Source organism: Homarus americanus, unplaced genomic scaffold (genome assembly GCF_018991925.1).
Source record: "Homarus americanus isolate GMGI-L3 unplaced genomic scaffold, GMGI_Hamer_2.0 scaffold51859, whole genome shotgun sequence".
In the NCBI taxonomy this organism is placed as follows: Eukaryota; Metazoa; Arthropoda; class Malacostraca; order Decapoda; family Nephropidae; genus Homarus; species Homarus americanus.
In genome coordinates, this window is record NW_024711292.1 from 17,040,161 (window position 1) to 17,100,216 (window position 60,056).

Below are 60,056 nucleotides of genomic sequence, written 5' to 3' on the forward strand. Positions count from 1 at the left end.
AAATTAAGAACCAAGCGGACTGTGAAGAGCTGCAGAAGGACCTCTGTGGGCTCCAGGAATGGTCGAAGGAATGGCTGCTGAGATTCAATGTCACGAAGTGTAAGAGGATGCACCTGGGGCGTACCAACGGTAAGGAGGCGTACCATATGTCCCAACGGGATGAAGAAAATGTACTAGTTGAGACTGTGTGTGAGAAGGACCTAGGTGTGTATGTTGACAATGAGCTGAAGTTCTCGGGCCATTGTGAGAAGAAGGTAAATCAGGCAAATAAATTATTGGGTCTTATAAGAAGGTCGTTCAGATATCTAGACGGTCCGTCCCTCGTGACGATCTTCAGGAGTGAAGTGCTTCCCCATCTGGAGTACTGTCACCCCATCTGGTCCCCGAGATATGCTAGGGACTGTCAGTTGGTTGAAAATGTTCAAAGGAGGGCCACCAAACTGGTGCCTGCACTTCGGCATCTCAGCTACCCTGAGAGATTGGAGCGCCTGAACTTGCCTAGCTTATACTACAGACGGGCAAGGGGGGACCTAGTTGAGGTTTATAAGCATCTCAGGGGGCACTACTCAGTTGAGTGTCCTTACTTGGAGCTGGCGGACGCTCGCCCCACAAGGGGTCACAGCTCAAGATTGAAGAAGCCGCAAGTCCGGAAAACCGTGAGGGCAAACTTTTTCGGAGTGAGGGTTGTAAACTCTTGGAACAATCTACCAGAGAGTGTTGTGACGGCACAGAGTGTGAGCTCTTTCAAGAGAAGACTTGACCAACACTGGAGCGGGTTCAGGTACATTCAGGAGCTGGTGCATGCCCAGTATTTGCCAACAGTGCGTGACAGAGACGTGACCGATCGCCCGGGCGGCTAGCGAGCCGACCTTTTGGTGAAGAATATAAAGGAAAAGAGTCGTGACCGATCGCCCAAGCGGCTAACAAGCCGATCAGTGGTGAAGAGGATAAAAGTAAAAGTAAAAGTAATATATATTACAGTGGGGTATGCTATAACGAACGGATCCTACTACGAATATTCCTATAACGAACGGTTTTACCTATAAAATTGAGAATGCTATAACGAACGAAACTCCTACAACGAACATTATTTAAAATTTTTATTTATTTTTTAATAATTTATTGTTTTTTATTACAAGTATTAATGATATTCTTTATTTCAGGGGTTTAGATGCATATTTATGCACTTTTTTACAATTTTTACAATTTTATTATATTTTTCAGTGTTAAGTGGTTGTATTTGGGGGCCTGGAACGGATTAATCCTATAACGAACAAGGTTCTAGAACCAATTAGATTCGTTATAGCATACCCCACTGTGTATATATATATATATATATATATATATATATATATATATATATATATATATATATATATATATATATATATATATATATATATATATATATATATATATATATATATATATATATATATATATATATATATATATGTAATATTCAGAAATTTCAAATGCCCGCCATTAGCGATACTGAGCGTTCAAGGTCGTCTGAGGGAAGAGAGCGCTCCCCGCACATAGTGGGAGGTTGTGGAACTAGGCCTATATGATATTAAATGTAATTTGCCGAATTAATAATGATGCGATTCATGAAGTTAAGGGACTATTATTGAATTTGAAATTATTATAGATCGTTTATCAGTCTGAATAATGTTACGGGTGTCCCAAGGAGTTATTAGTTAGGCGGAAAATATGTCACGTAGGCCTAAGCTAGCGCCTTGGAGAGACGCGACACTGGCTCTCTCTCAGTCACGGGGAAGCATTCAGACAAACAAGACTCCCTGCGCGTCCGTCACAGAAATAGTCACGTGGCCTAGTCACCTGTGTTGCACTATTGCAGTATAACAAGTAAGTCTCATTCGATCTCAGACAGGGTTAGATAGGGCAGTGGTAAAGTTAACAAGAGCTAACAGTGAGTTCATTTCAGGGTTTCCGTCAGAACCCACTTGACCGGAGTTTGACTGCGAGAGATTGACTGCCGTTTGAGACTGCCGTTGATGATTGAGGGTGGCGATTGTCGCCATTGGACCGATCAGTGTAGGCCTGTCACTGTTTAGCGGGGTATCAAAGGATCTCTTGAGGGAATCTAGGCGTCTGGGTGCCCAGCTGACGACGGGACGACCGTTGGGGTCATCAGCTCTCCTCTACCTCGGCTCACAACCCCACATGTCTTGAGCAGCTTAGTGAAATCCTCTTGCTAACGGGAAGCTAAAGCTTCTCTCAACTGTACAAGGTCTAATTGGCTTACTCCCTTCCGCTTTATGGATGTACTGGGGGTAAAGTGAGGCCAGCTGAGTGATACAGGGTCACACACTGAGACCATGTGTCTAGGGCAGGGGTTGTCAACCAGGGGGGAATTCCCCCCAGGGGGGGAATTCAGGTTTTCAGGGGGGGGAAAACTGATTCGGGAGCAAGAGATATGTTTGATGAGAAATCAATCACAGAATTTTGGCCCTTGATGTGCGATTCCTACCCAAAAGTGGCAGAAAGAGCTATCCGTGCATTGCTTCCGTTTGTGTCGACATATCTTTGTGAGTCAGGCTTTTCAACTCTGTTGCAAATTAAAACGAAGCAACGTAGTAGATTAGAGGTAGAAAATGACCTGCGTTGTGCCCTTTCAAGCACTCCTCCGCGTATCCCAGAATTGGCGAAGAAAAAACAATCACAGGTTTCTCATTGACTGTAATCTTCATCCGAATAAAATTAATTACAAATTTACAATATCCTGGTATTCTATTGAACTTTTTGTTTATTGCATTATGCTTCAGTTTGGTCTGTTAAGTAATTCATTATAAATAAAAAAAAAACTATTTTACTTTTATTCAAGTTTTATAAATCCATCAACATTTTCAAGTGGCATTTAATTTGCAAAACTCCACTATAAAAATAATCCATATAAAATTGTAAATGTATATGTACTAATATGGAATAAAGGATTTTCAGTATTATATGCATATTATTTGGAATGCACTTTTTGAGGCAGACAATCTTGGAAAGGAGGGGGGAATGACATTCTGACATATGGTGAAAGGGGTGCATGGGGCAAACAAGGTTGAGAACCACTGGTCTAGGGGATACCTAGAGGAACATTTTATCTCCCTTATTACGGGTGTATGTTGAGTTGGGTGGAGCATGGTTCACGGGTATTGGTGGACCCAGTAACAAACCAATAATAGTGACAATATATTTGGGTGTAGTTGATACCATTTCTCAGTTACTGATATTATCTTGACGTGTGTAGTTTAATATTTCTTAAACAATTTTGATAGTATTGTTTTTTGAATGTTTGTGTCACTAAGTGGAACCAGAGTGATACTGTGATTTGATTCTTTTAATGCATCTAATTTTTCTTCATAATTCTGATCTCAGGTACAACCTTTGTTCCCCAGAGTAGTGGTTAAGTTAGGTTAGGAAGTGTGCATCTGTTGGGGAGATATAATTTTGTTGAGTGCCCTTAAGTCCTATTCATTGTAAGTATTCAATTTCTTATTTTTTATTACCATTTCCTCAGTGACTGATATTATTTTGTTGAAAGCCCTTAAGGCCTATTCATTGTAGAGTATTTAATTTCTTATTTTTTAATACCATTTCCTAAGTGACTGATATTATTTTGTTGAAAGCCCTTAAGGCCTATTCATTGTAGAGTATTTAATTTCTTATTTTTTGATACCATTTCCTCAGTGACTGATATTATTTTGTTGAAACCCTTAAGGCCTGCATCTGTTGGTGTAACATAATTATATTGAGTGCCCTTTAGGCCTATTCATGGTGGAATTAATAATTTCTTATTTTTATACCACTTCCGCAGTGGTGGATATTATTCTGTGAAAGCCCTTAAGGCCTGTTTCATGTGTGCAAGCAACATTTCTTAATACTTCAAATTTATTGTTGCCTGAGTTTCTAATAATTTCTATATCATGTATAACTTTTATTCCCCAGAGTAGTGTTTTAAGTTCAAGTTAAGAGGTGCGCATATTGGTGTACCATTATTTGATTGTGTTTGTAGTGATGGAGGGAATATAAGTGTCTAAATTTTACAGTGTGTCTCATTCATCCCAGTCACAGACGCTATCCTTCCATGGGTCACGGACAATTCATTTTGTTTAGTAGATTTGAGTGTTCTTGTGCTGGTTTGGGATTTTTCTCAAAGGGGCGCTTCCACTGCCATTACCATCTATTAATTTTTAATAAACCCCAAGTCAAGTGAGAAAATAAAGTCCAGTAAATTCTGACCGGTTACATATATATATATACAGTGTTAAGTGAACAACAGAACATATGGGATTAATTCCAGTAGAGACTGGCCCGACCCCCAAACTCCACTTTTTGACGACACACAACTATGTTGTAGTAAAAATTTTATCTTAACTTTATGATGGTATGCACACACAATTAATAATTAAGAGAAATATCAATAATATTAGGTTTTTTAACACTTACATTAGTAGAAAAGATGGCTGGGCACACAGGGATGGGGGGTTGGTTCCGAGGCAGAGGGCAGATTATTGGCCCTCACCTGTATCAATTGTATCACTATCCACTACAGAGGCTTGCAGGGCCTCTTTGTCAAACCCCTCAAAGTCCATATAAGTCCATATCCTCACTATAATTATCATTATCACTGACTTGGGCCGGCTGTGGTGGGTGGCGGGTGAAGAGCTCGGTAATGTTTTGATGACTGGGCGACCTTGTGTGCATCGTGCCCGCGCCGCTTCCCGCGTATATGAGTAGATGAACCGCGTTAAGTGAAAGTTCGGTTCTGGCGAGGCACTGTGTATATGAGAAATCGCGTTAAGTGAAACCGCGTTAAGCGGGGTAATACTGTATATATATATATATATATATATATATATATATATATATATATATATATATATATATATATATATATATATATATATATATATATATATATATATATATATACAGTATATATATATATACTGATAACCACAAGGAAAGAAGAAAACACGAAGTTCCCAAGCGCTTTCGTGTAATTCACATCTTCAGGGGTGAGTACAGACTAGAGAGAGAAATACAAACCAAGGTGTATATATACAGAGGAGGGTGAGACCAGGTCCACAATGGTCAGGTATTAGGTAATGACCCTACTAATCTTTAAATAGCACACAACGGTTGGTGGTCAGGTGAGAGGGTAAGGTGACCCGGCCTTCTCACTTGGTTACAAATCTTCTTAATTACTTAATATTTTTTTTTTTTTATTAACTGAAGATATTTGTTTTAGCTCATAAAATTCATACAAATTACCCGGTCAGAATATAATTTACATTGCTGGAATTCTTATAATTTGATGATCATTTTGAATATAAACATCATATATTTTGCATTAGACATAAAATTTTTAGATAAAATGTTTAATCTGAGTAGCCTAAGAATGTTATCTTTTGTGCAAAATATATGACGTTTATATTCAAAATATTCCTGGTCTTACAAGGAATCCAGCAATGTCAATTATATTATCCTAACTTTAATCTGAGGTATTATTTAATACAAAATGTTAAAATCTAAATTTTTCACCCACTCTTCTCTTGAAGGGATGATTGGTGGGGGGTGGGGGGGAGGGTTGGGACTGACCGCGCGGTTGGAAGAGGGGGGAAGGCAAGGTGGGGTACTTTGATTGACAGATAGTGTCCTGAAGATTTTTTTTTTTTTTATTAACTGAAGATATTTGTTTTAGCACATAAAATTCATACAAATTACCCGGCCAGAATATAATTTACATTGCTGGAATTCTTATAATTTGGTGATCATTTTGAATATAAACATCATATATTTTGCATTAGACATACAAATTTTAGATAAAAAATTTTTCCTGTAACTATGTTATCTTTTGTGCAAAATATATGACATTTATATTCAAAATATTCCTGGTCTTACAAGGAATCCAGCAATGTCAATTGTATTATCCTAACTTTAGTTTGAGGTATTATTTATTAAAATTTAGTGGTTTTCCCCCAAAAATTTCTCAGAGAGGGAAGAGCCGGCAGTGCAGTGTGAGAGGGTGAGGGAGTCGAGTCCATTATTTGAATGGACATTAACTTGGCGACTGTATTTCTCTATTTCTCTTAAGTATTAATTGTGTGCATGTACCATCATAAAATTAAGATGTTATTTTTACTACAACATAGTTATGTGTCTTCAAAAAGTGGAGTTTGGGGGTCGGGCCGGTTTCTATTGGAATTAATCCCATATGTTCTGTTGTTCACTCAAAACGGATTTCACTTAACACGGGACCCTCTGGGTTCTATTGACCGCGTTAAGTGGGGTACAACTGTGTGTATATATATATATATATATATATATATATATATATATATATATATATATATATATATATATATATATATATATATATATATATATATATATATATATATATATATATATATATATACATACACCTAAACCCCGACTTACGACGGGGTTAGGGACCCAAATCCAGGTCGTAAGTCCGATATGGTCGTAAGTCCGATATAGATAAAAATAAAAAAAATAAAAAAATAAAAAATTTTCAAAAAAAAAAAAATTCAAAATTTTTTTTCAATTTTTTTTTAAAAATCTACAATGAAATACAGTACACTAAACGTAAAAAATAATGAGGAATGGATACAGTACAGTAAAAGTAATAAATAATGAGGAATGGATACAGTGTGACTGAGCACTTACCTTAAATGTAGTCAGCTGAATGCACACGGGGCCCCCATAATTTTCTATTTACAGGATACATGGAGACTATATTAATTGGATGAAGCAGAGGAGGAGACAGGGCTGGGTGGGTCATCAATGTCGCTTCCTTCAGACAGGTTTATGTACTGTGGTAACTTGCTGGTTGAAGGTATTGGATCATCTTGAGGGAGTGAAGAGGCAGCACTGGTGGGGCGTGAGGAGCCAGTACTGGGGGACTTCTTGAAATAGGTGTCCAATTTAGACTGCACAGTTTGCTTTTTCTTTTCATTATAAATTTCTCTGTAGCAAGCAAGTGAATCTTGGATCATTCTGTCAACTTTGGCATAACTGTGTAGACTGTAGCGTTTAAATCTATCAAACCACCCTTGACTTCCTGTAAAGGTTTGATCACATTCATCTCCTGCCTGCTCCTTCAGGCTTTGGAACAGGCTTTGCTTTTTAGCCTGTATGGTTAGAACAAGTGGTACACGCTTCTGCATCTGGTCTTCTATCCATATCACCAATAATTTTCATATCGGGATAGGACTTTGTCTTTTTTGTTATTATAGTTCCCTTTATAGGTGGTTCTTTCACTACTTCACTGAATACGCTCTTTGTCCTTCAGAATCGTGGATATAGTCGGTGTGAGAAACCTAGTCGAGTGGAGAGATGCGTTACTGTTTTTCCATTCTCATACTGTGTTATTATCTTCAGTCATTCAAAAGTAATTGCCTGTCTCTTTCCTTGAGTACCACCAGCACTCTCACTTTTACGCTTTCCAGTCATTATAAAGTCAATTAAATACAATAATAACGAAAGTTCACAGCGATCAGTATAGGATACGATAGCCAAACACAAACAAAGCGCCCACTGAGTGTACCCACGAGGCGGCCCAAGACACCCCTCCCTCTCGCCCGGGACGGAAACGTTTCCGTATAGAAAATGCGCGCGTCATTTGAAAAAAATTTTGGTCACGGCGGTCGCAGTCGTATGTCCCGTATGGACGTACGGTCAAAGCAGGTCGTAAGTACCAATGGACGTAAGTCCGTATAGTCGTAAGTCGGGGTTTAGGTATATATATATATATATATATATATATATATATACTACATCCTTGACCACCGAAGGGTCGAGACGTGCCTGGCGCTCCTCTTGGAGCAGCCAGGTCAACTGTTGTGTTGGCCTATACCAGCCCCCTCCCCTGAACCCTCCTCCCCACCGGAATATCAACATGTTCTCGCCAGAAGTTGCTGTTTCATTTAGGAAAGGAATGGAACCAGTGTTAAACAGAGGTGAACAGTGGTGAACGGTGCTTAAGTCAGTGAGAACAACTCAACAATAACAGTCGTACCCGGGTTGACCTTCACACAGTGAGGTCCCAGGTACCCAGTGATAGCGGCCCGTGAGACCCAACAACCAGCGATGTGTTAATCCGTCTACGATAGGAAGGCCTGGGACCACACCTCACTCATATAACACCATCTGTGAGGGAAATACTACACCACGTCAGGCCCCTCATAACACTATATGTGAAGGAGTTACTACACCACGTGAGGCCCCTCATAACACCATCTGTGAGGGAATTACTACACCACGTGAGGCCCCTCATAACACCATCTGTGAGAGATTTACTACACCACGTGAGGTCCCTCCTAACACCATCTGGGAGGGAACTACTACACCACGTGAGGTCCCTCCTAACACCATCTGGGAGGGAACTACTACACCACGTGAGGCCCCTCATAACATCATCTGTGAGGGAATTACTACACCACGTCAGGTCCCTCATAACACCATCTGTGAGGGAACTACTACACCACGTGAGGTCCCTCCTAACACCATCTGGGAGGGAGTTACTACACTACATTTTTGCTGTTCAACACCTACATTAATCTGTATGTTCACTGTATGTTCCTTTACCTTTCTGTAATGAAGGCTTTTGTTAAACCACCAATGTATGTAATAAGTCATTTATGTCCAATGTATATTTTCAGCCTTCGGGCTGCAGAACTTTTTCAATAAACCGTCAATTATTATTATATATATATATATATATATATATATATATATATATATATATATATATATATATATATATATATATATATATATATATATATATATATATACAGTGGGGTATGCTATAACGAACGTAATTGGTTCCAGAACCTCGTTCGTTATAGCATTCGTTCGTTATAGGATTAATCCGTTCCAGGCCCCCAAATACAACCGCTTAACACTGAAAAAATTATGTGGAAAATGTAAAAAATACGGTACTTTATCTTACCTTAGTGTTATTCAGCATGCAGGTACCCCTAAACACTGGCACATCACTATCACTTCCACTGGGAGTCTTGGCTTTAAGGTCCTCAAACAATTGTTTAGCCTTCTCACAAATTATAGCTTCACTAATGTTACCACCTGCCATTTCTTTCTCCTTTATCCACACTAAGAGTAAATTTTCCATCTCTTCAATCACATTACACTTTGCTTTGCTAAGTCTAAAGATTCCCTTAGCCACTTGCACAGTTTTTAACTCCTCTTTATTCTTCAAAATCGTACATATAGTCGATTTAGCCATCCCATATTCATCACTAAGTTTCGCAATGCTTCTTCCATTCTCACGTTTCTTTCCAATTTCTTTCTTAGTTTCAAGGGTTATTAGCTTTCTCACTCGCTTTGGACGACTCATTGTTACAATTGTATACTTGTATAACAAAATAGTTATACAAATAATGCGAATTTCCACATCAAAAGACGAAATTTCAACAATAACAGTGGTGCACTGGCTACACAATGAGACAAAGATGGCGCTGACGCTCTTGTTGTGGGTCGCGGTACAACAATATTCATGCGCCAGGCGAAATAGTCCGGTATTCATCCGCGTTCGTTGTAGGAGTTGCGTTCGTTATAGCATTCTCAATTTTATAGGTAAAACCGTTCGTTATAGGAATATTCGTAGTAGGATCCGTTCGTTATAGCATACCCCACTGTATGTGTGTATATATATATATATATATATATATATATATATATATATATATATATATATATATATATATATATATATATATATATATATATATATATATATACAGGTATATATATATATATATATATACAGTGACCCCTCGTTTAACGAACACCTCAGTTAACGTAATTTCGATTAACGAACTGCCTTCCATAAGGATCTTCAATTCGGTTAATGAAAAAAAATTCGCTCAACGAACTTCTTACGAACCGACCTCAATATGTTTTCGCTTGCACTGACCGGGCAACCAGCTTTAGTATCAGTCCGCCAATACATTAATCGGTTCTAGGGCTTAAATTCCTTACTATTTTTGTAAATATCAAGAAGTTTATACTATTCAATAATTTTAAAAGTTTAATATTCAATTTTTTAGTCATTTTAACAATTATTGAACAAAATTGAAGGTAAAGTGACTAGTTTAATGCGCGGCATCCAGCCTCTTAACACAGCAAACAGGCGTCAGTCTCTCTCTGTTTTCACTGGAGGTAACATCTTGCTTGAGACTCTCTTCAACTAAACGCTTTTTTTCTGTGTTTCCAAGCAAATTATTGGTAATTTTGAAATATATTTTATATATTGACAATATATAATGGAGTGCAGCGTTGATTTAAAGAAAATAATCTTGAATTAAACCAGACAGCTAAAATTTTATGGGTGAAATGGCACCATGGGGTGACTTCTCTTCCACCCCAATGCCTTCTCTTCTTCCTTCTCCTCCACCCCCATTCTAAATCCCATCATCATCATCATCATCATCCAGGAGCCTTACATACACACCTCAAAAGTAAGGAACTTTTCTAACAATTTTGTTGAATTTAGGAAATTTTCGTGAGTTGAACCAATTACCCAAAAAAACCCATTGAAACAATGGTTTCGTTATGATCGCCGTTAACGTAACGACCTTCTGAACGGATTGAGTTCAAGTAATCGAGGGCCAATGTATATATATATACATACATATATATATATATATACATACATATATATATATATATATATATATATATATATATATATATATATATATATATATATATATATATATATATATATATATATATATATATATATATATATATATATATATATATATATATATTACCCCGCCTAACGCGGTTTCACTTAACGCGTTTTATCATATACGCGGTGCCTCGCCAGAGCTGAACTTTCACTTAACACGGATTTTTTCCACATATACGCGGTGAGTGTCCGGCTCGAGACGCTATTTTTAGATTTGCCCCACCCGCCACCCTGCCTGACTGCCTGTTTTAGCTCATAAAATTCATACAAATTACCAGGCCAGAATATAATTTACATTGCTGGAATTCTTATAATTTGGTGATCATTTTGAATATAAACATCATATATTTTGCATTAGACATACAATTTTTAGATAAAAATTTTTCTCTAGGTAACTATGTTATCTTTTGTGCAAAATATATGACATTTATATTCAAAATATTCCTGGTCTTACAAGGAATCCAGCAATGTCAATTATATTATCCTAACTTTAGTTTGAGGTATTATTTATTAAAATTTAGTGGTTATCCCACACATCTCCTTGGGACGGTTGGTGGGGGGTGGGGGGGAGGGAGGGACCGACCGACCATCTGTTACCCTGTGAAGAATTATTTTTTTTTTTATTAACTGAAGATATTTGTTTTAGCTCATAAAATTCATACAAATTACCCGGTCAGAATATAATTTACATTGCTGGAATTCTTATAATTTGGTGATCATTTTGAATATAAACATCATATATTTTGCATTAAACATACAAATTTTAGATAAAAATTTTTCTCTAGGTAACTATGTTATCTTTTGTGCAAAATATATGACATTTATATTCAAAATATTCCTGGTCTTACAAGGAATCCAGCAATGTCAATTGTATTATCCTAACTTTAGTTTGAGGTATTATTTATTAAAATTTAGTGGTTTTCCCCCAAAAATTTCTCTGAGAGGGAAGAGCCGGCAGTGTAGTGTGAGAGTGGGAGGGAGTTGAGTCCATTATTTGAATGGACATTAACTTGGCGACTGTATTTCTCTATTTCTCTTAAGTATTAATTGTGTGCATGTACCATCATAAAATTAAGATGTTATTTTTACTACAACATAGGTATGTGCCTTCAAAAAGTGGAGTTTGGGGGTCGGGCCGGTTTCTATTGGAATTAATCCCATATGTTCTGTTGTTCACTTAACGCGGATTTCACTTAACGCGGGACCCTCTGGGTTCAATTGACCGCATTAAGTGGGGTACAACTGTATATATATATATATACACACACACACACACAGTCGGCCCTTAACATTCGCGGGGGTTAGATAACAGAGATACCCGTGATTGTTAAAAATCTGTGTACTATTGCTGCCCCCCCCCCACCCAAAATCCCTGGCCCCCCCATGTCCTTATTTACCGTATATACCTGTGTGTAGTTCGAGTTTTTAAGATCAAATTATTTGGCAAAAATTGGGGGTCGACCTCTAAACGGGTAATAGTTTCGTTAGGTTGAAAAATATTTACCAGTAACTACCAGTAAACAATGGAAACGATGCACCAACACACCACCAGCTGTGAGTGTCGGTACAGTTGCCAGGGCAGATCTCTTGCGAGCCCAAAGTAGCCAAATCCATGGTATGGTAGCACAGGACGATGTAAAACAAAGTATTCATTTATTAAAGTTAATTTATAGATACTGGACATAAATTTTTGTTCATTACATTTGAAACATCAATCTTTGTTAATTAAATTTGAAACAAGAGAAAACTACGATACTGGATTTTCATTAAAATATTACATCACAAGTATATTTTACCTTAACTGAATGAATGTATTCTCGGAAATAAATATGGAAATGTAATATTTTTGCTGGAATGACGTACATATTATAGTGGGAAGTGGGATAAAATCATGACGAAAGACTTTCGCTTTCTTTCGTTGTTCCAAATATTTTACCGTAATCGCTTTTCGAATGGTTTTCAGTTAAAAAACTGTTGTACTCGTACTGTATTACAATAATATTCTATCCTATCATTAGCCTTATAATCCCACAACTGAAAACCATTCGAAAAGCGATTACGGTAACATCTTTTGAACGAAAGAAAGCGAAAGTCATTGCTTTCGTCACTTTCCACTGTAATATGTACATCATTTCAGCAAAAATATTACATTTCCATGTTCTCAGAAATAAATGGTAGTTTTGTTGAAACATAATGTACAGTATTTAACATTAAAATGCAAAAATAGCTATAAAAACAGTTAATACACCCGTAATGTACTGGCTGGCATCTCCACTCGTCCCTGCTCCCGCCAGTCACCTCCTCCCCGCTCTATCCCTCCGCCTCCTCCACATCGTCACTACTGTTGTATTACAATAATATTCTATCCTAATTGACTTGAATAAATACTACGATACCATATTTCTGAATATTTTCATTAAAATCCATCCAAATCATTTTCCATGCCATCGGCAGCACTAAACAGCTTCTCCCAGTCCTCTCCTTGAACAGGGCTAGAGGGTACGTGTTTTTCGAATCGTTTTCAATTAAAAAAATGTTACATCACAGGTATATTTTACCTAAACTGCGCCTGAATCAATGTACTGTATTCTTGGAAATAAATAGTAATTTTGCTGAAACGTGATGTATTTCAATGTAAAATAGGATAAAATACATGACGAAAACAAAAGACTTCACCTAACCTTCCAATGTTCAAGGGATGTTACTCGTTTTTTTAATAGTTTTCGGTTAAAATACTGTTATATTACAATGATATTATATTCATACTGTGCTTGATATACTACATTCACAGAAATGAAATATTTTTGCTGAAATGACGTAAGTATTACAGTGGAATGTGGGACAAAATCGTGACGATAACAATGACTTTCGCTTTCTTTCGTTCAAAAGATGTTACCGTAATCGCTTTTCGAATGGTTTTCAGTTAAAAAACTGTTGCATCACAAGTGAAATAGGATAGAATATTATTGTAATACAACAGTTTTTTAACTGAAAACCATTCGAAAAGCGATTACGGTAACATCTTTTGAGCGAAAGAAAGCGAGTCATTGCTTTCGTCACTTTCCACTGTAATACGTACGTCATTTCAGCAAAATGTTACATTTCCATATTCTCAGAAATAAATAGTACTTTTGCTGAAATGTGATGTATTTCAATGTAAATTTGGATAAAATACATGACGAAAACAAGAGGCTTTACCTAACCTTCCGATGTTCAAGAGATGTTACTCGTTTTTTTAGTAGTTTTCGGTTAAAATACTCTTATATTAGTGATATTCTATTCATACTGTGCTTGATATAATACATTCACGGAAATGTAATATTTTTGCAACTACAATGCTGATGTCAACACAAGTGTGGTTACAGCGAGACTGACTGAGTGAGGGAGAGCTATGCGTGTGTGTGTGAGGTTGCGGGAGCAGGCGGTGTCCCGTGTTCGGTGCTGCGCGCGAGTTGAATGGCGCGCGATTTGAATGTACTTCAATTACTTCAATGTACAGAATATTCCTCTGGCGGGGCAATCCGCGTATTTGCGAATCCATGAATGCTAAACCCGCGTATGTGAAGGGCCGACTGTATTATTAAATTATGAGTTAGAAATGATATACAATATGTATGTTGTGTTGTCAAAGTAAGAGAAACAATTAAAAACCTGCAATTGTGTGTAAATGAGGCAGAAAATTAGATCAGCAACCTGGGACTTGGTCACAATTTTTATGATGCCATATGGCAGCAGGGTGTACCATTAGACCGGGCAGCACAATGCTCTCATACAGGCCTCTCTTAACACCTTAAGGTGGAAGTAAGTGATTTATACTGTATGGGAGAGAATAGCAGTATGAGTGTGGACAACATTACATGTACTGTAGTGTACCACTAATATTCAATGTCCAACACCTTGATTGGTAACCCTCAAAGCACAAAACTCTATAGTACAGTGTTAAGCAAACCATAAACACGTCCCTATTGAACAAAAGGGTTAGGTTCCACTAATGCTTTCATTAGGTGGATTATGTTCATTGAAACCATCTTTCCCATATAAATTAATATACTAAGCTTAGTGATAGAGTAACATACTGTACTAAGCTCTGTGACAAAATAGTTGCAACACATCAAAATACTGTAGATAAAAACAATGAAACATGTAAAACATAAAGGTACAAATATTATTACTGTACTCACCAAATCCATGTCAAAAGCAACAGGTGCAGTGGTTGTTCCTCTCTGAGGCCAGAGGAACACAGTTACAGTACTTATTTATTTATTGCTAGGGGCAGGATCATCTGCCTCTTCACTTGAGGCACTATGATCACTGCCATAGTCCTCAGGTGAGAGGACTGGCAGCGGTGGTGGGTGGAGGAGTTGGCTGGCAACGCAGTGGAGGAGGTGGTGGCGTCAGCTGAGTGAACGATGACAGGCAGCTGGCGAAGGAACTGAGGTTGTCATTTTCTTTATAAAGAAAGAGTGGAGTGTTGGCTCCAGCTGTAGCAGTTCTTCATTTGTTAGGTCTTCACCATGTCCCTCAAGCAGATCCTCTATGTTTTCCTCATTCACCTCATTAAATCTTGCTTGCTGAACCAGCTGCACGATCTGCTGGTTTGTAGCAGGTGGTGATTGTGGGAATACGGAGAATCCGTAAACACACACTGGCCCAAAAAAATTTTCACACACACCATTCATTGCAGAATCGAAAACTTCATCCCAGGCCTGTTTAATATTTTCCAGATCTTTCTTTACATTAAAAGCCTCCCAGAAACCACTCTAAGAAGCATTCCCAAAACAGAGCAGAGAACATTTTAAGAACATTTTATGCCCGTAGGTGCTGGTTGACTGAGAGGTGGGAACAAACTGTTGTCAATTGTTGTTTGTGGGAATATTTCATTCAATCTAGTAATGATACAGTACAATGTTTCTTATTATGTTATCATAGGTAACTGCATGGTTTATATAATTTGTTTATCATTGGGCCTGTCACCATTTTCAAATTCGACTACAAGATATGTATTTCTCCCATACATATTTCAATCATATGCTTGGCAATGGGAGCCAGTAAGGGAAGTGAGTGACTGCTACTAGTTGAGTATCGTCTGCACTTAACTCTCCTCCCTCTCTGTCACATTTCACATAAATTACATAAATTTTAAATTATGGAGTAAGAATAACAAATAAACAATGTACAGTACTGTACTATATTGTTTCATATGAATGACAGTCATAGTAGGATGAGTAAGAGGCAGAATTGGTGAGACACAGTGGGTGGGAGGAAGGTGGGAAGTGGGTGGGAGGCAGTGGATATTGTGCTAATCTGCTGTGGCTAAAGCAAATCCATCACTGAAATTACGATTTAGGTGGTGATAATAGAGGTAGTGGTGGTGATGATGATGGTGATATGGAGCTGGTGATGGAGGGGTAGATATGGTAAGTGGTGAGATGATGCATCAATCAGTTTGTTGGTAACAATGGCTGCAGCCACAACTGAACAGCTGATGTCTACCCTCAAAATTGAGTGTAAGTATAAATGAACAACGTAATATCCCTTCTACATTACATTACATAAATTTTAAAATATGGAGTGAGAATAACAAATAAACAAAATATAATACTGTACAATATTGTACCATCATGAATAACAGTCATAGTAGAATGAGTGAGAGAGGCAGGGTCGGTGAGATGCAGTGGGTGGGAAGGAGGCGAAATTATGATTTAGGTGGTGATAATAGAAGTAGTGATGGTGATGAGAAAGCAGAAAGGTGGGGGTGACTTACCATTCATAGTATTGTCGTAGAACATTCTTTCATTAATCGGCAAATGGGTAGTAAAAACTTGCTTTCGTTATAGTGTGGATTTATTCAAAGGATTAACGTTCAGTGGGGACTTACTGTACTGTATGTCCCAGTTGGAGTAAAGGGGTTACTCATATGATGTACAAGAGTATTCCTAAGCTTTCAACAGTTCATATTTGCTATAAATCTGAAGTAATTTATACAAGCTTCCACTGTGCACTGACCTGTTCAAGTTAAATAAGAGTCTATACTGTAGCTACGTATACAACCTTGGTACTACAGTACACTATATAATTAATAATATGTGAACAATTCTACTGTGAAAACTAATATTTTATTGAGCTAAAAATTCAGAACCTTTATGATCAAGACTTGAAACATTAGTTTTATTTGGCAAGCATTTTTTTATGAATATTATTAAAAACTCATGTTCTGTACAATACCTTTTCAAAATATAATTCTTAGACATTTTTATTTCACAAAATAACATTACCACAGCCACCTGTGTCCAATCACTGGAAAATTCCATGTGTCTGGGTGACCATAATGTGGAGTGTCTTTTGCAAAATCTTGTTCACTCCAACGGAAGACTGGCTGTTGATCATATGTAGGGCCATTGACAGCAAGAAAATGAAGTTTCTGAGCCATTTTCGCATTTGTCATTTTCATGTCTGTGCCTCCATGAGATCGATGGCCAAGAGCACTGAACGGGTAAGTCCCATTCTTGGGGTTCAAATCGTTTCTGGCAGAAATAGCATTTTCTGCACTAAATGGTGGGATACAGTTGCAGTGTGAAAGTGGATCATTCTTGAAATCATTGTATCGCATAAGCCTTATCATTGTATGAAGATTCTTAACAGTAGTGTGATCTCGTTTAAAGATTAGAGCCCTTGGAGTTTTGTCATATGTGAACCAATCTCCATATCGCTGGACCATGGCTGGAGCACCACTGAGATTGAAAATACTTGGATAGAAAGGAACGTTGTAGCTGGGCCAGTAAGACTGCTTGCTCAGGATATGTGATTGGTCTGCACTGACAATATGGCCAGGGAGTTGCTCCAATACCCACAATGTATTGCGTCTGAAAGTTAATACAGTATTAAAAAGGAGAAGAGCTGGTAATTATTTTTTATACTATGGCAAAACATTTAGTATAAATAAAATGAGGAATGCCCTTACAAATCTACCTTGGCTTGAGTCTTTTATTACAAACATTTGGGTTACAAGATTTTTTTGTCATTACAAACCTACAAGAACCTAACTGGCAGTACAGTATACAAACACTTCCTTGGATTGACAAACAATATTTACTCTTTATTATATTGGAAACAAATATCAAGGAAGCCAAGAACTAATTTTATGGAGAATATCAGTTCAGTATCCTAGGATTATTTCATGAGATAGGGACTGAGAGCATTTGTGAAATAAAAAATCATGATATAAAGATACTGTGCATGTAATTCAATACAAAATAAGGAGTTAGGGACATGAAGGCCTAAAAAATTCACCAAACCTAACCTTAAGTTGTATTTACTTACTAAACACAAGCCAGAAGAAATGTACTGTATGTATGTAAGTATGTATAGTGTTCTGGTACATCACAGAAATATAAAGAGAACTGGACAAAAATTAAGAAAATCTTGCAAAAATAAGAAGTAAATAACACATCACACCCATCCTGCTAGTAATACTAGATGACAGTAAGTGCAATTGATGCAATGCACTCCCAGAGTACTGCAATGAAAAACTATTGAAATGGAAGGATTTAACTTCTGTGCCTTTGTCTCATGTTCAATACAGTGAATATCAAACCTGCTGTAGGTCTAGAAGTATGGTACATATACAGTACACCAAAGTATCTTGATTTTGCACAGAACTATAGTATAAACTGCTGTACGGGCAAATCCCCTAAGAAAATTGCACCAAGTGGTTTTAAATCTTAAACACTCCTCTGGTGAACTAGAAACTTGAGGAAACTTTTCTGAAGAAGATAGGCATCATTCTTCATGAAAAGCTCAAAAAGGGGATGAATAAGCTTTCCTTGTTATTTTTACGACCTTTTCCATGGATGACACTAAATGCATCCCAGATGTAAACGTCGGAGCTATTGCATTATAGCATATGGCCGCACATATGATAAGGATGTCATCAGTATACTCATTACCCATTGCAGAGAATATACATACAGGTATCTCTCGTTTAACGTTAATTATCTATCTATCTCTCTCTCTCTCTCTCTCTCTCTCTCTCTCTCACACTCATGCACGCACGCACACGAATTAAGGGACACTACGTGTACTCCAATAGATGGTGTAATTCTTACTGAAAATTAGGTACCTCCTTACTTGATATACTTCTTGGGTTCGAAGAGCTTGTAGTCAACCACCATCCACTGGTTATTATAAGTACCACTATTATGCATGGAGAAAAAATTTGTCCAGCTCTTTCCATCCTCACCTATGCGGTTAGCCACAATTGTGCGTATCCACTCCTGGAGCTGTTGAAAAATTACAGTGATATCCCCGTTAGATGGAACAATTGGTGCAGAGCACTTCCGGGGATGAGAGATTTCCAGGTAACCAGATGACTTTCTTAAACCTGGAAAAATTCCTTATCCCCGGAATATTTTCCAGTGACTGAGAAAAGTTTCCAAGTGTCTAACAACTAGATATCTTGCAAACACAGACACTAGCCCACTTCCCCAGAATGCTTCTGGGTGCTGGGGATGTTTTCCTTGAGTCTAAACTGCCAGAGTCTGTAAATGCAGTTCTAATTAAGCTAGAAACTCCATTTTTTTACTATAATAATCCAGAATAGTTTATCTAAAAGTTTGGTAAAATAAATATATTTGAAAATTAAAAATTTATATAATATGGGCGTGAATGAAATTGTGTTACAGCAAAGACTGGCATTTTCCACTCCCATGGAGGTAGAGTGGGGGATTAGTTGGTGTCATGTAACTGACCTTCTGATGGAATGTCAGGTCACCCTTTCTTGGGTGGGGGATAAGTGGGTCTCATGACCTGAAGATGTCTTGAATAAACACGAAACCTAACGTATTTTTAGAGAGATTGTGATAAGTATAAGTATAAAAGGAGTGAGAAAGCTGAAAGGTGCAGGTAATTAGAGAGTTGGAGTGGAAATGAGTGTTGCCAAGCACTCCTCAACAGCTGATATTTAACTCACAGTTACACACATACACAAATTTGTCATACAATAAGACCCTCACTCCTTATGTCTGCTGTCTTAATTCCCTTGTTAGGGATATGTAAGTGGTGTTGGAGTGCGTGTGGGTGTGATGATGGGGTGTGTGTGGGGAGGGTGTGTATGTGTGTGGCTGGTTGTTGGAGTGTGTGTGTGGCTGGTTGTTGGAGTGTGTGTGTGAGATCATACTAGTTGGCGTTGGTGTGTAATGTTTGGTTGAAGAGTGTGGGAGTCGAACCTCTTTGGGGGTTGCGCGGTCACTTTTCTCCCCCCCCCATTCCTCACTCAAGCGTGGCTAATGATGATAGGGAGATGAATTTGATAACCATAATGATTCTTAATAAATTATCTACGAAACCTTTCATTAAGATATCCTTAAACGAAATATTTCTATATGATATAGTGATGTGAATCCCATTCTTTTATAAAAAAACATAAGAAATGTTGGTAAATGAGTGTCGTGGTCACTTTTACCCCCCCATAGACCCTTCTGCGTCTGGCTGGGAGGAGGGGAGGTGGGGTGTCAACAGCCAGAAGGGGAGATTAATGTTTACTCAAGGATTATGAAAGGTTTTATATTTTTGCTTATAAAATGTCACTGACTTGATTAAGGAGAATATAATTTGCATTGCTGAAATTCTTGTAAGGTAGCAATTAATTTGAGTACTGTATAAACATCCCTTATTTTGCACCATACATAATAATTTTAGTAATTAAATTAGTACATTTGAGTACAGGTTGTGATAATTTATGTGGTTGCAGTTTCAAAGGTTTGTGACATCACTAATGTATAATGAGTCTCCATATGCCCTGGTTTATTCACTGATCAGTTGTCAAAGTGTAAAAGTAGCCATGTCGAGCTATCATGTATCAATTAATTTTAAAATAGAAATTATAATGTAGTGCTGTTAATGTGTGTGTTGTGTAAGTGTCTTGGCATTTCACCTCACTACCTGACTCCTAAACAAACTCTTCATCAACTTTTTCAAATCCTACAATGTGTTTGGCAAGGTCAAAACACACACATGGGAGTTAAGACAACAAGCATCCAGTGAGGGTTTTGTTGTGTGACTGCAAGGAGACAAATTAAAATATCTGCTGTTGAGGAGCTTATCGCTTGGCAACACTGGTGCATGTTACCACTCCTTTTCACTCCATCTCTTTAATTACCCACATCTTTCTGCTTTCTCACTCCATATTTAAAAATGTTATGTAATGTAATGTTGAAGGGATACACCTTTGCTCATTTACTATACTTATTCTTACCACAATCTCCCTTCAAATACTTTAGGTTTTGTGTTTATTCAAGACATCTTCAGGTCATGAGACCCACTAATCTGCCACCCAAGAAAGGGTGACCTGACATTCCATCAAAAGGTCAGTAAAATGAGACCACTAATCCACTACCCTACCTCCACCTGACATTGAGTCAGGTCCCTCCCCCCCCAAAAAAGCTTTAACTTTCATCTTTATTCAAGACATTTTCAGAAAATTCTCTCGATTTACGACCTCAGAAAACTTGTTCCTAAAGCCGGAAATTTTTGGAAAATTTCGACTTTGGGAAAGATTTTCCGGGCAAATTTCAATTCCGGCTATAGGAGATTTCCGGGTTTGAGGGATTCCGGTTAACGGAGATATTACTATATTTGAAGATCTGGATGACAAGGATTTTTTGTTTTTTAATTTAAGTTATGCTTCTTATACTGTCCCAAATGACATTTCTTTGTAACTGTGAGTCAGGACCATAAATTTTGACAGGAATTTACCATAATGTCTAAATACATTTCTAACAAGTAAAGATGTTTAACTAAAGTAATTAAGAAGATTGTTAAAGCTTTACTTTGGAGTTTTGTTAAGAATGGATGTCAAAACTGGCACCTAGGAAGGAGGAAATGGAAAGGGCAAGTTATTTTAATTTATTATCTACCGTAATCAAACACATACCTCTCCAGTTGCTGTAACATTTTTCCAAAGTGCTGGGTTGCCATTCCCAATTGTAGTCTCCAAGGTTACAAGGCCAGATGAGAGTATATAAAAGTCATCTCCTGAGAATAACATACCAGGATATGAAGAAAATGCAACTGTGTGGCCTGGATTAATATCTTTAGGTGTAGATGACCCGGTGCGACGGAACGGGAAAATGTACTTTTTCTGAATTCTCAACATGGACTGATACCTGCAAATACCCACAATATTTCATATAAGATTTAAAATGCAGTTTAATAATAATATAACAAGCACTCACTACCTTTAATATCACAAAAGCATCACAAGTTACGAGAAAAAAAGAATAGAGTACAGTAATACCCCACTTTACGCGGTTTCACTTTCCGCGATTTCGCATTTATGCGGTACCTCGCCAGAACTGGACTTTCACTTTACGCGGTGCATCTACTCATATACGCGGGAAGCGGCGCGGGCAGGATGCGCACAAGGTCGCCCAGTCATCAAACATTACCGAGCTCTTCACCCGCCACCCACCACAGCCGGCCCAAGTCAGTGATAGTGATAATTATAGTGAGGATATGGACTTATATGGACTTTGAGGGGTTTGACAAAGAGGCCCTGCAAGCCTATGTGGTGGATAGTGATACAATTGATACAGGTGAGGGCCAATAATCTGCCCTCTGCCTCGGAACCAACCCCCCATCCCTGTGTGCCCAGCCATCTTTTCTACTAATGTAAGTGTTAAAAAACTAATATTATTGATATTTCTCTTAATTATTAATTGTGTGTGCATACCATCATAAAATTAAGATGTAATTTTTACTACAACGTAGGTATTGTGTCTGAAAAAGTGGAGTTTGGGGGTCGGGCCAGTCTCTATTGGAATTAATCCCATATGTTCTGTTGTTCACTTTACGCGGTTTTCACTTTACGAGGTACCCCACGGGTTCAATTGACCGCGTAAATCGGGGTACTACTGCATTAAAATTCTCACCAAATACAGTATAGTCTGGATTTACGCAGTTTTTGTTTACACGTTTGGTCATTTACGCGGTGCCTTGCCAGAATGAAATGTTTTAATTACGCGGTAAATTTCAGCATTTACGAGGGAAGTGGTGCGGGCAGGGTGCGCACAAGGTCGCCCAGTCATCAAAACATTACCGAATTCTTCGCCCGCCACCCACGACAGCCGGCCCAAGTCAGTGATAGTGAGGATATGGACTTTCAGGGGTTTGACAAAGAGGCCCTGCAAGCCTCTGTGGTGGATAGTGATACAAATGATACAAGTGATACAGGCAAGGGTCAATAATTAAATATTAATTGTGTGTGCATACCATCATAAAATTAAGATGTTATTTTTACTACAACGTAGGTATTGTGTCGGAAAAAGTGGAGTTTGGGAGTCGGCCTTATCTCTATTTCAATTAATCCCATATGTTCTGTTATTTCGTTTACGCGCTTCTCGTTTTACGCGGACCTCCACGGGTTCAAATGACCGCGTAAATGCAGACTATACTGTGCAGGGGTGGATCCAGGGTGGGGGGGGTCTCGAAACCCCCCATTTTCTCAGAAAATTACAATACTTTTTCTTCAATGCAGTATACTGTACTATTAACCTCAGAATATCTCCTAATATCAAGAGCACATGGCTTCAAAATGCCCATGATATTGGTCAGACTTCAAAAAAATTTCCGAGGGGCTTACAGCACCCTCCCCCCCACCCCCCCCCAAGCCCCAACTGGGTAATAAGAACATAAGAAAATAAGGAGTCTGCAATAAGCCGGTTGGCCTGTGCATGGCAGCTCCTGTCGAGAGTTACTACCACTCTCTATCATCCATGAATCTATCCAGCCTCCCTTTGAAACTTTCCAGCATTCCAGCACTTACTACAAAGTTGCTAAGCTTGTTCCACTCGTCCACCACCCTATTTGTAAACCAGTTCCTTCCTATCTCCCTCCTAAACCTAAACTTATCCAACTTGAATCCGTTGTTCCGAGTCCTATCCTGCTTGGACATTAGAAGAACTTTATCTATATCACCTTTATTGATTCCTTTCACCCACTTGAATACTTCTATCATATCTCCCCGCACTCTTCGTCTTTCTAGGGAATGCAAGTTTAGTTTCTTTAACCTATCCTGATATGGAAGGTTTCTAAGTCCCGGAATCATTTTCGTCATTCTTCGCTGCACCGACTCTAGTGAATTGATATCCATTCTATAATAAGGGCACCAGAACTGAACCGCATAATCGAGGTGCGGCCTGACTAGTGCAAGATGTAGTTGCAATAAGACCTCTGCACTCTTATTACTTACACTTCTAGATATAAAACCCAATACTCTGTTTGCCTTATTTCGAACATTAACGCACTGTTTTCTAGGCCGTAGGTCCGAGCTTACAAGTACCCTTAGGTAATCTTGCTATGCTAGTCATGTTCCCCCCCCCCCTTTGATATTCCTGGATTTACCCCTAAAATCCAACACATTTCTTTCCAAAAATAATTATCCTATGGAATTAATATCCATGAATTTAAATTTGAATAAAACCTTACAATTTTTTTCCTTTATACCTGAATATTAAAAAAGTTTTGTTACTGAGGCTGCGACTACAGCAAGTGTTGAGACAGTAGCCTTAAATAATGTTTGTTGCAAGAGAAGCACAATTGTGTCCTCCTTTCCACTTATCTGCTAGTTTGTGAGACTTTAGCATTAAGATTGCATGAAAGTTATGATACAGGTAATATGAAAAACAATTCTCAGCTTAATTACATCTGTTCCACTGAGAAAAAAAAAACCTGGGAAAATGTCAACCTAGAAATAAATAATAAGGTTTTATTGAAGCAGCCATAGTGACTGTTCTAAATACACCATAGGCTTGATGTTGAGATCGTGTGTCCTTCTTAATTGTTAAATTATTAAATTTTTCTTCTACAGCTTCATGATCTCCCTGCCAAAATGGATAAAACATGCAACTCAGTGTTACTGTTATTGTTTTTCTGGAAAGAAAAAATATAAGAGAAACTGTTTATGTAAGGTCACTTTAGATGAAAGGCAGGTTAAGCTTTGGTAGCAATGACAAGTAGGTTTGAGAAAGTCAACATTTTTCCCTAGATATTCCCTGCTAAATTAGGTGTGTTTATCAAGGTGGGAAATATGGTAGTTATAACTACCCAGAACTCTGTCTATGATTACTTCTGAAACATATTTCATTCTGTTTGCAAAATCTCTAAATTTGACCTGTTTACTGTAACGAACTTGGGAATGGATGAGAACCCCACTTTTGATATTTTATTTGATTAATGCCAGACAATTCTATTCAGCTCAGAGGGATACCCATACACAAGGGGTTAATTTGTTCCAAAAAATTTTCCTACTCACAAGCTATATACTATACTAGTTCTTCTTGTAACTAACCATTTTATTGGTTATCCTCAATAATTTTCCAGAATAATGATGTACAAGATGGAATCACTATAGAGAACTGAGTACGGTATTGAATAAAAGCAACTTTTTTACTTACGTGTTCCAAGTAACGTGCGAAACATAGAGATCAGTATTGCCATGAAGGACTTTAATAAGAGCCGAGCAGTGGCCATCTCCAGTAATGTGCCCACTACTTACCCATTCTTCTATGCTCATATTATGAATTTTTGGATCCAGGGCTGATTCCAGATCTTCGAGATCTCCCATCAAATTCAACAATCTGAAATTAATTATAAATATTTTTCTTGAGAAAAATTACGGACTTTTCTTTTCTAAAATGCAGGTACGAGTACTTATTTATGTAAAAAAAATAATTATAAAAATACCACAATAAGGTTGTTTTAGGAGTCCATCAATCTAACTACATCTTGTGTATCTTCTACTTCAGGGTGGTTTATGGAAAATCTCCACACGTTACACCTCTAAATATTTCATCTTTGATACAATGATCCTGCACATCAAATCTGTCTTTCTACTATACTGAATTCATAGGCTCTCTCTAGATTTCTTAATACTATGTCACCTAAATATACTTCTACACCAATTCTCTTCACTTGCAATGCATTCAGTTACATGAAAATTTAAAAGTCCTAAAAATCAGCAATACAGTACAGTATTTCAAAATATTAAACTTCTCTGAAATTCAGCAAATATCCTTAAATTTAGAACACCCAGCCATACTTCTCAGTGTCATTGTTCTGTTGTCTAGTACTATGTGGCTACATATAATGCTGCATTAGTAATGGATGGATCATAGCCAAGTCAAGATAAATCACATCTGCTCGTGTGCAGTGCCCCATGTAGAAGGAAATTTATGCCATTAATTTGTATTCTGAATGCAAGGATGACCCTCCCATGGATAGTGACAGATATATAAATGAAGATTGTGACTTTCCTGAAGATTATATTGTTGTCCTTTTTTTTTTAACTTAGCAAGAATGGGCCAGGCCTCCATCTTAAATACTATGCCATGATTGGGTGAATCTCAAGGTGCCACAGGTGCAATTAACTAATTCTGATGCATTGAAGTTTAAATCCCTGCTTTTTAACTGAAGTATTTTCACCATTGACACATTCTGCAACTCATTTTTCTTGTCGCCTGGGGTTATTGATTTATTCTAGATGTGATGAGAGGTTGCCAATGGAAAACTGCTAAATATGAAGATATATTTTTGAAATTAGGAAAAAAATTGTAGTGTTCCCTTGTCCAGCCATTATGTATCAGCTTCTTCACCAAGATACTGTAGACAAGAGCGGTTGTAATGAATGTTAAGGAAGTTTCAGTGACAAGGATGAGGTATATACTTGTGGTAGTGGGGTAGCATCCATTAACCATGAGGCTCCCACATGGAATTGGAGTGATTCTTTGTTTATTCCCTGACCCCTGAGCTTTGATGGTATAGCTCAGTTTATAGTAGGATTCAAATGTTATATTTGTTTATATTCCCCCATCCAGTCGGTCATGATGTACTGCGCACATCATTGTCATTCCTAAAAACCCACTTTAATTCATATTACGCTACATAACATTCAAATCCACCGCGCTTGTAGAATCTCAGGAGAGATGTGTCTTTCCCATCCGTTTTACCCTCAAGATCACTCCCAGTAAGTCCTGCCTTCGAACACAGTTGTCACTATGTTTATTCCACTCTCTACTGGCAAAGGCAATCTTGGATTAGTCTGTGTAAATCAACTTTAGTAATTCGCCAGACCTTTGTCAACTGAGGGTCATCCTTGAATGAGTAACAGTTGGATTGTGTGTAATTTCTGTCATTGTGTGAGTAGTGATCGCTGGCAACTCAGGGGTATATAAACCAATGCGAGTGGGAGGAACAAACCTCCTGTATCATCTTTCACCATCGTTCTCAGGTATGTTCTGTGTTTATAACCATTCAGTTTGATTCAGTCTATTGAAGTGAATATCAGTGTTCATCAGTGTTCATGCTTTAACAGTGGGATTGTCATTCACCCAGTGTAAGAAGTAATATAACGTAAATATCTGACGTGGCGAGACGAAAGATTTGTTTGTGACTCACCATGCTTCCCCAAAAACCTCCCGTATCACCTTTTACCTTTGTTATCAGATAGACGGTGGGCTTAATTGAAACCCCACCGGTCGCTCGGAGCCAGTGGATACCCAGCAGTAGTCAATATATGAGTGATGGCACTGATTCGACATGATTAATCGGCTCCACTCTACCTCGTGGAGCCAGACCCCAGACTCGCCATGTGTCTGGCTTTAACCGACCACCACAGCGATCGTCAGTGTTACAGGCGCCAGTGTGATACCCTGGGACATGCCTGGGAGTTATATGTCCACAGTGGTGTTGTATGTGTTTGGAAACAATTATCTCATGTTGGGTGTTGTGTGTGAAGTATCTTATGTAAGTTGTCATATTGGTAATGAAAGGTACAATCTGACATGTGAGTGATATTGTAAGAAGGGTACCCAAAATCATCGTTGTTCTTCTGAGGAAGGCCAACTCACTTGTATTGTTTTTACAGTATGTTTTATAATAAATTGAAAGAACTAAGACATGTTATGGTTTCACCCTTCTTTCCCCTTATCAATTTGGTCAATGAAAAACCTAACCCAATGCCTAGTCCACTCTGCACGCTACTTAATGAGCTACATACTGTCCAGAGGGGGTCTGGTGGCAGCAACCCTTAGAAATTAAGAACAGAGCTAAGTATTTCCCCTTAGAATTAGTGACCCCAGTCTGGCAGTATAATGACAAGTTGCCATCGCTGTCCTCAAAGGGTTAAATGCCACAAATATGATTACAGGTACTGTAGTGTATTTATACTTTGACCAATGTTTTAAAAGTACAATACTGTGTTAATAAAAGCTATACTAATAACTTATTATCACTTGTTTATAAATAAAATAAATAATGTACAAGTGAACCAACTTACAAAATGGAATCAGATTCTATGGGAATGTTGGCTGTCCTATTGTATCCATCTGAGACACCATTCATCTGAGCTAATATCAATTCAACCTGTAACATAAAGGGTTGAAGTTTAGTTCTTACTCTTTACCATTTTCATGTTAAACATATAAATATCAAGTCAATATTTATGAATACGTATAATAAGACATAATGTACAGGATTTACTTTCCTAGGTACAACTTATCCAATCCCTTGTAATAATCATATACCTGTAGTACTGTACCATATACACTTTATTAAAATTTGAGAAAATATTTTAACCTCATATACTGAGTGGTATTTACATTGTGCCAGACAGGACAACTCTTGTTCTTCAATTGAACCATAGCCTTCATCCATTGCATATTCTTCTTAAGGTATTCTTGCAACCTGTCACAAAACTCCTGCGACTTCCATTCACACAAGCCTTCCAAAGTATTCCTGTAAATAAAATAAATATACAGTATATATATATATATATATATATATATATATATATATATATATATATATATATATATATATATATATATATATATATATATATATATATATATATATATACAGTCAACCCTCACTTTACGCGGTCCCACATTCCGCTTTTCCACGTTTACGCGGTACCCTGCCGGAACCCAGGATTCTCACATTCCGCGGTGTGTGTACCCCTTTACGCGGAGAGTGTCCGGCTCGACGCTATTTTTAGATTCGCCCCACCCGCCTGCTCCCGCCTAGGCAAGCTGCGCGGTAAGGTTGCGCAGTGCATGTCTCTGTTGCGTTATCATTGACGTCATATGACGTATCGGACTGTGATTGGCCATGCATCCCTACCTCCCTCCGCTGCTAGCTGTAATTCGTTTAAAGTAATATGATGTGCCACCCGGGGGAGGGAGGGAGGGAGGAAAGACGACGCTTGACCTAGCCGCGGCAGTTTCATCCCTCCAGGCCACACCGTGTAATCATGCATCCATTGTTCTGTAAAATGGCTTCCGCCAGACCACCGCCCCCAGAGAGAAACCCTTCCTTGCCTGGACGATTTTGTAATTAAGAAGATTTGTGATCAGGTGAGAAGGCCGGGTCACTTGACCATCTGACCTGACCACCAACCGTTGTGTGCTATTTAAAGATTAGTAGGGTCATTACCTAATACCTGACCATTGTGGACCTGGTCTCACCCTCCTCTGTATATATATACACCTTGATTTGTATTACTCTCTCTAGTCTGTACTCACCCCTGAAGATGTGAATTACACGAAAGCGCTTGGGAACTTCGTGTTTTCTTCTTTCCTTGTGGTTATCAGCATATACCTAGATCACGCGCACCTACAGTGATTTACTTGCATATATATATATATATATATATATATATATATATATATATATATATATATATATATATATATATATATATATATATATATATATATATATATATATATATATATATATATATATATATATATATATATATATATATATATATATATATATATATATATATATATATATATATATATATATATATATATATATATATATATATATATATATATATATATATATATATATATATATATATAGTCATGCGAACGTCCCACCAAACAACGCCAGATCGCACATACGTCCGTGGCCCCAAAAAACAAAAAAAACACGTGATGCCTGCTGGACCACCACTCCACGATCCCCTGACGGAGACACAATGATCCTCCCCATACTGGTCAGATATTATGTGTTTAAGGAATATGCTTCCTTACTTAGGCTTTTCTAAGCATTTGCCTACAGGTGAAATGTTAACCTACATCTATTGAGGATAAAATCTTTCATCTACAAATTGACAATAACACATTTGCTATAATCAGACATATCTAGTTGCCTCAACAATTGCAACCCCAGTTGCAATTGGGGTTGCAATTTCAAATTCTGTGGCATTACTAAAAATAGTAAAGTTTCTGGTGTACTCTAAGATTAAGAGAGAAAACGGAGGACTCAGGCGTCCTGATGTGAGAGAAAACGGACTCGTACGACGAGGAACCAAATAAAAAAAGCATAGCTACATGTTTTGTGGACTACAGTATTAAGCGTACCCTTTTCATCACTTTGTAATAAACCTAGCCATGCCTATGTGTATTTATGATATTTACCATAACATTATATATATATATTTAGTGGGTATAAATGGTCATAAAATGGGAAACTTGGGGTTGGGTCTTGGGTGCCTGGAACCAATTAGAATAAATCCCATAGGTTCTGTACTTTCATTATCAGCGGGGTCCCAATTAGGCGCGATATCCAAGGGATGACTGTATATACTGGTGACACTGGCCAGTTGCTTCTGGTGTTATGGTACAGGGGTACCAAGTGACAGCACTAGGATCCCGCTTCCTCTATCAAGGAAGAAACAATTAAAATTTAAATTGAGAAAAAAAAAACATTCAAATAAATTACTATCTTAAAAGAAACCCTCCAATGTAAGTTATATTCACCCAGGTCGTTTGGGTGGCAAATTATGAGAAGAGCTTAGTCACTCTTAAGTAATGATAAATAAAGACGCAGGCAGGCCTTCAGTGCCAACTGTCAAATCTTACCTCAAATAAATAAACAAACAAACGCCAGACATTCTGTCACCTCACCTCCCGCCCCCTCCCACCACCCTCATGTTCAAGATAAAAGATTGGTGATTTCTTTATGTTTATTTTATATAATATCTCAGACTAAAGTTACAATAATATAATTTGCATTGCTCAAATCCTTGCAAGACAGAGATTAATTTGAATATAAGCGTCATATATTTTGCTCAAGATATAAAAAATGTAGTACATTAGTGAACAATACTGTAGTACATTTAATAAAAAGTTTTTCAACTGTATTTTTGGGTAGATTTACATAAATTTCTTCATTTATTTTCATCCATTTACATGCACACACCATACTAAAAGACACATAAAAGAAATAAATGACCTTAGTGCAAAGCTGGAGTGTACATGTACTAATTTGATTACGGAACTAAAATTGTTATGTCTAGTGTAAATTATAGCATGTTTATATTCAAATTAATCAGTATGTTACAAGAATCCCAGCTATGTTAATTATATTCACCCAGGTCATTTCACTGACTTTTTATAAGAGAGAAGCTTAGTCACTTAAGAACTGATAAATATACACGAGTTAGACCTGGTCTTGTGCCAACTGTCAAACGTACTACCTCCCCTCCCCCCACGCCCCCACGCACCCTCTCTCTCCCCCATCTGCTGGCGTTGTTGGAATCCTTGTAAAACAGAGAATAATTTTAATATAAACGTCATGTATTTTCCACAAGAGATAAAAATTAATCACCTGTATCACATTACAGTAGTGATTTAAGAGTAAAAGTGTATATGTACGTATATAGTATTCCACATAATCGTAAGTATAAATAAAAAGTTTATGTGATGATCGGACAACGTCCATTTCGGTTAACGTCACGTTTCCAAGAATGTGTATGTATATATACAGTGGGGTATGCTATAACGAACGGATCCTACTACGAATATTCCTATAACGAACGGTTTTACCTATAAAATTGAGAATGCTATAACGAACGAAACTCCTACAACGAACATTATTTAAAAAAAATATATATATTTTTTTTACCAATTTATTGTTTTTTTATTACAAGTATTAATGATATTCTTTATTTCAGGGGTTTAGATGCATATTTATGCACTTTTTTACAAGTTTATATTATATTTTTCAGTGTTAAGTGGTTGTATTTGGGGGCCTGGAACGGATTAATCCTATAACGAACGAATGCTATAACGAACAAGGTTCTAGAACCAATTAGATTCGTTATAGCACACCCCACTGTATATATAATATATATACAGTCGGCCCTCGTTAATTCGGACTAATAGGGGGTGAAGGGTGTCCGTTTTAGCCGATTGTCCGAATTAACCGATTTAGGGGTTAATATTGCATTATATTTCAAAGTCATTGTTTTCGTCACGATTTTATCCCACTTTCCACTGTAATACGTACATAATTACAGCAAAAATATTACATTTCCGTGAATGTATTATATCAAGCACAGTATGAATAGAATATCATTGTAATATACAGTTAACCCTCACTTTACGCGGTCCCACATTCCGCGTTTACGCGGTGCCCTGCCGGAACCCAGGATGCTCACATTCCGCGGTGCGTGTACCCCTTTACGCGGAGAGCGGCTGGCGAGCCGCGCCATTTTTGGATCCAAACCTCTCGCCATCCGCCATGTTGTGTAAGCTGCGCGAACATGGTGCGCACAAGGTCGCCCAGTCATCAAAACATTACCAGTTCTTCACCCGCCACCCACCACAGCCGGCCCAAGTCAGTGATAGTGATAATTATGGTGAGGATATGGACTTATATGGACTTTGGGGAGTTTGACAAAGAGGCCCTGCAAGCCTCTGTGGTGGATAGTCATACAATTGATACAAGTGACACAGGTGAGGGCCAATAATCTGCCCTCTACCTCGGAACCAACCGCCCATCCCCGTGTGCCCAGCCATTTTTTCTACTAATGTAAGTGTTAAAAAACCTAATATTATTGATATTTCTCTTAATTATTAATTGTGTGTGCATACCATCATAAAGTTAAGATAATATTTTTACTACAACATAGTTGTGTGTCGTCAAAAAGTGGAGTTTGGGGATCGGCCCGGACTCCATTTCAATTAATCCCATATGTTATGTTATTCACTTTACGCGTTTCTCACTTTACGCGGGACCCTCCGGGTTACATTAACCGCGTAAAGTGAGGGTTAACTGTAACAGTATTTTAACCGAAAACTAGTAAAAAAAACCAATAACATCTCAAGAACATCGAAAGCTTAGGTAAAGTCTTTTGTTTTCGTCATGTATTTTATCCTATTTTACATTGAAATACATCACGTTTCAGCAAAACTACAATTTATTTCAGAGAATATATTCATTCAGGCGCAGTTTAGGTAAAATATACGTGTGATGTAACAGTTTTTTAACTGAAAACGATTCGAAAAACACGTACCCTCTAGCCCTGTTCAAGGAGAGGACTGGGAGAAGGTGTTTGGTGCTGCAGACGATGACAAGGAAAATGATTTGGATGGATTTTAATGAAAATATTCCGAAATATGGTATCGTAGTATTTATTCAAGTCAATTAGGATAGAATATTATTGAAATACAACAGTTTTTTAACTGAAAACCAATCGAAAAGCGATTACGGTAACATCTTTTGAACGAACGAAAGCGAAAGTCATTGTTGTAGTCACGATTTTATCTCACTTTCAACTGTAATACGTACATCATTTCAGCAAAAATATTACATTTCCGTGAATGCATTATACAGTGGTCCCTCGGTTAACGAGCACCTCCGTTAACGAGCTGTCTCCCATAAGATTCTTAAATTCGGTTAACGAGCAACCCCTCGGTTAACGAGTTTCTTACGAGCCGACCTCAACATGTTTTCGCTTGCACTGGCCGGTCAACCAGCTGTAGTATTAGTCCGCCAATACATAAATCGGCTCTAGGGCTTAAATTCCTTACTATTTCAGTATATATCAAGAAGTTTATACTATTCAATAATTTTAAAAGTTTAATATTAAATTTTTTTAGTCATTTTAACAATTATTGAACATAATTGAAGGTAAAGTGACTAGTTTAATGCGCGGCATCCAGCCTCTTAACACAGCAAACAGGCGTTAGTCTCTCTCTGTTTTCACTGGAGGTAACATCTTGCTTGAGACTCTCTTCAACTAAACGCTTTTTTTCTGTGTTTCCAAGCAAATTATTGGTCATTTTGAAATTTATTTTACATATTGACAATATATAGCGCAGTGCAGTGTTATTTTAAAGAAAATATTCTTTATTTACAACAAGTTTAACTTTGAAAAACACGTGTTGACATTGTTTGAGTCCAGCATGGGGCCTAAGAGATCAAGAAAAGCTATTTCAATCCAAACCAAGCAGGAAATCATAAAAAAACATGAACAAGGCATTAGAACAAATGTGCTTAACAAAGAATATGGCATGTCGACATCAACTGTGTCGACAATTTTTGCACAGAAAGACAAATTTAAAGAAGTGAAAGTGAGAGACAAATCTACAAGAGTGTTTAAAAGTAGATCCCTAATTGCAGAAACTGAGAGGTTACTTATCATCTGGATTAGGGAAAAACAGATGAAAGGTGATTCAGTTTCTACTGAATTCATTTGTGAAAGAGCCAGGGAGATTTACGAACATTTAAAGGCAGATCAACCTGGTTCTTCAGGCACAGAATTTGAAGATTTTCGGGCCAGCAAAGGCCGGTTCGAAAAATTTAAGAAAAGAAGTGACATTTTCAGTGTTGTTAGGCATGATGAAGCTGCTAGTGCTGATAAAGAAGGGGCAGTAAAGTTTTTAGATGAATTTAAAAAACTGATGGAAGAAGAAAATTATCTTCCACAGCAAGTGTTCAATGTGGACGAAACTGGGCTGTTCTGGAAAAATATGCCCAAAAGAACATTCATCACCAAAGATGAAGACTCTTTACCTGGACATAAACCCATGAAAGACCGTCTCACTCTATTGCTTGGTGCCAATGCTTCAGGGGATTTCCGACTGAAGCCTATGCTTGTCTACCACTCTGAAAACCCCAGGGTGTTCAAGCAACAGAAAGTGGTAAGAACAAAGCTTGGAGTTTATTGGAAGTCCAACCGTAAGGCATGGGTGACAAGACAGCTCTTTAATGAATGGGCTGTTGATGTGTTTTGCCCTTCTGTCAAGAGCTACCTAACCACCAATAAACTCCCTTTAAAGACTCTTCTCATGGAAAATGCTCCTGGTCATGACCCTGACCTTGCCAGCAATTAGGAGTATCAATTTGACTTTGTGAAAGTGTTGTTTTTGCCTCCAAACACTACATCAATCATACAGCCAATGGACCAGAATGTGATCAGCAACTTCAAGAAGTTGTACATGAAGAAAATGTTTAGGAGGTGTCATCAGGCAGCTTCTAATGATCCTGAACTAACAATGAAACAGTTCTGGAAGACACAATTCAACATCCTGGAGGCTGTAAAATTGATTGTGTCATCATGGCAAGAAGTCTCCACTAGATCCCTCAATTCTTCATGGAAAGCACTGTGGCCATCAGTAGTCCATGATTTTGAGGGATTTGAGGAAGAAACAGAGTTGGACCAGGAGATTGTGTCCATTGGTCAGTCATTCGGCCTTGAAGTGGAGGAGGAGGATGTGGAAGAGCTTGTGATGACTCATGAGGAGGAACTTACTCCTGATGACTTGAAGCAACTGGATGAGATGTTACAGGTAGAGGCTGACAGTGGTGAGGAGGAAATTGAAAGTGATGACCATATGTCTGCTAAACAATTGAAAGATGTGATTTACTACTGGGAGAAGTTCAGGGAACTGGCTTCAAAGCACCCAGAAGTGGAAGAAACTGAACTAACTTTGTGTCATGTTGAGGACTCAGTGGTCTCCTTCTTTAAACATAAGTTAATGGTGAGGAGGACAGATGCCCCACAGACCACAATTGACACTTTCTTCAGTAAAAGGCAGAGGGAACAAGATGCTATCCCTCAGCCTTCCACTTCAAGAAAGAGAGGATGTTCATGGTGGAGAATCTGTCAGTCCAGAGGTTCCTGACATTTTCATGGAAGGTGACTCACCTTCCAAGAAGCAGTAAAATGCTTCTCCTCCACCTCCACTTCCTTCTCTTCTCCCTTCTCCTCCTCCACCTCCCACTTCAAATGCACATCATCATCATCATCCAGGAGCCTTCTACATACACACCTCAAAGTAAGTGAACTTTTCTACCATTTTTGTTGAATTTAGGCAATTTTCGGTGAGCTGGAACCAATTACCCAAAAACCCATTGAAACAATGGTTTCGGTTAACGAGAAACCTGCTGGAACGGATTGTGCTCGTTAACCGAGGGACCACTGTATCAAGTATCAGTATGAATAGAATGCCATTGTAATATAACAGTATTTTAACCAAAAACTATTAAAAAAACGAGTAACTTCTCTTGAACAGCGGAAGGTTAGGTAAAATCTTTTGTTTTCGTCATGTGTTTTATCCTATTTTACATTAAAATACATCACGTTTCAGCAAAACTACTATTTATTTCCGAGAATATATTCATTCAGGCGCAGTTTAGGTAAAATATACGTGTGATGTAACAGTTTTTTTAACTGAAAACGATTCGAAAAACACGTATCCTCTAGCCCTGTTCAAGGAGAGGACTGGGAGGCCCGCGTAAAGCGAGAAACGCGTAAAGTGAACAACATAACATATGGGATTAAATGAAATAGAGACCAGCTGACCCCCAAACTCCATTATTTCCGACACAATATCTATGTTCTAGTAAAAATAACATCTTAATTTTATGATGGTACATGCACACAATTAATACTTAAGAGAAATAGAGGAATACAGTCGCCAAGTTAATGTCCATTCAAATAATGGACTCAACTCCCTCCCCCTCTTCTCACACTACACTGCTGGCTCTTCCATCTCTAAGAAATTTTGGGGGGAAAACCAGGTATAGTAATAAATAATACCTCAAACTAAAGTTAGGATAATATAATTGACATTGCTGGATTCCTTGTAAGACCAGGAATATTTTGAATATAAATGTCATATATTTTGCACAAAAGATAATATATTTACTCAGAGTAAACAAAATACTTACATTAGATCTAAAATTTGTATGTCTAATCCAAAATATATGATGTTTATATTCAAAATGATCATCAAATTGTAAGAATTCCAGCAATGTAATTATATTCTGGCCGGGTAATTTGTATGAATTTTATGAGCTGAAACAAATATCTTCAGTTAATAAAAAAAAAAAATATTCTTCACAACACTATCTGTCAATCAAAGTACCCCACCTTGCCTCCCCCCCTCTTCCAACCGCGCCAGATGGTCGGTCGGTCCCAACCCTCCCCCCTACCCCCCACCTTCCCTCCATACCAGAGAAATGTTGGGTGAAAAAACTAGATTTTAACTTTTAGTAATAAATAATACCTCAGACTAAAGTTAGGATAATATAATTGACATTGCTGGATTCCTTGCAAGACCAGGAATATTTTGAATATAAATGTCATATATTTTACACAAAAGATAACATATTTGCTCTGAGTAAACAAAATACTTGCATTAGATCTAAAATTTGTATGTCTAATGCAAAATCTATGATGCTTATATTCAAAATGATCATCAAATTGTAAGAATTCCAGCAATGTAAATTATATTCTGGCCAGATAATTTGTATAAATTTTATGAGCTAAATAAAAAAATTATACTTCACCCGCGTAAAGGGGTACACGCACTGGAATGTGAGCATCCCGGGTTCTGGCAGGGTACTGCGTAAACGTGGAAACGCGGAATGTGGGACCGCGTAAAGTGAGGGTTGACTGTATTCTATTGTTTTTTATTTATTATTGTACAGTTGTACCCCACTTAACGCGGTCAATTGAACCCAGAGGGTCCCGTGTTAAGTGAAATCCGCGTTAAGTGAACAACAGAACATATGGGATTAATTCCAATAGAAACCGGCCCTACCCCCAAACTCCACTTTTTGAAGGCACATACCTATGTTGTAGTAAAAATAACATCTTAATTTTATGATGGTACATGCACACAATTAATACTTAAGAGAAATAGAGAAATACAGTCGCCAAGTTAATGTCCATTCAAATAATGGACTCAACTCCCTCCCCCTCTTCTCACACTACACTGCTGGCTCTTCCCTCTCAGAGAAATTTTTGGGGGAAAACCACTAAATTTTAATAAATAATACCTCAAACTAAAGTTAGGATAATACAATTGACATTGCTGGATTCCTTGTAAGACCAGGAATATTTTGAATATAAATGTCATATATTTTGCACAAAAGATAACAGTTACCTAGAGAAAAATTTTTATCTAAAAATTGTATGTTTAATGCAAAATATATGATGTTTATATTCAAAATGATCACCAAATTATAAGAATTCCAGCAATGTAAATTATATTCTGACCGGGTAATTTGTATGAATTTTATGAGCTAAAACAAATATCTTCAGTTAATAAAAAAAAAAATAATCTTCACGACACTATCTGTCAATCAAAGTACCCCACCTTGCCTCCCCCCCTCTTCCAACCGCGCGGTCAGTCCCAACCCTCCCCCCCACCCCCCACCAATCCTCCCTTCCAGAGTTTTTAACATTTAGTATTAAATAATACCTCAGATTAAAGTTAGGATAATATAATTGACATTGCTGGATTCCTTGTAAGACCAGGAATATTTTGAATATAAATGTCATATATTTTGCACAAAAGATAACATAGTTACCTTGAGAAAATTTTTATCTAAAAATTGTATGTTTAATGCAAAATATATGATGTTTATATTCAAAATGATCACCAAATTATAAGAATTCCAGCAATGTAAATTATATTCTGACCGGGTAATTTGTATGAATTTTATGAGCTAAAACAAATATCTTCAGTTAATAAAAAAAATAATAATTCTTCACGGGGTAACAGATGGTCGGTCGGTCGGTCCCTCCCTCCCCCCCACCCCCCACCAACCGTCCCAAGGAGATGTGTGGGATAACCACTAAATTTTAATAAATAATACCTCAAACTAAAGTTAGGATAATATAATTGACATTGCTGGATTCCTTGTAAGACCAGGAATATTTTGAATATAAATGTCATATATTTTGCACAAAAGATAACATAGTTACTCTGAGAAAAATTTTGATCTAAAATTTGTATGTCTAATGGAAAATATATGATGTTTATATTCAAAATGATCACCAAATTATAAGAATTCCAGCAATGTAAATTATATTCTGGCCGGGTAATTTGTATGAATTTTATGAGCTAAAACAGGCAGTCAGGCAGGGTGGCGGGTGGGGCAAATCTAAAAATAGCGTCTCGAGCCGGACACTCACCGCGTATATGTGGAAAAAATCCGTGTTAAGTGAAAGTTCAGCTCTGGCGAGGCACCGCGTATATGATAAAACGCGTTAAGTGAAACCGCGTTAGGCGGGGTAATACTGTACAGTATACTGTACAGTACAGTACTGGATTTAGTTTATATTTAATGTTTTGCTAATTCTATTACCGCTATGTATACTTTTTCTGTGATTTGGAACCAATTACCCAATATCCCATTGAAATAATAGATTCAGTTAACGAAATTTTCGGCTAACTAACGACTCTGTGGAATGAATTGTGTTCATTAACTGAGGGACCATTGTAGTTGTATATGTATGCACTGCTTTCTATAGAAATGGCAATGATTTTCTGTATATGTAATGTATTTCATGGGGTAAAGGGAGGCTCAGGAACGTAACTCCTGTATTTTATCTATTTCTTATGGGGAAAATTGATTCGCTTAACATTGTTTCGTATAACATCGTGTTTTCAGGAACGTAACCCCGACAATAAGCGAGGACTTTCTGTATATAAATGACTGTAATTCATTACCTATTGTGCTCTATGTTTGGTATCATTTATTTCTGTTTGTTTTATGTTTGGTACAAAACAAAGAAATAATGAAAAGACTTCATTCGAAGGCAAATTTCATCTTTGACTTAGACCTTTTATTCTAAATGTTAAAAAAAAAATTATCCTCTCTGAAGTGCTAATGCCTTGAAATCATTTGCATTTTGATAGTCCAAATATTTAACATTATTTTAGAGAATAACAGGTCTGCTTACAAATTGTGAACACATTTAGGTTGAATAAATGGACAGCTACACGAACATTTTCTATGAACCAATCAGGTATGTGTAGCCATTGATGAGGAGTGTGGCTTTCGGGCCAGGTTAGCGTGGAAATACTGCATTTACAGGGGTTCATCATATAAAAATTCCACAAATCATTATATTTTGAGATATTTATTTTATCATTGTTTTAATTTTATTCCATAGTACGTTTACTATTGCGAGTTTCCTTCTGTCAAATGTTAACAAACAAAGCACTGCCACACAGCACAAAACTTCAGAAAGCCCCTGTAAATGCACTAAAGAAGGGGACTGTACATATAGCAGTCCCTGAGTTACAAACAACTGTACTTACAATACAGTACATTCATCGCAAAAATCTGTTCCTATCTATGAGCACTTTATTCACAAATACATTATTTATATATTTTTTTTTTGTATGGAATATTATTGTTGTTTTGTATTGGCAAGGTTCTGTTTTAACCTAACCTATGGAATTAACAGTGTTCTGACTTATGAACAGATCAACTTACAAACAGGGTCCATGAAAGAAACCCATTGGTAACTCAGGGACTGCCTGTATAGTACATACAATGCTCTGGAGAATCCAAAATATTTTTTTCTACACATATGAACTTAAAAAGGATCAGCTCAATTTGATAAAAAGGATATCTATTTATATAAGCACTAGAGTACAAAGGAGGTATTTACCTATAGGCCTTGTATATCATATCATTGGAAGCTGCTCCTTCAGCAAAGCCGGCAGCATATGCTTGAACAGCATCAGGGAACTCTGGATTGGTTTCTACCTCAAGGTAGCCCCACCTGAAAAAATAACTTTTACACTAACTTTGCTTTTTAGAGGATCATATATTAGAAATACAAATACTGTACAGCACTAGACTTAAATCAGCTCATTTTTGGCGATGAAATACATTAAATATAAAAATACAGTAAAACACAATACAATTTTATTCACGAGTTATTTCAAACCTGGAAACATTTAAGTGCAACTACATATACTGTACAGTACTCTGAAATCACAATAAAAAAGTTCATTCACACAACCACCCAGATCCACAAAGTCTATTATCAATTATACCTTCTTAGAGAAACTACAATATTTCACATAAAATAACTGGTTAAGAACAAAAATACCATACCCATCGCCCAAACACACAATTACTAACCCATCAATAAAAGTGTTGTCAGTAAAATTGCTTCTAGCAACCCAATTCTTAGCCACTCCATCATGAGTCCTGTAGAGCACACCATCAAAGGTAACACTAATAATAGTTGCTGAAACTGGGATCAGAAAGACTGCCAGTAAAAATTGTATACTACTGGCAATCATTTGCATCAGTTGCATGGTGGTTGTTTCCAGTTCCTGTGAAAAAAAGTAAAACATTAAACTACCGTATATCTCGGCTTATAAGACGGAATTTGAACATTAAAAAAATCTGCCCAAAGTTAGGGGGTCGTCTAAACCACCAAGTATAAAATTCTTACCTCTTAAATATTGTGGTTTAGTGTGTCAAGAGTGGTGATGGAAACATCGTAAGCCACTCACAAGGTCTTACCACTCATTATTTTATACTGAAACTTACGTTTGGCAAGCTGGATTCAAATTAAGATTACCGGTATATTAAAATAATAAAAATGTATTATAAACCTGACTAACATACCGTAAAAGAGAATTATACTCCTGTAATAAACACAGCTATCATCACACACCCCTCCCCATGCCCCCCCCCCCATTTGCCAGTGAGGAGACAAGAAAGGGAAAGTGACCGCGAGATTGGGCTATTTTTAACCGTGGAGGTGGTCAGTAATGCATATCGGTATATTTACTGATAATAATACTTATCTCCTATATAAAATTAATTTAAAATTTATTTTTTTACAGGGAATATTCAGTAAATGACTGCATTAATTCTTGAAACTACTGACAGTTAAATACAGACGCTTAAGTGACGTCACTAGTGTTTACACTACACCAGCTGGTAACATTTGATGCCATTACTTGAAGTGAATTGGCCTTATTTTAAGTAACTAACCATAAATAAATACAAAAAGTAAAAAAAAGATCAAAAGTGAGAAATAATATACTGTATGTATGTTGTGTTGTCAAAGTTAGAGGAACAATTCAAACTGCAATTGTGTGTACGGTATGCGCAAAAAAATCTAGAATTTGCCTTTATTATAAAACAGTACTGTACTGTATTGTACTGTGTGTGAAAAAAGGCACTTTTCAGTGTCATTCATTTGTTAATGTTTCTGTTACACTACAGTGCTATACATGTGTCTGTAAAACCAGTACAGTACAGTATAAATTATCTGTACATTACATGTACTGTACCTGATTTCTAGTCCCTCCCTCCTCCCACTAGGGTGCTGAGGTAAATTGGATCTGGAGCTTTTGGTTGGGATGCCGATATTAATAAAGGAATGGGAGAGTCTGAAAATATTCAAGAGTAAAACTCACTAGCTTTCAGCCTGTTAGACATGGTTATCTGCAGGATATGTTTTAGAGGGGGAATGTTGACAAAATGGCAGGAATTTATAAATTTATTGCAAGATCTGATAACAAATCTGACAGTTTATGCTGTACAAACACTCCCCGAGTTACGGATGGGTTCTGTTTTTGGAGGATATCCTTAAACTGAATTTTCCATAAACCGGAAGCAGGGCCGGATTAAGGTAGGTGGAGGTCCTTTCGTATAAATTAAATAAAAATAACTTTACTTTCTCTGACAAGCTAGACATAGAATTGCCTACGGTACAGTATGTATGTATGAAAACAAATTTCACAGACTAAATTTAAGTGGTGGTAGGTTAATAATTGAAATACATATCATTACAAATTGTGTACTTTATTAATACAATAAGTCCTCGCTTAACGTTGGGGTTACGTTCCTAAAAATGAGACGTTATACAAAACAACGTTAAGCGGATAAATTTTCCTCATAAGAAATAGATAAAATACAGGAGTTATGTTCCTGAGCATCCCTTTACCCCATGAAATACATTACAAATACAGAAAATCATTGCCATTTCTATAGAAAATAATGCATACATATACCTGTACAACTACATGGGCAAAGGTGGTAGAGTAAGTGTGTGGTGGGTAATGGAGCGGAGGAGGCGAATGGCCGGAGGGGAGGAGTATGGCAGGAGCGGAGGAGGAGGGTGGGAGTGGAGGAGGGTGGCGAGACACTAAGACTCTGCGCCAATCCGAGAGCGGGTCATGCAGCGTAAAATGTAGTCTGTGATGACGCAAAACGAAGTAGTATCAGATCACCGGGACGTTAAATGAGTTTTTTGGTCTTTAAAGTTTAGCAACGTAATACCAAAACAACGTTAAGCGGGACGACGTTAAGCGTGGACTTACTGTATGTATTAATCCATAAGGAATAACCAAACAAAATGAACATAAATTAAACTTCTTTTTCTTTGATATCACATTATATTCTAACATAGGTGCATTGAAACCTTACGTGCCTTTTTAAAAAAAATTTTTTTGATCAGCTTGTCGAAATAAATGTCCAATTGTAATAAAACACAGTATTTATCAATTATACTTCCCAAATTAGATGATCTTCCACCAATCACATATCATGACACATTCATTCTGCCAAATTCTAAAATAGATTTGCTAGGCCTCACCATTTCCTCTAATATGTCATGGAAGCCACACATCCACAACATTACTAAAGCTGCCTCCCAAAAGCTGGGAATGCTGTACAGATGCCGTAGCTACTTCTGTCCTGAGCAGTTGCTTCAAGTATATAAGGGATTCATTCGTCCTAACTTGAGTACGGTACTGTTTTAATATCTGGGGAGGCTCTTCTTCTGTCCAACTGTTAGCTGGGGTGGAATCAAAGGCATTTCATCTTATTAAATCTCCTCCTTTAGTTGATAATCTCTCTTCCCTTTCTCTTCGCCGCAATGTTGCTTCACTCTCCCTCTGTTACAGGTATTTAACGGGCAATGTTCGGTGGATTTGGCAACCTGTGTACCGCCGGCAAAGCCGTGGGCTCCTAACACTCGTCTTGCCTGCGGTGCCCACCGTTTCTGTGTGGATGTTGGTCACACTAGAATAACCCATTAAAGTACATCCTTCTTTCCTAACACAGCCAAACTGTGAAATGCTCTGCCTTCTTCTGTGCTTCCATACTCCTACAATGTCTCGCTTCAAAAAGCTGGTTTTCCGGCACTTTCATGGTGTAGATTAATACAGTACAGTCTTTTTCTCTTCTATTTTTAATTTCTTTTTACTCATATTTTTTCACCTGGGTGGGCTATTCCTCATAAGAAAATGTGCCAGAAAATTTTTCACATATTTCAGTTTAAAAAATGACCTCTCTCCAGAGCAATTCATTAGCATAAGACTCAGATAAATAAGCGGGTCGGGATATATCGCGAGATAGGGTCCAACGATGTTCGCTATACAGCTCCTCCCCAACTTACGACCTACTTGACTTTCGACCTGCCTCAGTCGTACCAAAATTTTGTCAAATTAGTAGGGTATGCTATAACGAACGGATTCTACTACAAATATTCCTATAATGAACGGTTTTACCTATAAAATTGAGAATGCTATAACGAATGCAACTCCTACAACGAATGCAGTTGAATACGGGACTATTTCGTCTGGCGCATGAATATTGTTGTACCGCGGCTCACAAGAAGAACATCAGGCGGCATCTTTGTATCATTGTGTAGCCAGTGCACCACTGAACTTGTTGAAATTTCGTCTTTTGATGTGGAAATTCGTGTTATTTGTACAACTATTTTGTTATACAAGTGTACAATTGTAACAATGAATAGTCCAAAGCGAGTGAGAAAGCTAATAACCCTTGAAACTATGAAAGAAATCATAAAGAAACGTGAGAATGGAACAAGCATTGCGAAACTTAGTGATGAATATGGGATGGCTAAATCGACTATACTACGTACGATTTTGAAGAATAAAGAGGAGTTGAAAACTGTGCAAGTGACTAAGGGAATCTCTAGACTTAGCAAAGCAAGGTGTAATGTGATTGAAGAGATGGAAAATTTACTCTTAGTGTGGATAAAGGAGAAAGAAATGGCAGGTGATAGCGTTCGTGAAGCTATAATTTGTGAGAAGGCCAGACAATTGTTTGAGGACCTTAAAGCCAAGACTCCCAGTGGAAGTGATAGTGATGTGCCAGTGTTTAGGGGTACCAAGGGGTGGTTTACTGGTTTCAGAAGAAGAAATAAGTTACACAGTGTTGTGAGACATGGTGATGCTGCTAGTGCAGATAAGGAAGCAGCTAAGGAACACCATGACATTTTTTTAAATGTGATTAAAGAGGGAGGCTTTGTTTCTCAGCAGGTATTTAACTGTGATGAAACTGGACTTTTTTGGAAAAAAATGCCTCGCCGTACATACATTACCAGGGAGGAAACTTCTGTCCCTGGCCATAAGCCAATGAAAGACAGGCTTAGCCTCCTTCTTTGTGCTAATGCTTCTTGTGACTGCAAAATAAAGCCACTCCTTGTGTACCATGCAGAAAACCCCAGAGCTTTCAAAAACATTAGGAAGAACCGCCTTGGTGTTATGTGGCGGTCAAACCCAAAGGCTTGGGTGACCAGGAGTCTTTTCTCTGAGTGTGTGACTGAGGTGTTTGAACCCAGTGTTCGGGAATACCTCAGGGAGAATAATCTTCCATTGAAAGCTCTATTGGTGATGGACAATGCACCAGCCCACCCTCCTAATTTGATGGTTGAATTGCCAGAGGAGTTCACCTTCATCACTGTGCACTTCTTGCCACCCAACACAACACCTCTCATCCAGCCCATGGATCAACAGGTAATTTCAAACTTTAAGAAGCTGTACACAAAGGCACTGTTTAGAAAATGTTTTGTGTCCACTTCTTCCACTGATGTTCGTGTGAAGGAATTTTGGAAGAGTCACTTCAATATAGCAGACGCTGTGATTTTAATTGTCAGCCTGGAAAGAGGTTTCTTTGAGGTGTCTTTGTGCTGCTTGGAGGCCATTGTGGTCTGAATGTGTGCTTCAAATAGACTTTGAAGGCTTTGAAGAGTTAGAGGAAGAGGCTGTTGTACATGAAATTGTGTCTGGGCAATTCCATGGGCCTGGAAGTGGATGACGATGATGTTGAGGAGTTGGTGGATGAGCATAGTAAGAAGCTGTCCACTGAGGAGCTGCTTGAGCTTCACAAAGAAGAGAACGAGACACTAAAGCGGAGCTTAGCTTCTGAGGAGTCAGGGGAGGATGAGGACATAGAGGAAAGCCGCATCATTCCAGCCAGAGATCTAAAGGATGTGTTCTGGTGCTGGAGCAAACTGTCTAAGCTTGTGGAGGTTTATCATCTTGATGCTGGTGCTGTGGAAAAGGGCATCAGTATTTTTAATAACAATGTGATGAACTACTTTTGGAAGGTCCAGAAATCAAGGTTGAAGCAGCCAACCCTGGATTCCTTCTTTAAAAAAGTAGCAAAAGACCCTACAGACAAAGTGCCTGTAAGACAGTCACCAAAGAGGGCTAGGAAGGATGACTCCTCTCCTTCCACCTCTTCTCCATAATTCTCTCCTCCCCCTTCCTCCTGTCCTGCATGCTGAACAACACTGAGGTAACAAAGTACCGTATTTTTTACTTTTTCCACAGAAATTTTTCAGTGTTAAGTGGTTGCATTTGGGGGCCTGGGACGGATTAATCCTATAACAAACGAATGCTATAACGAACGAGGTTCTAGAACCAATTAGATTCGTTATAGCATACCCCACTGAGTATGTATTTTCGAGTCCCAACGTCAGTACACAGAGAATTTTCGTTTGTAATTCACTTTAAAATGGCTGGCAAGCTTAAAAGTGAGAGCTTTGTGGTGCTGAGAAGAAAATGAGATACCCATTTTAGATTTTCTATGTATTATTTAAGCATTTTCGACTTACGACCATTTCGACGTACGACCTGGATTTGGGTCCCTAACCCCGCCGTAAGTCGGGGAGAAGCTGTATACTAAATTGCAATGTATAATTACATGTAATCAATGGGGAAAATAGGGTTAGGTTCTGGAGGCCCAAAAAAGTGACTAAACTTGACTTAATGAGTTCATTTTCTTACTAACCAAAGCACCAATGAACACTAAACTTGGGAACAACAGGCTATTTCAATATTAATATCAAGGAACACCACTCAGGATCTCTAGACTCGGCAGCTGACGCACCATCCTGGGAACACCAGACTCGGCAGCAGATGCCACACTGCCACCCTTACTTGACAATCCCACACCTACATAAACAAACACCAAAAATATTAGTTACAGTATTAAATCTTTTTCATTATCTTCACTTTACTTTTCATGTCACTAGCAACCCATTTACACTCGCTTTAGAAATTGGAATCTGCATCAGACTCGGCAGTTGATGCGCCATCCTGTGAACAACAGACACTACACTGCCACCCTCACTTAACAATCATAAACGAACAAACCAAAAATATTAGTTAAAATATTAAATCTTTTCCATTAAGCTTTCCATATCTTTACTTCACTTTTCACGTCACTAGCAACCCATTTATACTCACCTTAGAAGTCGTAGTCTGCAGCAGAGTCGGCTGCTTTCACTCAGAAAGACTGAACGGGCAAGCGTGAATGCATGAGTGAGCAGTCACGGTGGTGCCTCTGGTGAGCAAATAAAGCATTTGTTTGCAATGGCGGTACATTTGAAATACTTCCTGCCTGATTTCCCCAGCGAAATAAACAAATTTATCGCTATATATAGGAAAATTTCAATAATTTTGGTAGCCGCGATATAAAAAAATCGTTATATAAAGTCGCGATATATCCCAAACCTACTGTAGTATGTCTGTGTTTGAAAATGTTGATTCTAGTCTCTTATCAAGTATTATTTTGAACATTAAGGCCCAAATTCAGAATGGTGGTTTGAAACTGCACGAAGGTTTAAACCAAGGATCAAGCGAAGATTGAAGATTGTTGGTATTCAGAATGCTGGCCTGAGCCAACACAAAGATTCAAACCGGGTTTGAGATTGGATTTGTCGATCCTTGTGTTAACCCAGCCTGGAGACAGGTTTGGCAGTCGATCTGTCATTCAAGATAACAATTCAACATAAAATTTGACAGAGTGCACTTTTCAGTGATACAGTGAGTTCTGCTATAACGCGTGTTTTGACAACGCGAATTTGCTCGAACGCGATTTATGAATTGAGGAACGATATTTGTAAAACGCGAACTCGTTTGCTCTAACGCGATTCCACTCGAACGGTTGTTGTGGCTTCAGTTCACGTTCGACATCACATGTTCAATTGAGTTATGTGTTTTGTTTGTGAACAATTGCAGAAATAATGTATGTAATATTTATGTATACAGTATACCTATATATTACAAGTAAATTGTAAAATTTTACATAAAAGAGAAAATCAAATTACATAGCGTTTTACACCCTCGCTCTCTCTACATCACACACAGTGTTTACAGTTCACGTTCGACATCACATATTCAATTGATTTATGTGTTCTGTTTGTGAAGAATTGCAGAAATAATTTATGTAATATTTATGTACACAGTAAACCACTCACAAGGTCCTACAGTACCACTAATTATTTTATACTGAAACTTATGTTTGGTAAGCTGGATTAAAATGAAGATTACCGGTATATTAAAATAATAAAAATGTATTATAAACCAGTCTAACATACCGTAATAAACACAGCTGCTATTATCATCCCCCCACCCCCATTTGCCAGTGACAAGAAAGGGAAAGTGACCTTGACTGTGACCGCCTGTGGCTATTTTTAGCCGTCCTTGTGTTCGGAGGTGGTCAGTAATGCATATCTGTATATTTACTGATCATAATACTTATCTCTTATAAATAATTCATTTAAAATTTATTTTTTTGCAAAGAATATTCAGTAAATGACTGCATTAATTCTTGAAACTACCTACAGTGGTAAATTTAGGATATAAATAATGAACAGAAGTCACGTCATGGATTCGGAGTTTGGTCCTTAACGATCACCATAAATGTAGCCTCCCTTTTTCGCGAAACACGTATATAAATTAAAGAAAATACTTGCAGTATATTTAATATATTACAGTATATTATATATAAATAAATAAACAAATAAATTCAAATTCCCTTATCATCCTGTGTCATATACAGAAATACTTGAGTCCCTGAGCGAGTACACAAAAAGAAAACGGACATCCTGGAGTGGATAGAGAACGGACATCTCTACTGGGGGACTCAAACGTTTCTCATGTTTTGTGGGCGCTCTAGCATAATATGAATAATATGTAAATTACAATTTACATATATATATATATATATATATATATATATATATATATATATATATATATATATATATATATATATATATATATATATATATATATATATATATGTAAATTGTAAAAATTTAAATAAAAGAGAAAACTAAATACGTAGCGTTTAAAGTGTTAAAGTGTACTGTACAGTGTTGTGGCTTGGCTCAATGTTTACAGTTCACGTTCGACATCACTTGTTCATTTGATTTATGTGTTTTGTTTGTGAAGAAATACCTGTACAGTATATGTAAATTGTAAAATTTTAAATAAGAGAGAAAAATAAAATAAGTAGCGTTTAAAGTGTACTGTACATTGTGGCTTGGCGCGGGGTTATGCAGTGTTTACAGTTCACGTTCGACATCACATGTTCAATTGATTTATGTGTTTTGTTTGTGAAGAATTGCAGAAATAATTTATGTAATATTTATGTATACAGTATACCTGTACAGTATATGTAAAATGTAAAATTTTAAATAAGAGAAAAACAAAATACATAGCGTTTTAGACCCGCGCGCTCTGTTTACTCCACACTTTGTTTGAAACACGTGAGCTGTTGTTCTCCACAAATTACTGTTTGAAGTTTTCTTGATTCTGATTACTGTTTCTCCAATTTTGTGACTATGGAAAAGAAGAATATCTCTGGGAAGCACTCTGGTGATCGCATTTCCGGTGGTGATCGTAAAAGAAAGGCTATAACACTTGAAGAAAAGCTTGATGTTTCATGACTCCTCAGCCTCAACATCAACCTTCTCCCCCATCAAGTTATATTCATATTTTTTCAAGGTAAAGTGTAACATTTACTGTATGATTTCATTATTAGATATGAATGTAACATTTATTTAGACTGTGCTATCCTTTGTGTTAGGCTAACTACGAAATTTTTTTTCGATTTGGAGTAATCTGCACCTAACCCTATTTTCTCCATAAGCCATGTTATTTCTATTACACGAATTTCTATAACACGATGTTTTACAAGAACACTACTATCGCGTTATAGCAGAACTACCTGTATTGTCAAATTGGAAATTTTGTAGAGAGACGACTGATGGTAGATAGGTATAATCCTATCAATTTTTATGATGACACTCAATTCAGACAATGATATAGGTTCAGCAAGGGGAGATTTCCTTGATACTTTCCTTGATATTGAGCATCTACGTGACAGACCTGTTGGCTATGGTTCACCTCTACCTCCCATTATCTGCTGAGGATTGCGTTGAGATTCTTCGCAATGAATAGTTTCCAGGTAAGAAAGATTCTGGTTACTGAATGAGTTATGGTAATGTGCTACAACACTTTTGTGTTTCGGGTCCATGAGGATCAAGCGGGTAAATGTAAAGAACGCTGACGCTTCTTTATTTTGATTGGTTTTTTTTTAGGAAAACTATTTTGAATATTTTTAATATAATTGAATCAATGCTGAGTGCATTTTGATTTTAATGTACAGGTTGACAACCCTTTATCCGAAATTCCGAAAACCGAAAAGCTCTAAAAACTTAATGTTTTTTTGTGGGGCTTTTGTGGGGCTCTTTTTTTTTTTTTTTTTTTAACAGGGATTATTAGCCCACCCAGGCATAGATCGCTGACCCACATCGGGGCCTGGGGGGCGAAAATGTAACAGTAATAATAATCATAATAATAATAATTATTCATAGTAAATAAAAATTTTAATAAAAATACACCAAAATAAAATAATAATGATTACAATAATAATAATAATAATAATAATAATAATAATAAAATATAATAATAAAATTAATAATAATAATAACAATAATACTGTAATAATAAAATAATAATACAGTAAAGAAATACAAGAATGGAAAAAAGATCAAAAGTGAGAAACACGACCTAGACCTATGAATTATTATTATTATCATTTTTATTATATTTTCGAACCCCAGGCCCCAAAGTGGGTCAGTGATCTATGCGGTGGGCTAATACACAAAAAAAAAAAAAAAAAAAAAAAAAAAAAAAAAAAAAAAAAAAAAAAATTCTGAAAACCGAAATGCCTCTGGCCCCAAGGATTTCGGATAAAGGATTGTCAACCTGTATTAATAATGGAAAGTCTTCTCTTAACATTACTAATTAGGGGAAATGTTAGGTTAAAAGGACAGAAAGACACCTAACTTAACCAAACCTAGCCAGGTTACTACACCCTACATTGATTCATCTTGCTTTGGTTATGAATATTGAAACCTGTCCCGGGTTATACGGGTATCTACCTTTTGTATGTAATTGTTCTTCCTCTATGAATTTCTTTATCATCATATAACAACACAGCCACGTTGTAGCACAGTATACCATAAATCATTATAATTTGATTGTAATTATAAACAAAATTAACTTATGATGTGCAAGGAGAGATTTTCATTCTCCGTAAAAGCTCATCGAGTCAAAGTTGCAGCCATAATCTTGTAAACATCACTCTCGATGGTGACTGGCTGTCGTAATGATGTAACTGAAACATGATTGGCTGGAATTTCAGTGTTCGAATCCTTGCTCGTAATTGAAGAAAATGCAACAGATTACCTGATCCGGGGATCAAGGCGATGTTCTGAATATGGGTAATCCACTACAGGAAATCTCGGATCGAGGAATCCCGATTCGCACGCCTGAGCTGAACTCAAACCCAGGCTCAAACCACCGTTCTGAATTCGGGCCAAAGTGTTCAAGGCTCATCTCTTGTTTTCTTGGCAGGCAAAAGTTTTCCTATAATATTGTACAGCTGCTCCCCGACTTACGACCGGGTTAGGGACCGACATCCAGGTTGTAATGGCCCTTGTTTCATAAACAGAAGAATTATATAAATGGGTTAATTACATTTGATTTATATACTGATTCACCCCCTGTAACTTTCCACTAGCTATGAGGTGACATGTTCTGTGCACGTGATAAGGTGGGCCTACGGGAAGCCGCGTCATTTTATGCTGAGGTAAAGGCATTTGTAGCCGGCTTTCTGGCCACCCCAAGTGTGCAGTAGTTTGCTAGTACTCACGAGAGGAAGACGTTACTTGAGAGCCCTCGTGGATGGCTCCGTCTTCCCTCAAGGGAGGACGACGAGCCTATTCCGTTCTCCCTTGATAGAAGTCACTACTCATAGAACTCTCCCTCAATGCCTCACATAGAAAGGACATCTTTAAGTAGGTCTATTTACATAGCCTCTGTCCTTCTCTTAACACTCATAGTTACAATGATAAGTTACGGTTGATTTACACTTTGGAATTGTCTTAGTTGTTCCTAAATAAATGGATAATTTTAAAAGTCTAATATTAAATTTTTTAGTCATTTTAACAATTATTGAACATAATTGAAAGTAATGAAACTAGTTTTATGCGCGCCATCCAGCCTCTCAACACACCATACAGGCATCAGTCTTTGTGTCTTTTCAGTGGAGGTAATATCTTGCTTGAGACTCTTCAACTAAATGCTTTTTTTCTGTGTTAGCAAGCAAATTATTGGTCATTTTGAAATTTATTTTACATATTGACAAGATATAATGCAGTGCAATGTTGATTTAAAGAAAATAATCTTGAATTACACCAAGAGAACTTAAATTTTATGGGTGAAATGGCACCATGGGGTGACTTCTCTTCCACCCCAATGCCTTCTCTTCTTCCTTCTCCTCCACTCCCATTCTAATTCCCATCATCATCATCCAGGAGCCTTCTACATACACACCTCAAACTAAGTGTAGTTTTCTACATTTTTTGTTGAATTTAGGCAATTTTCGGTAAGCTGGAACTAATTACCCAAAAACCCATTGAAACAATGGTTTCGGTTAACGAGCAACCTTCTAGAACGGATTGTGCTCGTTAACTGAGGGACCACTGTACAGTAAATAAGGACATGGGGGGCCAGGGGTGTTTTTAGAGGGGGCTGCAAAAATAAGCGGATTCTTAACATTCACAGGTATCTCTGTTACCTAACCCCCGCGTATGTTAAGGGCCGACTGTATTTTCGCTCCATGTTTACTTTTTGTATTGAAATCTTTTGTTCAACAATTCACTCCCAATGTCCCTAAGCCCTACACCTAATATTATAATCCATTTTTTGTCAAATATATATTTTCAGTTCCTGGATGTTGTGCTTTTCAATAAACCATTAATTATTGTTATTACAATACAGTATTATTATTATTAAAATGCAGTTGGCATGCCTTGGCAAAAGAATGTGAACATGTCTAAGAAACATGAAACACACAATAGTGATAGCTGCTGTAAAACAGGAAAACAGGTAAAACAGGAAATAATAAAGAAACATGAACAGGGCATTAGAACAATGTGCTAAGTAAAGACTATGGCATGTCGGCATCAACTGTGTCGACAATTCTTGCACAGAAAGACAAGTTCAAGGAAGTGAAAGTGAGAGACAACTCTACCAGACTGTTTAAAGGTAGATCATTGATATCAGAAACAGAGAGGTTACTTCTCATTTGGATTAGGGAAAAACAAATGAAAGGTGATTCAGTTTCTACAGAATTTATTTGTGAAAGAGCCAGGGAAATTTACGAACATTTAAAGGAAGATCAACCTGGTTCTTCTTTGCACAGAGTTCGAAGATTTTCAGGCAAGGAAGGGTTGTAAGGACCGTTCATCGCCGCATACATGACGACCTGTAGTTTCGCAGCCACTCCTCAACCTTGTCCAGAGGCAGTGTAGGGTCGCCTTTGCCAAGGCTAACGCTCAGTGGGATACGAACAAGTGGCAGCACGTGCTGTGGAGTGACGAGGCAACATCTTCTTTTACTGGAAGTCGTACTTTTAATGTGTACAGGCACCCTGGGAGTGATTCGCTTGACCCCAAGTTCACTATTAGCACAGTTAAACATCCTGAGTCACTAATGGTGTGGGGTTACTTCTCGTACTTTGGAACTGGTGATGTTGTTGTGCTACCCAGGAATGTGATGATGAACCAATTTAACTACTTGGAGCTGCTTTGTGATTATTTGCCCGGGTCTTTTGAAAAATGCAGTGCTGATGTGTTTATGGTACCCCATGTCACACAGCAAACTATGCAATACAATGGCTTGTTTATTGTCAGGTAGACTTCATAAGTGATTGGCTAAGCAATTTGCCTAACTTTAACCTAATGGAAAATAAGTGGAGCATTTTCAAGCTTCGTCTACAAGGCAAGGACACAAATACCGTCCCCAAGCTGGAGGCAGCCATTCGTGAGGAGTGGAATAATTTAGACCCACGAATAATCCACAACTTGGCAGTCAGTTTCTTCATGCCTGCAGGAGTGTATCAAGAGAAAAGGGAGGCCTATAGACTACCAGAAGTTTGCTAAATTCTCAGATTAATTTGTTATTAATATTTCATCTTGTTGTTTATGTCCGTCACGACCCCGTGCATAATGCAATGGCGAGGAGTGTATGTCTCATCAAACGTCTAGAGCATTCTAGCGATATCCAGGTAGGAACGAGACATGACTGGAGAATATAGGCTTACAATACATTAAAGAATATTCTAACATAAATAATACTTCAATATACTACATACGAAAATCTCCCTAAACTTGCCAGAATAACTGCTGCTTGGAATATAAAATAATAAAAAAGCCTAATTTACAACCATTATAATACAGTACCAAATTATGCCTTAGCATAACACTTTTGGTTTTTGCTCTATCCCCCTATATAAATATCAATATAGGGGGTCTCCCCGGTTAAGAAAGGGTTCCGTTCCTGAGGATGTTCAAAGTTGGATTTGTGCGTAAGTTGGAGCACATGCTATATGCATACCGTACTTACAAAACAATTTTAAAATCCAACTATATCGTAGCCTAAGTCATTGTATACATCTAAAATCACTTATCTTAAGACAAAATAAATAGAATAACAAAATACAGGAAATCAAAGTAAAAAATAAGTCATCAGGTTATATAAAATACTGTAAATTTCAACTATAACCCCGTTCATATCAGCGGGCGATCGTAAGTCGGGGACCTCCTGTATAAAGTTCCATGGTAGACCATTTTTGACTCTTAAGCCTTATTTTTGTCAGGTAATATTGTCAGGTTTTCACAGGTTTTATTATTATTATTTTCTTTTATTGTTATTCAGGACATTACTGTCCACTGTTTTTTATTGAAAATGCATTTAAATTTACCTAATTTTCACTGATTTTATTAGAAATACTGAATTATGTTGGGAAAATATAAAAATGGCTGAAATCATGTGCTAATCTATCTAGAAAACTATGCATTTACACACGAAAATTAATAGAACTGAAAATAATCAGTATACAAAACTGTTACAAAACGCCCCCCATAATTACTGAACCGCTGAGAGCCACATTTCGTGTACACGGTATTAGCCCTTTTGTTTTATTCTGCAGTTTCCCTTGTCTTCAAAGCCTGGTTAATATGGAGGACTTCACAGCCGACGATTTATTTGTTTTAATGTTTATATTCTTACTATATTTTCATCAGTGAGTTCTAATATAATATTAATTTTTATGGAAATTGCTTAGTTTGGTAAATATTCAGACGAATATGCGCACTACATTTTGTCGTTCTCGGTGGTTATGCAGTGGTAATCGGCGAATCATATGCCACGCAAGCTGCGCTGTCGCTCTCTGCTCAGCCAGTTAAAATTTCATAATGGCAGGTGAAGGGTGTCGCCGTTCATTTATGGATATTATTTGCGAATTCCATAGGACAGACGATCTGACCCTTCAGTTTTTTACAATGTTATAAAGTACTCTTATTTATGAACCTGTTCATGGGGAAGTACTTCTCACAGCAATACTGTGAAATTGAACTGGATTTGTCTTCAAAGTCAACAATCATTCACCAGTTCCTCAACACCGTGGCTCACCGTTTCTCCTGTCTCAGTAACAACAGTAAGTTTGTCCACTGCAGGTGTTAAGCTATGCCAGGTTAGGTTAAGTTAAGGTTAGGGTAAGGTTAGGTTAGGTTAGGTAAGGTTAGGTTAGGGTAGGTTAGGTTAGGTTAGGTTAGGTAAGGTTAGGTTAGGTTAGGTAAAGATAAGGTTTGGAAAAAGTAAGGTTTGGTAAAGGTAAGGTTAGGTAACCTGAACTTTTAAATAAACACATTTAACACATTTGCCATAACTATGACAGTGTCCACTATAAAACAGTGAAAATGCAGTGTTTTTATATTCGTTTTCTTTGAAAATTTTGAATTTTTTTACAAGTTGCCCATATTGTCCCACAATATTTTTGGGTCCAGTTCTAGGTATATCTCGTCATTCCTAACAACTTTTCTTTCTGTTGCAAATGAATCGTTTTTGAGAAAATCACATTAATTTGTTAGGCAGTCAATGAATATTTTCTAAGACCAGTGTTAATGTTACCTGCATCCTCAGAGAGCTAGACAACCCACTACCTGCCCACACTTATTAAGGTTAGGTTAGTTTGGTTCGGTTTGGTTAGGTTTGTTTGGTTTGGTTAGGTTTGTTTGGTTTGGTTTGGTTAGGTTAGCTTGGTATGGTCAGGTTAGGCTGGTTGCTTCGATATGAGCTTTGTTGGGAGGTCCTGGGGGCGGAGCCCCCATCAACCGGGGATTCTCCCCCACCCCCCCTCCATTAGGTATTACATATATTCTGATCAATGGCAGTTAGGTCAGGTTTAGGTTAGCACAGAAACTGATTTTGAGATGAAACCTAGGTTTTTCCAATGGGTTTTGTTGTGATTCACTCGAATTTGATAATAATCTTTTGCCAAAACTTGACTCAAGATTCTCAAATTTTGGCTTTTCTATACTTGTTAAAAACGGAAAATCCGAACCAACTTTGGTCATTTACTGTATATAGCATATCGCTCGTTTTTTTATCTCCTCCACCCAAAAACCCCGATTTCCCACGGGTCCCAAAGGTTGTCAAATTAAAAAACGAGTCATTTGCGATAGAAATAAGGGTCAGAATCGTTCAAAACACATAAACAATCACCAGAAAAACGTAAGTTTCATGTCCAAAACCATAATGGGCAACTTGTAAACATTTACCAAAAAATCAGCGGCTGTGATGTAAATAATTACCACCGTTGATGTTAATGGTAGTGGGTCTTATTCATATTTCTAAAAATACTCACTGTGATGAAAATAAAGGTCATATACTTTGAGATCACCATCAAAAACATACTGTAGATAAACCTTTTTTTCCAATTATGTACTCTACCAAATCTTTACCCTTCTATAGTATTAACTAGGCTCAATCTCTCTGGATAAGAGAGGTGTTAATAGTTGCCAGTGTAGCAATCTGGGAGCTCCCCGTCTGCGGTCCGACTAATTACCCAAATGTAGACGCAATGAAGTCAAATAAAGTTCCTATATGAATAAATCGGACTGCCAACCACTTCTCGACTAGTATTTGGTGTCATAAAGTCACAAAAAATTGGTAAACTTAATTTAAACTGAGTTAATAGATCGCGTGCTTGTACCGAGGGAGCGAGTAATTAGCCAAATTAACCCAAATGTAGCCAAATGTAGTCGCAATGAAGTCAAATGATGGTCCTACAAGCGTAAATCGGGCTGCCAATCACTTCTCGACTAGTATTTGGTGTCATAAAGTCACAAACAATTGGTAAACTTAATTTAATCTGAGTTGTGTTAGGTTAGGTTAGGTTAGGTACATGCAGTCGATCTATTAACTCAGGTTAAATTAAGTTTTCCAATTTTGTTTGACTTCGTGACACCAAATACTAGTCGAGAAGTGATTGGCAGTCCGATTTATTCATGTAGGACCATTATTTGGCTTCATTCCGGCTATATTTGGGTACATTTGGGTAATTAGTCGGACCCCTCCAAGCTTGGTAACTAGTATCCGATGTGATTGGCTGTTTTTCTTGTTCTTTCGCCCTTTCCTCCATAATTCTCACACTTCCCATTACTCTACCAATATATCAGAATAAAACTCCGCTTATATAGTAACAAAATTTTGTACAATAATCCACAGAAATACCGTTACTACCTTAAGCCTACTTTTTCTCCAATTCCTTTAAACAACAAATGTTTATTTTACATGGCGAAAACAATTTCCCAATGCATATACATTAAATCATCTGCTAAAACCAGAGATATACTATAAAAAAAATATATATATATACATATAAAATTACTTACATTGGTTGATTAACTCCAGAGTTCAGTCTACGATTCACCCGAGCACCACTATATATCAGCTATCCTTACCGTGTCACGTGACTTCATTACCACACCCCCTCCCCAGCAACACAACACCGATACTTCCCAGGCCACAGAGGAAGAAACAAGCATGACATCTTCGGGATGATGATACCATGCAAGGATTGGAGACAGTACATAGTCCTTGATACCATGGACCATTGTAAATGTGAATATTTTTTGGAACACTTTGTCTCGGTGACCGGATAAAACCCCAACGGACAAAACCCCAGTCTCATATATAAAATATAAAATAAAACACTTTTATGTTTAGGTTAGGTAAGGTTAGGTCAGTGTTGACAAATGACAACCCAGCATTCAGGAGCCGGTGCATGCCCAGTACTTGCCAACAGTGCGTAACAGAGACGCGACCGATCGCCCAGGCGGCTAACGAGCCGATCTTTTGGTGAAGAGGATAGAAGAATTATTCAATACCCACGGAAATCCAAACAAATTATGGCAATTAGAACAAGCAGAGAAATAGAAATCATAAACAAATATGAAAGGAAATGGAAAATTAAAACAAACACAAAAACTGAAGATAATTCTTATATCTAAAACCTGACCCTACTTAATCATGGTCAACAATCAAAACATACCATACTCAAACACATTACCACATATCACAGAAAGAATTGGAAGCTACCTGACTAAACTCAGAAGGTTCCGTAAATTAAACACCACGGTCATACACGCAGTTAACGTAACAGACGATTCATATTACGCTCAATAGCCCACAAAACATGAAGCTATGCTTTCCTTCAGTGAGAGGTATGTTTTATCGCTCAAGACGCCTTAGTGGTATCCCATTTTCTGACAACCTCTCTATAAAGTGAAATTGAATATGAAAAAGAACGCTATTGTTTTGAGTCAACTTAGAGATGTCTGATTACAGTTAAAGCATACAAGATCCTTTGTGAGTGATGTTAAAAGCTTTAACTGTCTTTATTTTACTTTTTTTTAAATTTTATCCTCTTCGCCACTGATCGGCTCGTTAGCCGCTTGGGCGATCGGTCACGTCTCTGATTACTTTTCCTTTTCAATTATCCTTTTCACCAAAAGATCGGCTTGCTAGCCGCCCGGGCGATCGGTCACGTCTCTGTCACGCACTTTTGGCAAATACTGCGCATGCACCGGCTCCTGAATGCAAGGTAGGTAGCTACCTACCTTGCCTGAGTGTACCTGAACCCGCTCCAGTGTTGGTCAAGTCTTGTCTTGAAAGAGCTCACACTCGTTGCCGACACAACACTTTCTGGTAGATTGTTCCTAGAGTTTACAACTCTCACTCTAAAAAAGTTTGCACTCGTAGTTTTCTGGACTTGCGGCTTCTTCAATTTTGAGCTGTGACCCTTTGTGGGGCGAGCGTCCGCCAGCTCCAAGTAAGGACACTCGACTGAGTAGTGCCCCTTTGAGATGCTTATACACCTCAATTAGGTCACCCTGCCCGATAATAAATTCCAACACAGTCTAAATAGATGAGCAGCAAAAACCCATATACAAAAAACATTAGCAATATGAAACTACAAGAACTAGAAGACCCCATATTCCAACAATTAATGCAAGAAGACATTAGCAGAACACACAACTGGTGGCCAAAGAAAATAACAATGACAACACAGATCCAGAGCCAACAAACTCGTATACAAAATGAAAACCAAGAGACTCAAAGGACATGGAGGGCCCCCCCTCCCCAAACACCACAAGCTACCTTAGCTTAGATTAGCTTGGCTTCCCTTCCCTTTCTGTAGTGGACCT

At 37.5% G+C, this 60,056-nt stretch overlaps 1 protein-coding gene across 5 annotated transcripts; it reads right to left on the reverse strand.

Annotated features, from left to right (window-relative positions):
* Window positions 1-16,585: 16,585 nt before the first annotated feature.
* On the reverse strand, window positions 16,586-58,478 carry LOC121853753 (putative phospholipase B-like 2). 5 transcript variants are annotated; one of them, XM_042348290.1, is made up of 10 exons: window positions 58,242-58,338; window positions 47,392-47,488; window positions 41,009-41,205; window positions 40,530-40,643; window positions 28,411-28,546; window positions 28,089-28,174; window positions 25,210-25,392; window positions 21,690-21,921; window positions 18,887-19,038; window positions 16,586-17,622 (listed from the first exon to the last, which is right to left on the reverse strand). In XM_042348290.1, exons 3-10 carry the CDS (start codon window positions 41,185-41,187, stop codon window positions 17,031-17,033), a joined length of 1,674 nt encoding a protein of 557 aa, XP_042204224.1. In that variant the 5' UTR covers window positions 41,188-41,205; window positions 47,392-47,488; window positions 58,242-58,338; the 3' UTR covers window positions 16,586-17,030. The 5 variants fall into 5 exon arrangements, with proteins under 5 accessions (XP_042204224.1, XP_042204076.1, XP_042204153.1 ...); XM_042348142.1 differs by lacking the exon at window positions 47,392-47,488 and having other exon boundaries at window positions 58,311-58,478; XM_042348219.1 differs by lacking the exon at window positions 47,392-47,488 and having other exon boundaries at window positions 58,242-58,371.
* Window positions 58,479-60,056: the final 1,578 nt, after the last annotated feature.

Bases quoted from the DNA above. Each gene is read 5' to 3' on its own strand.
- LOC121853753 (XM_042348142.1), bottom strand. From the start codon at position 58,463: ATGGTCCATGGTATCAAGGACTATGTACTGTCTCCAATCCTTGCATGG. The intron at 28,175-28,410 runs GTAAATACCACT...TTTATGTTACAG, and splicing joins GTTGTCCTGTCTGGCACAAT to GTTGAATTGATATTAGCTCA. The intron at 17,623-18,886 runs GTAAGGAGGTAC...ATTAACTTTCAG, and splicing joins GAACCCAAGAAGTATATCAA to ACGCAATACATTGTGGGTAT.